This window comes from Vigna unguiculata, chromosome 10 (assembly GCF_004118075.2).
Source record: "Vigna unguiculata cultivar IT97K-499-35 chromosome 10, ASM411807v1, whole genome shotgun sequence".
Lineage (NCBI taxonomy): Eukaryota > Viridiplantae > Streptophyta > Magnoliopsida > Fabales > Fabaceae > Vigna > Vigna unguiculata.
In genome coordinates this window covers 3,257,410-3,324,125 of record NC_040288.1, presented here as the reverse complement: position 1 = coordinate 3,324,125, position 66,716 = coordinate 3,257,410, and the positions used below count along the sequence as shown (strand labels likewise).

The 66,716-nt window shown below is 29.4% G+C and overlaps 6 protein-coding genes across 6 annotated transcripts in view; 3 read left to right on the top strand and 3 right to left on the bottom strand.

Moving 5' to 3' along the window:
• Positions 1 to 11,939: 11,939 nt before the first annotated feature.
• On the bottom strand, positions 11,940 to 13,560 carry LOC114166968. Its single transcript, XM_028051848.1, has 4 exons — positions 13,531 to 13,560; positions 12,559 to 13,401; positions 12,315 to 12,458; positions 11,940 to 12,170 (listed from the first exon to the last, which is right to left on the bottom strand). The coding sequence occupies exons 1-4, from the start codon at positions 13,558 to 13,560 to the stop codon at positions 11,940 to 11,942; spliced, it is 1,248 nt and encodes a 415-aa protein (XP_027907649.1).
• Positions 13,561 to 19,900: 6,340 nt separating this feature from the next.
• On the bottom strand, positions 19,901 to 21,521 carry LOC114166967. Its single transcript, XM_028051847.1, has 4 exons — positions 21,492 to 21,521; positions 20,520 to 21,362; positions 20,276 to 20,419; positions 19,901 to 20,131 (listed from the first exon to the last, which is right to left on the bottom strand). Exons 1-4 carry the CDS (start codon positions 21,519 to 21,521, stop codon positions 19,901 to 19,903), a joined length of 1,248 nt encoding a protein of 415 aa, XP_027907648.1.
• A 6,352-nt stretch (positions 21,522 to 27,873) lies between these two features.
• Positions 27,874 to 34,187, top strand: LOC114167165 (MLO-like protein 1). The gene is made up of 13 exons (XM_028052155.1): positions 27,874 to 28,409; positions 29,015 to 29,274; positions 29,444 to 29,560; positions 29,650 to 29,707; positions 30,146 to 30,240; positions 30,533 to 30,607; positions 30,688 to 30,776; positions 30,947 to 30,996; positions 31,287 to 31,327; positions 32,188 to 32,397; positions 32,546 to 32,613; positions 33,393 to 33,453; positions 33,676 to 34,187. Exons 1-13 carry the CDS (start codon positions 28,220 to 28,222, stop codon positions 33,898 to 33,900), a joined length of 1,539 nt encoding a protein of 512 aa, XP_027907956.1. The 5' UTR covers positions 27,874 to 28,219; the 3' UTR covers positions 33,901 to 34,187.
• Positions 34,188 to 37,168: 2,981 nt separating this feature from the next.
• On the top strand, positions 37,169 to 41,041 carry LOC114166966. The gene is made up of 9 exons (XM_028051846.1): positions 37,169 to 37,181; positions 37,416 to 37,569; positions 37,955 to 38,481; positions 38,527 to 38,877; positions 38,962 to 39,854; positions 39,958 to 40,181; positions 40,257 to 40,472; positions 40,598 to 40,844; positions 41,003 to 41,041. The coding sequence occupies exons 1-9, from the start codon at positions 37,169 to 37,171 to the stop codon at positions 41,039 to 41,041; spliced, it is 2,664 nt and encodes an 887-aa protein (XP_027907647.1).
• A 2,277-nt stretch (positions 41,042 to 43,318) lies between these two features.
• LOC114167438 (MLO-like protein 1) lies at positions 43,319 to 50,511 on the top strand. The gene is made up of 13 exons (XM_028052526.1): positions 43,319 to 43,849; positions 44,464 to 44,735; positions 44,895 to 45,011; positions 45,100 to 45,157; positions 46,106 to 46,200; positions 46,544 to 46,618; positions 46,704 to 46,792; positions 46,970 to 47,019; positions 47,264 to 47,304; positions 48,895 to 49,104; positions 49,248 to 49,315; positions 49,976 to 50,036; positions 50,120 to 50,511. Exons 1-13 carry the CDS (start codon positions 43,660 to 43,662, stop codon positions 50,345 to 50,347), a joined length of 1,554 nt encoding a protein of 517 aa, XP_027908327.1. The 5' UTR covers positions 43,319 to 43,659; the 3' UTR covers positions 50,348 to 50,511.
• A 15,394-nt stretch (positions 50,512 to 65,905) lies between these two features.
• The window catches only part of LOC114166965 (chromo domain protein LHP1-like), an 11,655-nt gene continuing 10,844 nt past the window's right edge, over positions 65,906 to 66,716 (bottom strand). Inside the window, exons 7-8 of the mRNA XM_028051844.1 lie at positions 66,395 to 66,455; positions 65,906 to 66,294 (exon numbers count right to left, since the gene is read on the bottom strand). Coding sequence (XP_027907645.1) covers positions 66,247 to 66,294; positions 66,395 to 66,455 — 109 coding nt within the window. The 3' untranslated portion in view covers positions 65,906 to 66,246. The remainder of the gene's footprint in view (positions 66,295 to 66,394; positions 66,456 to 66,716) is intronic.

The window sequence follows — 66,716 nt, the reverse complement described above, 5'->3', positions numbered from 1 at the left end:
TCTATAAAGGGAGTTTGAACAGGCTTAATAAAACACTTATGGAAAATCATTTAACAAGACACTTGTCAAATGGTAATAGATGTGTATGTGTACGTGTAACCAACAAGATGTGTATGTGTAATATAAAGTTAAGTAATAACACATTTCTTTATACTAGTTCACCCAAATTGGTTACATTGGGTGCCTTAATGCCAACGACAAAAGGTTGTACTAAATAAAACAAATTACAAGTATTGTTATTGTCACATTTAGCTTACAAAGAGTACACAAAGTCTCGCCAGACTATCAGATAAAACATATAATTACAACCATACATATGTTGATTGAGGGATACAATATTGCTTAAGTGACCTATATATCTTCACTAAATGAGGAAAGACCTCTTGCTCAAGCAATGAATTCAATACAAATGTTGATTGAGGGATACAATATTGCTTAAGTGACCGATATATCTTCACTAAAGAAGGGAAGACCTCTCACTAAGATATGAATTCACTACTTGAGTGAAACCCCATATCTTTTGAGTGAACATACATTACTTTATAATAACAACTTTAGAAGAGAGAAGATTTGTTTGACATCTTCTTTCTTGAAGTGTTAAACCATGTTAATGCACCCAACACCGAATAGAGAGATAACACACATTGACCCTCCCTTACTTAAGCATTATACCCGCACTTGAGCGACCTGACTTCACACTATAAAAACATTATCTATTATTTTTGAGCGTAGAAAATAAATATCATAAAAAAATATAAAATTTATTTTAAAAAAAGTTACTCACGAAAATAACTTCGTATGTAAGAATTATAATTTTTTCTATTATATTTTTTTTCTTACATTTCATTCCATCCCAAACTATGATTTCTCAATCCCTCTCTTTTATTTTTTATTTTAGGTTTCTCTACACAATCTCATACCCATTTATTGTTGTTAGGGTTTTTCAAGCTGCTCAACTCCAATCCTCTCATTTGAAAACACTCAATCTCATATCCATTCACTCTCGTTGGGGTTTTTCACCCTGCTTAGCTCCAATTCTCTCATTTCAAAGCACTTAATCTTAAACCCACTCACTCTTGGTTCACTCTCTCATTCCCAAATGATTTATGTGTCATGATTGGACCTAATGGATTTTGCTAGTGTTCTTCACTACTTCAAGGTAAGATTTACTATCGTCATAGTCATTGTTTTTCGCTTTGTCTTTATATACTAACTTAAGTTAACATCTTATTTTGCAGTCATTCAAGAGTCCTGCACCAATTCCCGCGAAGTCCATAAAGTTTGGTAGGATATCATGTGCAAAATTTATAATTCAAATGTACAATAGTATTGATTAGGATATGTATTTGGATTGTGGATATTACAATTGTCTTTTAAATGTATTTGGTTTGTGGATGTTTCATAAAATATTCTGTTATGGTCTGTGCTGATTTCTGAAAAAAATATGCAGGTTTAAATGTGGGAATGACAATAAAACATAAAATTTATTTACAAAAAAAAAAACAGTATAATAGGCCTCGGTTCTTACCAAAATCGAAGCAAAAAGGAAGTCTATGACTTCGATTCTTACCATAACTGAGGCCAAATGCTCTATGAATTTTAAATTAATTAAAAATTTTGTCAACCTATGGCTTCAGTTCACGACAGACCCAAGGCAAAAAAGTACCTCTATGGCTCCGGTCTGCCTACAACTGAGGCAGAAAAACGTCTCTATGGCCTCAGTTATCACCTAAGGCCAAAAGACACCCCATTTTAGCCTCGTCCCAATATACCTCAGTTCTAAAACCGAAGCAGAATAACGAAAACAATCGAAGCCAAAAGCTCTTTCCTATTTCTTCAACCCTTTAAACTATTGATGTTTTCACCAAATTGTTTCCTCTTACTACTTTCAAAGGATTGTGTTCCAAGTTGGGAATACTCATTATATATTCTCACCTTGATGGAGACCCATAAAGTCAAGTATCATCTAAGTTAATTACTTTTGTATCATCTAGCATCCAATGTCTCTTCTAATGTCAAATATTTTGTATTGTATAGCGTCTAGTATCTTATGTGTTATCTATTTTTTTATCGTCTATCGTCTAATGGAGTTTCATTTTTAGTTTTGGTTTTCTGTTTTTTATTATTTCCGTTTCTTTTCTTTTATTATTTGTACCCTTTGTTGTTTTGAATACAATGATTTTTTTTTCTTGCTTTCTTTCGTTTTCGCTTATGAAAGGAATATCTTTTTAAAACATCATGTGAAACATGCAATTGAGATACCATTGTATCATCATTTCCTTTAATTTTATGATTTTTATTTATTTAAAATTAAAAAATAAAAGTGTCTTAAATAAAAGGTACACTAAATACATTTAAAGAAGTATACATTCGAATGGAATATAGTATTAATATATAACAGTGGGTACAGAAAATACTTGTAAATGATATAGAAATGTGAGAACTATTCGCAAAATTGAAGGAGGAAAGAGTGTGGGTATAAAGACAAACAAGTGCAACAAGAGAAAAAAAAAGCTTATATTGAATGGAGGATGTTACATTACAATAACATAAACTTGAAAAAGAAACATCTTAAATTAATGTTATAAATGAGATCAATCATTGTTTTTTTTAAGAGGCAAACTAAATTATTATTAACAATGATATATGTGCATATACTATCAAGCCATGCATACATTATTTCTCCTTACAATTGTTATAAAAATAGAATGCTAAAAAAAAATCAATTTTGCAAACGTGGCTGGTGTGCTAATATCTTCCTCCATCAATCGTTTGATTTTGTTAATTATTTTTTTTCTTTTTTTTCTCTTTGGACTTCACTAGTAGAACACTGCACTAAAGTAACGTGAGGGGTAGTCACAATTTCAAAGTCATTTAGATAATAATTACTTTATAGTCTAAATAATTTAAGGCCCAAAAAGAAATCATACATTTTTAACAATATTTTTTATTATTAATTTAAGCTGTTAAGTGATACATGTCATTATGTGATATATTATTAGTTTTTATGAGTAAGACTGTCAAACTTTTATGAAGATAATATTATATTAATTTTGAAAACTAGTTGTAGTAAGTATTATTATGTTATATTAATATAGTTTTAGTCAAACCATCAATTTCTCATATACTTTATTTATTCATTTTTTTTCAATTGAATCATAAATTTAATATTTTTCCGTAAAGTGTCATAAATATAGCATCTTCACTGAAAATATCATTAAGAAATAGCAAAATATAAAAAAAAAAAAGAAAAAAATCACAAACTCGAAAGTTGACCAAAATTTGTGAATTTCTAAAATTCATGTCAAAAAGTAGTAATAAAACATGTTAGAAATGGATTTAAAGGCTAACTCAACCCCATAAAACCGGTTTGTAAGCTCACTTATATATATATATTATGAATTGACCTTATTTCTAGTCGATGTAGCCCGATATCGTGTGGAACAGAATGTCCAAGAAAGTTCGCTAGGATAGGCTTTAACTTGGTTCTGATACTATGTTAGAAGTGAGTTTAAAGCCTAACTCAACCTCACAAAACCGTCTTTTAAGGTGAGGTTTGCACCTCACTTATATATTATGAATTGACCTCATCTCTAGTTGACGTGGGACTTCCAACAAAACGGATCAAATATAAGAGAATGCCAACATTAGACTTTATTATTTTTTAAATAATGAGTTACTTTTGCAAAAGAATATATTAGTAACTCTATAAATTTTGTTGTTCTAGGAAATATAGTAAAATTACTAAAATAAATTTATATTAGTTATCTTAACGAAAAAAATGAAAATTTCTTAACCTATATATATTAAACTTAAAACCTTATAAATATTTAGTTATTTTATATTTTATGAGATTTTTCATGTGAATATTTTATAGAACTTTGAAAAATCAAGTAAAAATGTGTAGAACATGATTTTTTTTTATGAATATTTGTAAAAGAATTCAAAAAAAATCCTTCAAAATATAAATAAAAATAGGAGTGTGTAGTGATAAAACTTTGAGAAATGAAAAGTTATTAAAATTTAAACATACATCCATAAATTCTTTTGCCAGCCATGTGTGCACTCTGGACTTTACAGGCATGAGACTGAGAGAATAAGAATTGTGAAAAGATTGAGATATGCAACTAACTGTGGGAAACTAATATATGCACATGCATGACAATATGGACTTATGCATCATTATGAGTGCCATGAAACAAAAACTCAAGAATTTTGAATGGGAAATTGAAGAAATAATTTAAGAAGTTTTCTGACATGATTTATCATCACATTATTGCCCTTCTTTCTTTCCTACTACAAGTCAAACAATTAATTTCATTTGCGATATTTTGATTGAATTTATTGAATACGTTTTTATATATATGATGAAAAATGTATAAATTGTTGTATACATATAATTATTATTACAAACTTTGACATACGAACTATTTTAACACCCTAAAATTTATCAATCATTTATCATTGAATGAAAATTATTAAAATAGAAAAAAAAATATGAATACAAAGTATAAGAGACAACATCGAACTCATAATAAAAAAAATACACTTCTTGAATTATTTACTAATTAAACCTATTAATATATATATATATATATATATATATATATATATATATTAAATCATTTATATGGTTCTTTATGAATAAATCAAATTAGCTAACTTATTTACAATGATTTTATTTATGAAAAACATGAAAAATGTTAAACTATATATGCTTAATGCAAAGTAATGACATCATTTCTCTATAAGATTTCAAAGAACTATTCGTGATATAAAAAATCATGACAAATTAAAGTAAATATTCTCTGACTAAAGTCTTTGAAATACCTCACTCTAAATGTGCTCCAAGATATAAATGACCCAATAAATTCAGAATAAATAAAAATATGCACAAGAATTTTATACATATTAATCTTCATTATATTCAATCTTATTAAAAAAAATCTATCTCAAATGTGAGATAAAATATTAATGAGCAGTTTGATAGCGAGTAAAATAATATGTCTAACAAATAACAAATCTCATAGAATTTGGATGTCTATGATACCATATTAAAAAAATAAATTTTAAATCTAATTCAACTTTACAAAATTGACTTGTAAAGTGAAGTTTATACCTACTTACTTTTATATATATATAATGTAAACTCGTCTTATTTCTAGTCGATGTAAAATTTACAGTACCTTTTGTTATTAATAGGATGCTGACTATTACTTCTATCTTTACATCTCCGACTATTCTCCGACCTATTCATTCTTCTCTCTAATTTTTTCACACTTGTCAGTCAACTTGTTATGTCCCTCTTCAAGAACAAATTAAAAACGAGTTGAAAAATATTGAAAAAAAATACTGGATGACTTAAAGATAACAAATTAGAAATACCAATATGATAAATGACAGAATACTTAAAAAAGAAAAATTGGACACTTAATGAAATATAAATATTTTTAAATGGATATATAACCAAATTTAGGAGCTATTTAAAACTTTAAAAATTTGTGAATTATTTTTGAGTGGTGTTTTATTTCTTGTTTCACGGATAAAATAATAGAGAAGTTTCCCTTTCACTCGATCTTTCTTCCTCACGAAGTTTCTTTTTCAGTGATGTTGTCAATTTCATGACGCATGGCGTGTCATGTATGATCAAGTCTAACATAAACATTATTTAAGTGAAGCATCATAATCTTTAAAAAATAAATTATAAATAGAAGAACATAAGGAATAGAAAAAATGAGTTTCACATTAGATAATTGAGTTACTTAATTACTTACAGTGACAGTTATTAAAGTCATTAATTTTGGTTGGTTGAAGAAGTAACAAAACGCGGAATAAACGCGGACAGACTCGTTCCATTTTATGGGTGTACATAGTTAACTACACCACATAAATATTCTCCTATATGTCAATATCTATACACTACTTTCACAACCATATATACTAGTTGCACAAATTGATATTTAGATAACAAAAATAAAATTATATATATATATATATATATATATATATATATATATATATATATATATATATATTAGGTTAAAATATCTTTTTGGTCCAAATTTTTGTCAAATTTTGTCACATAAGTCCTAATTTTGGTTTTGTGTTCAAATAGGTTCTAATTTTCGTCAATTTTGTTCAATTGGGTTTTTTTTTTTACTAACACCATTTAAATCATTAACGGCCATGAACAGTGATGGTCACGTATAACTTCGTGATTTATTTTTAATTTTTTAATTTTTATTTTTAATTATTTTTAATTTTTTTAATTTTTTTTTTTAAAATGTCCATGTGTCAACCCAGTAGCGTGTCACGTGTCAAAGTCAATGTTTTATATTTAATTTGGTTCCTATATTTATTATTTTTGCTCAATTTAGTCCCAATGTTATTTAAAATTGACCAATTTTGTCCCTATCGGAGATGTGACCAAATTTAATTTTTATACCAAAGATATAATGATGTGAATTTTAATATATTATATAAAAATATTTAATAAAAAATGTGAATTTTAATATAAAATTAAATTTGGTTTCAATTTGGAGAGGGACCAAATTGGTTCATGTTAACAAAAATTTAGACTAAATTGAACAAAAATAACAAATATAAGGACCAAATTGAATATAGAACACTGACTTTGACACGTGAACATTTTAAAAAAATTTAAAAATATAAAATTTTTTAAAAAACCACGAATTAACACGTGGCAGTAACTGTTCATGACCATTAGTGATTTAAACAGTGTTAGCAAAAAAGGACTCAATTGAACAAAATTGATGAAAATTAAGACCTATTTGAATACAAAACCAAAATTATGACTTATTTGACAAAACTTGACGACAATTGAGACCAAAAAGATATTTTAACTTATATATTATTAAAATTTATTTTGTAAGGTTGAGTTTCGAACAACGTTAAAAATTTAAAAATAAAATTAAACTAAACTTATTAAATTTTACAATGAGTTATACATAAAATATTAAATAAAATAATTTAATACATTAAAGTCTTTATAATTAAGTCATGTGTGAAACTCAATTTTGCTACTATTTTTACAGTTACGTATAGGAAATATTGTCTGATTTAATATTTGGTAGTGGTGGATTTTCTAAAATGAGAATACTTAGCTGAGTTAAGTAAAAAAATGTTCCTATGGGTATGATTTTTAAACAATGGATTGGTAGGTGAATGGAACAATCTTTTCATCGAGACTTAGGATCAATACTTTTAGTTTTCTAACATCGTCATATTATTATTTTATTGGAGATATTATCTGATTTGGATTTTATGACTATTTACGATTCTGTAATAAAAAATATATATTGTAATACGTTATAAAGGGACCATGTTTATAAATAACATTGATTTCAATTCTAAATAATATGAATCTTTTTTTTAAGTTTTAGGGAAATATATTAAATAATGTTTTTTTTTCCTTATATAATATTTATAAGGAAAAATATTCAATGAGATTGATTTAAAATTGAAAAAATATTATAGAACAAAAAAAAATGACCAATTAAAACAAAATAATAAGGAAATGAAACTTTTGCAAAGACTAATTTTGAATAGAGATATTTTAAACTTTATAGAGCTTAGTCCTTTAATTTTACCGTGGCCTTCATTGATAAATTTATTGTATGATTATGTACATTTTTATTTTATGAAGCTTTATATTAGATTTTTTTAGTAAAATTTATAGTTGGGTGATTTAAATGTACCAACAATTATTTGATCCAAATAAATGAAAAGGTTAAAGGAACTTATTATTTGCCACCGTTGCGGGAAACGTACGCAAGCCGTAAGATAGCGGGGTATTGAGGGAAAATGTTTGACAGCTAGAATTAAAGTTTGCTTCGTGGAAAATCATGGAGATTTAAATTAAAATTGATAAAAAATAAGTGTAGTCAATTTTTGGCCATTTAGAAAATAAAGAAGTTTATCACTTAGACGGTTAATTAAGTGTGTAATTATTTAACTCTAGCTAAATCATGATAATATTTGTGTTAGTGCATGGATCTTGTTAAAGATTTAGATGATTTTATTGGTGATGGTTAGTGAGTAGACTTTGATTTCTTGAATAATATATCTTTTTTGGATAAGGTCACTGATATATAGTAATTTTGAGACAATTTATAATTCTTTGATCTTTAAAGGAGTTCGTTTTGTAGAAGAATTGAAATTAACTTCTAAAGAGACTATCATACTTAATGTGAGAGATGATTTTAGTACCGTAGAAGATGATGAGTCAGTTCAAGATAAAAGAAACCTGGTAGGGGTAGGGATAGGCCAAAGAAAGTCAATACTATACATACCAAAGCAAATACTTCTAAGAAAAATAATGAGTTTTAAAGGTTTTTTGGGATGTGAGAAAGTTAACTAATGATAAATCTCGTGATATGTTCATGAATTTGATTACTGATCTAGTAAGGGTTACATTAGTTTATTATTTTTCATCAATGTATTTACTTAGTTTTTTTTTTCTAATATAGATTTTTTTTTTATGTGTGCAATGTAATTTTATTATGGGTTTGGTGTAGAGTTCTATGTTTTTCCTATTCTTTTTCTTTTTTTTAATAAAATTTTCATGTCATGACAATGATGCTTAGCATGAGCATATTTAAAGAATTATTGAGGATTTATAAAAAACATATTTAGATATAAATTATGTTTTTAATTAACATATCAAGCAATAATCAACATTATGAAGAATGAACCACGCTAATCAAACAAAAAGATTCACTAACTCTAACAATTTTGACATTATTTTATGTTGGAGCAAAGAAAGAAAATATAAATAAACAGAATACATAAATAATGTATTTGTTTTGGCAAGCATAAACTACCACTTATGAGATGTATAAAGAATATTTATAGGTAGAATTTATAAAGTAACCAACAACATTTTTATCTCTTTTGAATCATATTCTAACACCCCTCGTTGATTCAAAACCTTATGAGCAAAAACATACAACTTTTAAAGATTAGTTCAATTTCTTAAATATTTCACTTTTCAAAGCTTTAGTCATAATTTTGTCATTTGCTCTTCTATTTTGCAATGCTTCAATTTGATCACGCCTTTACTTACTTGATATTGAGAAAATGAAACTTTGTATCCATGCGTTTCTTTCTACCATGACATTAATGTCAACAATTAATTCAACATTATTGTTAAAAGATACATTTAACTCATTAAGTAAATAATATAACCGTAGTGCTTGATAAGTAGTTGAACAAGCTGCAATGTATTTTGCTTCATAGGTTGATACTGGCATCTCCTTTGAGCTTCATGATGTTGGAGATCTAAATAAGAGAAAAACTTGTCCCATAATGCTTATTCTACTCGTTAAATCTTCATTCCAATTGGAATATGAATAAGCATTCAAACTTAAGCTATCATATTCTTTCATTTTATAGGAAAACAAATTTTTGTATTCTAGGGTTGCATTTAGATACCTTATGATCCTCTTAGCAACTAGCCAATGTGATTACTTAGGATAACTCATAAGTATACTTACTAGTCCAACATTGAAAGCAATTTTTGGTATGCTTTGACAAATAAATCACAAACTACCAACAATATGTCTTAATAATGTTCCATCAATCGAAGCTTCATCTTAACTTGTTACAAGTTTCAGATTGACCTTAATTGGAGTTTCTGCAATGTTACACTCTAAATGTTGAACTTCTTCAATACTTCAAAGATATATTTTCTTTTGTGCATAGAGACACCTTTTTCAATGTAGATATACTCTAATCCCAAAAAATACTATAGAATACTCAAGTTTATCATTTTGAACTCCAACTTTTAAAATTTGGCTAAGGGATTCAATACCAATTGCACTGCTACCAGTAATCAACAAATCATCAACATGTATGCAAATAATGAGAACCTCATTTAAACTCACAATCTTCACATAAACACTATTTCATCTATATTTCTCCTTTACTTATGCACACGTTTCGACCATGACTCTGCACAATATATATCAAGCATATCTATATGTAAAGAGTCATATTTGTTAAAATGGTTAAATGTTTTTGGTCCCTTAACTTTCAGTGAATTTTGGAATTAGTCAATTTTGAAACTTTGGACCAATCTAATCCTTCATCTTTCGAAATACATGGATTTAGTCCTTTTAATCAAATTTTGTTAAGTTTATTTGATATTTCAAGCGCGTTTCATAATAGTATTTGACTTAACACTAAAGCAAAAATGTGTGAAACAGTATAAACAACTTAAATATAATCCTGAAATGCATACGAAACATCAAATAAACCTAACAAAATATGATTAAAAGGAGTAAATCCACGTATTTCGAAACTTTTAATCAAATTTTGTTAAGTTTATTTGATATTTCAAGCACGTTTCATAATAGTATTTGACTTAACATTAAAGCAAAAATGTGTGAAATAGTATAAACAACTTAAATGCAATCCTGAAATGCGTACGAAACATCAAATAAACCTAACAAAATCTGATTAAAAGGAGTAAATCCACGTATTTCGAAAGATGAAAGACTAAATTGGTCCAAAGTTTCGAAATAGACTAATTCCAAAATTTACTGAAAGTTAAGGGATTAAAAACATATTTAACCTTTGTTATATAGATCCAAGAAGTTAAAAGAGAAAAACATAAATTTCCTACATAATATTTTATTTGGGGAAGAGTATTAAATTGGTATTCTTCACTTTGTAAAGATACCCACACAACATGTTAGACTTTAGGCAACACAAGATTTGGTAACAATATAAAATTGTTGTCTAAACAGGGAAAATGTAATTAGTTTAGAAAATTTAATTATTATTTATACCATTTATTTTAAAAGTTGTTTCTTATTGATATATGGAAACATGTAATAAATTTTTGTCCACCGTAACTTATGAATTGTAGATACTTTAAATTGGATAACTTAAATTAACATATATAATCATCTTTGTTCTCCTATTATTATGTGATTGCAGTTATGAGTGACATCTAAGAATACTTAATCTTATAAAAAAATTGAGAAACATAATCGGAAAAGGTTATTTCTCGTGTTTGTAATAAGTTTTGATTATAGAACTTATATGTTTCTTCAAAGAAGCATTAAACCAGGTAATCCAATATAAATTGTTGTGTTTTTTGTTTATCTATTAGATCATCTAAGGCTTACCAAGAAAAAAATTATAACTTTATTCAATCCTCTTATAAAGTTTGCCTCCTACTTCATCAAGATTACTACATGAGGTAAACTTGCTATAAAATAGACCTTAAAACTAATAAAAGATTAATTGATAAATAAATAGTTAACAATTAGCTAAAATCAATTTAGTGAGGAGGAAATAAAATTTACCAACTATTTATTTTTTATTTTTTAGTTATTTTTTATTCAATTGTATATTTCTCTATTTTTAAAACGGATGGTTGTTCAAGTTTTTTAGTCCACGTTGTGAAGGAAGATAATAATTTAAAAATGTTTACAAAAATGATTTCTATTAATAGTAAAAATAAGTGACATTATTATATTCATTACTTAAATTTTATCAATTAAATTTATTATTTATTGTATATGATTCAAATGAATTTAAGTCATTATCATTATTATATTTTTATTAGCGGACTATAATGATGGGCAAACATAACAGAAAATTATAACCTACGAGTTTACGAGATCATTTTAAGCATGAAAACAAAGCAACTGAATTTGAAACAAAAAGAAAATAATAGGTTCTTGAAGTATCAAATTCTTTAAATTGGACGAAAAATGACTTATTTAATTTTTATAGTGTTTCCCCTCTTTTATAGATCACTTAATGTTATATACAATAATAAAGAAAACAAAGCATAAAGTAAGATAAGAGTGTAAGGAATTTTGAAACTTCTTTTATGATGAAACAAACTATCTCGAAAACAAATTAAGAAAAAGGTGAAGAAAAATTAAATATTTTTAATTAGACTTTTAATATCCTTGTGGTATATTGTCTGCAAGATACATGTAGAAATGACCCATAGCTCCCGTGCGAAATTCATTTTTATATCTAGATTCCACGGTTAAAACTTCACCATCTTCAATCTTGATAGATCCAGGTTGTGGATAACAAACCGACATTCCAGTCAAATATCCTTCTTCATTTCCTGGTTCGTTTCCTGTTCCATATTTTGGAGTTGAAGTACATAAAGTCCTTCCATCCTAAAATATATATATAAAAAAATTATAGTTATAGATGCATTACCATATGACACATCTTGCAATCACAAGGTAATAAAATAAAATAACAAAGCCAATAAATCAATCACAAAAAGAATTCATTATAATCACATAATTATTTAACACCTGTCCATATAAAGTTGCATTCACAACTCCTGAATGCATATGGGCAGTACCAAATATTAGATAGCCTCCTTTTTCCATTGGTATATCTGCCTTTTGGATGTGAGGAGTGTCACTAACATTATTTGGTTCAATTGTATACTCTGCCTGCAAGGAAATACAATTTTTTTTGTTTTTTACTCAATGTAATGAAAACTAAAAGGTTTATTTACTTTTGTTAAAGTGAAATATTGAAAAAATCATCTACCTGACAATCATGAATTATTTGGGAACCGTTTGATCTCACTTTATCTGTTGAGTCGAGTATATAAACCTTAACGGGTACCTGATATTCATTCCAATCAACCCAACTTATATTGTATCTTAAGGAAACTTTTCTTCTTGGACCTTGAAAATCTTCTCTTAGTTTGCATTGTACATTATCTTGACAACAAAATAGTCCACCTTTATAGTTTGTAGGAGTCAACTTTTGGTTATGTATATCTTTGGTGACATTATAAAAGTCTTTTGGAAGATTAATAAGGTCACATCTACATTCTGTGCAACCTTTCTTGTCTTCTGCACCACGTATGTCAATGACCATGATGTTGAGCAACCACTTCTCTTCATATCCATTCTGAATATTTGCAGGGTTACCTACTTCTATTGCAAAAGGATCATGAATTTTTGATGTTGTTCCTCGTGATTCAACTCCAAATCCCCAATAGTGTGGAAGAATATAGTCATTACATGTGCCTTCATTTCTTAGATAAATAAAATCTTCTGGACGAATAAGCTTAGGATTGTGTGACATAGTAACATTTTGATGGTACTTTATGGTAAACCAATGGTGTAGGTATGTTTCATATGAAGGTATAGAATTTCCTTCTTGATCAACTAGTTCAGCATCAAAACTTTTAACTCCAATGTGACCTTTAGGAAACTCTATATCCATGAATGTTTTTGATATAATTAATCCCGGTTCCATTTCAAAACTTTCAGATACAAAAGTACCTGTCTTGATAAGATTTATAGGATTTTGATATAGTGAATATGAGGTATTTGGTAGCAGAAGAAGTATTGAAAATGAAAATATAAACTTCACATTCACCTGCATAAATCAAGTATCGTTACATAACTTCCTATGATTTTGTTTATGTACTTTTAAGTACAAGTCAAATAAATGATAAAATAGTAGAGAGATAAAGTAAATTAAAAAAATAATATAAATGATGCATACCATGTGTGAACAATATGAAGGATTGGTCATTGTGAATATTCAATCTTATTTAAAATTATAAGTAATTGTCGATAAAAGTTTGTGTGCATATGAATGTTTCTTCTTTTGATGCTTTTATAGTAAAATTTTTGAAATGATACATCTGGCATATCCAAATATATATTCACCACGTGCATTTTTTTGTTTGCTTTTCTGTTGGTTGTTGTAACAGGTGTTTTGAGTTTACACCTAAATGTTTTAAATAAAAATAGTTAAAAGTTATGTAAGACATTAAACCAATCTTTTACTATTTTTATATATAACAAGTTGGTTTCAGTTGAGAATACAAGTCAATATTTTTTTTTTTTAAAAAATTTAGAACACTTTTTTTTATTAAGTTTGTTACTTAGTGTATTTTCAAGTTTATAGTAAAAATTTTACCTAAACACAAGAAAATGTGTATCTCATACATTGCATATTAACCAACATATACCACTAAAATGTCATAGAAAACACAAAAATTATGAATCACAAAATATTATGTGATTTCTGACCTTTTAATTTCAAAACAAATTTTAGATATTTTTACTCCATGGTAAGATTTACCAAACCAATATATATTTGTCAAGGAAAAAAAAAACAAAGGAAAACTGATTATTAAAAACATTTATCTTTCTTATTTTCTTTTATTGCTAATTTTTGTTTCATTTGAAATTTTTTTATTTTCCTAACATAATTTCAATGGTTCAACCCAACAACCTACTTTGGGTTGTCTCGCCTAAGTCATAAACTAGCATACTAAAAGCAAGGTAGGGTAGGCTAGTCCACTAGCCCATTTGTTTTAAAAATTAAAACCAAAATAAAAATAATTTGAAAGATTAAATTTTATATATTATATTATTTGAGGGTCATATGTAATAGTATTTTTTCTTAAAGAGTTAAATATGTTTTTGGTCTATTAACTATAAATAAAAATTGGAATTAGTTCATCATCTTTATATATGTGTGAATTTAGTCCTTTTAACCAAATTTTGTTACGTTAAAGGACCAAAAACATATTTAACCCTAACTTATAACCATCTTAAGTTTGTACCTATGTTTTAGTTAGTGAAACTCATGATAGTTTAAGATCACCAACCTTTTTTTTTTTTTATATCAAAGTGTTTTAGTCAGAAGTGACTAAGTCCAAAACATACTTATGATAAGTCAGAAGTGATTGTATCTAAATAATATTTATGGCTTTGACCATGGTTTTGTTTAAAAAAGTATTTGTCATTTAACTGTGCATCTATCTTGCATCTATCTTGTTTTAGTTGAGTCTGATTATATTTGTCAAATATTTAACTTAGGGTTAAATATGTTTTTTGTCCCTTAACTATTACAACAAAATGCAAATGGTCCATGCTCAATTTTTATTTTGTTTGGTCCCCTTACTTTAAAAAATAATGGTTTTAGTCCTTCATTTTTAACAACATTAATTTTTTTCCCATGTGGCAAATGTTGTTCCACTTAAGTGTTTGTCATACTTACACGTAAAGGGACGCGCGTGTCCCACGCATTTAATTTTTATGTTTTTAATGAGAATTAATTTTTTATAAAATGTAGCAACACCACTTTCAAATGTTTTAATTACAAATTGAATCAATTGTGAAATGTAAGTTTTCTTTGTCAACAAAGGTGGAAGGTTTCTTTGTGCCATGAATATAGGTGGATAGGTTTTTTGCGTCAAAACCATCCTTATCACATACTGAGCACATCACGAATAATCTTTAAACACACCACATATTACATGCATAGCATCATATTACATACTTTCATAATACAATTAGTCAGTTACAGAAACCATAAAGCAACTAAACAAATCTACCCAAATCTCGCTTAAGCTAAAAGGTCTCGCTCATGCGAAAGGGGATTCTTTTGCTCAAGTGAGCCATTCTTGCCTGGACGAGATTCACAATAGAGAGCACTATGATTTCCAGCACATGCTAGAGTTTCTCGCTTAGGCGAGACTACTCTCGCTCAAGCGACAAATCTTCGCTTGGGAAACAACTCACACAAAAGGCAAATGTGAGTTTTTGCTATTTTTGTTTGGGCGAGAACAACATATTCTCACCTGCTCTCAACATGCAAGCTCAGAAAATCACATCAACATACACTAGTATTCAATCCAACCTAGTGTACCCAACAAACCAACAAAAATACATGCATATCAGAATCCTAGAAAGCAACATATTTGAAAATTTTACATGATGGTCTAGTTTCCCTTACCTTGAAACTGAAAAACGAACTTACAAAGATGAAAGCCTTAGGTAGAGGTGAGCACCACACCCAAACAGTCCGAAGAATTGAAACGTAAGAGCATAGGGAGACGAAACGATGCTCTTACACAAGACTCCAAACTGGAAACAAAAGATACGAGACTAGGCTTTGGAGTTTTCGACTTACACAAAGAATAAGAAGTTCACTCAGGTATGTAGGGAACTCCGCACTGGACACTAACTCAACTTATGCTCCAGTGAGAGAAAAGAGGTGGGATCTTTGTAGTTTGAGAGAAAACTAAGAGGAAAGGTGGAGTGGGAAATTGAAAAAGTTTTTGAAGAAGAAAAAAAAGAAAATTAGGTGGGCCTTGCCCTTTTTCATTTAACTGAGTTCATATATCTTAAAATAAAAAAACGGGTATAGTTGAGGGATAAAAAATATATTTAATTCTTTATCTTATTAGTCAAATACATCTCTTATGAAAAATATATTGAGGTTGCAATATATTCTTTTAACTTAAGCTTAGTCAAACATTAGTTTATTTACTTTTTAAATCTTAAATACACAATTGAACTCTTATTTATTATGTATTTAACGTTTTCAGACCAACATAATAGTTGAAATATTGATTTATTTTACCTTCTGTGATTCAATCTACTTCTGATTTCTATTTCTATTAAGTTCTTAAGATCATATGATTTTATATTTCTATTTTTTCAAACTTTGCAAAATCTTCAATTTTGGTTTAGTTCGCGGTTCTGTATACGTTTTATTCCTTTATTATAATACAGTTAGGTATAAAGTATTCACTTAAGATGCCGTAAGAAATTATTTTAATTAAAATATAAAATTAAAATAAATGCATGCAAATTTAAATATTCTAAACAAAAATTATAAAATTTCTAAAATTTCATAACTATATTGTAAAAAAAATTCAAAAAATTGCCATTGTTAATTTAGGGGATAAAGATTACAAATCAGACAATATATATATATATATATATATATATATATATATATATATATATATATATATGTATGTATGAGATGTACAAAGAATATTTGTAGGTAGAATTTATAAAGTAACCAACAACATTTTTATCTCTTTTGAATCATATTCTAACACCCCTCGTTGATTCAAAACCTTATGAGCAAAAACATACAACTTTTGAAGATTAGTTCAATTTCTTAAATATTTCACTTTTCAAAGCTTTAGTCATAATTTTGTCATTTGCTCTTCTATTTTGCAATGCTTCAATTTGATCACACCTTTACTTACTTGATCTTGAGAAAATGAAACTTTGTATCCATGCGTTTCTTTCTACCATGACATTAATGTCAACAATTAATTCAACATTATTGTTAAAAGATACATTTAACTCATTAAGTAAATAATATAACCGTAGTGCTTGATAAGTAGTTGAACAAGCTGCAATGTATTTTGCTTCATAGGTTGATACTGGCATCTCCTTTGAGCTTCATGATGTTGGAGATCTAAATAAGAGAAAAACTTGTCCCATAATGCTTATTCTACTCGTTAAATCTTCATTCCAATTGGAATATGAATAAGCATTCAAACTTAAGCTATCATATTCTTTCATTTTATAGGAAAACAAATTTTTGTATTCTAGGGTTGCATTTAGATACCTTATGATCCTCTTAGCAACTAGCCAATGTGATTACTTAGGATAACTCATAAGTATACTTACTAGTCCAACATTGAAAGCAATTTTTGGTATGCTTTGACAAATAAATCACAAACTACCAACAATATGTCTTAATAATGTTCCATCAATCGAAGCTTCATCTTAACTTGTTACAAGTTTCAGATTGACCTTAATTGGAGTTTCTGCAATGTTACACTCTAAATGTTGAACTTCTTCAATACTTCAAAGATATATTTTCTTTTGTGCATAGAGACACCTTTTTCAATGTAGATATACTCTAATCCCAAAAAATACTATAGAATACTCAAGTTTATCATTTTGAACTCCAACTTTTAAAATTTGGCTAAGGGATTCAATACCAATTGCACTGCTACCAGTAATCAACAAATCATCAACATGTATGCAAATAATGAGAACCTCATTTAAACTCACAATCTTCACATAAACACTATTTCATCTATATTTCTCCTTTACTTATGCACACGTTTCGACCATGACTCTGCACAATATATATCAAGCATATCTATATGTAAAGAGTCATATTTGTTAAAATGGTTAAATGTTTTTGGTCCCTTAACTTTCAGTGAATTTTGGAATTAGTCAATTTTGAAACTTTGGACCAATCTAATCCTTCATCTTTCGAAATACATGGATTTAGTCCTTTTAATCAAATTTTGTTAAGTTTATTTGATATTTCAAGCGCGTTTCATAATAGTATTTGACTTAACACTAAAGCAAAAATGTGTGAAACAGTATAAACAACTTAAATATAATCCTGAAATGCATACGAAACATCAAATAAACCTAACAAAATATGATTAAAAGGAGTAAATCCACGTATTTCGAAACTTTTAATCAAATTTTGTTAAGTTTATTTGATATTTCAAGCACGTTTCATAATAGTATTTGACTTAACATTAAAGCAAAAATGTGTGAAATAGTATAAACAACTTAAATGCAATCCTGAAATGCGTACGAAACATCAAATAAACCTAACAAAATCTGATTAAAAGGAGTAAATCCACGTATTTCGAAAGATGAAAGACTAAATTGGTCCAAAGTTTCGAAATAGACTAATTCCAAAATTTACTGAAAGTTAAGGGATTAAAAACATATTTAACCTTTGTTATATAGATCCAAGAAGTTAAAAGAGAAAAACATAAATTTCCTACATAATATTTTATTTGGGGAAGAGTATTAAATTGGTATTCTTCACTTTGTAAAGATACCCACACAACATGTTAGACTTTAGGCAACACAAGATTTGGTAACAATATAAAATTGTTGTCTAAACAGGGAAAATGTAATTAGTTTAGAAAATTTAATTATTATTTATACCATTTATTTTAAAAGTTGTTTCTTATTGATATATGGAAACATGTAATAAATTTTTGTCCACCGTAACTTATGAATTGTAGATACTTTAAATTGGATAACTTAAATTAACATATATAATCATCTTTGTTCTCCTATTATTATGTGATTGCAGTTATGAGTGACATCTAAGAATACTTAATCTTATAAAAAAATTGAGAAACATAATCGGAAAAGGTTATTTCTCGTGTTTGTAATAAGTTTTGATTATAGAACTTATATGTTTCTTCAAAGAAGCATTAAACCAGGTAATCCAATATAAATTGTTGTGTTTTTTGTTTATCTATTAGATCATCTAAGGCTTACCAAGAAAAAAATTATAACTTTATTCAATCCTCTTATAAAGTTTGCCTCCTACTTCATCAAGATTACTACATGAGGTAAACTTGCTATAAAATAGACCTTAAAACTAATAAAAGATTAATTGATAAATAAATAGTTAACAATTAGCTAAAATCAATTTAGTGAGGAGGAAATAAAATTTACCAACTATTTATTTTTTATTTTTTAGTTATTTTTTATTCAATTGTATATTTCTCTATTTTTAAAATGGATGGTTGTTCAAGTTTTTTAGTCCACGTTGTGAAGGAAGATAATAATTTAAAAATGTTTACAAAAATGATTTCTATTAATAGTAAAAATAAGTGACATTATTATATTCATTACTTAAATTTTATCAATTAAATTTATTATTTATTGTATATGATTCAAATGAATTTAAGTCATTATCATTATTATATTTTTATTAGCGGACTATAATGATGGGCAAACATAACAGAAAATTATAACCTACGAGTTTACGAGATCATTTTAAGCATGAAAACAAAGCAACTGAATTTGAAACAAAAGAAAATAATAGGTTCTTGAAGTATCAAATTCTTTAAATTGGACGAAAAATGACTTATTTAATTTTTATAGTGTTTCCCCTCTTTTATAGATCACTTAATGTTATATACAATAATAAAGAAAACAAAGCATAAAGTAAGATAAGAGTGTAAGGAATTTTGAAACTTCTTTTATGATGAAACAAACTATCTCGAAAACAAATTAAGAAAAAGGTGAAGAAAAATTAAATATTTTTAATTAGACTTTTAATATCCTTGTGGTATATTGTCTGCAAGATACATGTAGAAATGACCCATAGCTCCCGTGCGAAATTCATTTTTATATCTAGATTCCACGGTTAAAACTTCACCATCTTCAATCTTGATAGATCCAGGTTGTGGATAACAAACCGACATTCCAGTCAAATATCCTTCTTCATTTCCTGGTTCGTTTCCTGTTCCATATTTTGGAGTTGAAGTACATAAAGTCCTTCCATCCTAAAATATATATATAAAAAAATTATAGTTATAGATGCATTACCATATGACACATCTTGCAATCACAAGGTAATAAAATAAAATAACAAAGCCAATAAATCAATCACAAAAAGAATTCATTATAATCACATAATTATTTAACACCTGTCCATATAAAGTTGCATTCACAACTCCTGAATGCATATGGGCAGTACCAAATATTAGATAGCCTCCTTTTTCCATTGGTATATCTGCCTTTTGGATGTGAGGAGTGTCACTAACATTATTTGGTTCAATTGTATACTCTGCCTGCAAGGAAATACAATTTTTTTTGTTTTTTACTCAATGTAATGAAAACTAAAAGGTTTATTTACTTTTGTTAAAGTGAAATATTGAAAAAATCATCTACCTGACAATCATGAATTATTTGGGAACCGTTTGATCTCACTTTATCTGTTGAGTCGAGTATATAAACCTTAACGGGTACCTGATATTCATTCCAATCAACCCAACTTATATTGTATCTTAAGGAAACTTTTCTTCTTGGACCTTGAAAATCTTCTCTTAGTTTGCATTGTACATTATCTTGACAACAAAATAGTCCACCTTTATAGTTTGTAGGAGTCAACTTTTGGTTATGTATATCTTTGGTGACATTATAAAAGTCTTTTGGAAGATTAATAAGGTCACATCTACATTCTGTGCAACCTTTCTTGTCTTCTGCACCACGTATGTCAATGACCATGATGTTGAGCAACCACTTCTCTTCATATCCATTCTGAATATTTGCAGGGTTACCTACTTCTATTGCAAAAGGATCATGAATTTTTGATGTTGTTCCTCGTGATTCAACTCCAAATCCCCAATAGTGTGGAAGAATATAGTCATTACATGTGCCTTCATTTCTTAGATAAATAAAATCTTCTGGACGAATAAGCTTAGGATTGTGTGACATAGTAACATTTTGATGGTACTTTATGGTAAACCAATGGTGTAGGTATGTTTCATATGAAGGTATAGAATTTCCTTCTTGATCAACTAGTTCAGCATCAAAACTTTTAACTCCAATGTGACCTTTAGGAAACTCTATATCCATGAATGTTTTTGATATAATTAATCCCGGTTCCATTTCAAAACTTTCAGATACAAAAGTACCTGTCTTGATAAGATTTATAGGATTTTGATATAGTGAATATGAGGTATTTGGTAGCAGAAGAAGTATTGAAAATGAAAATATAAACTTCACATTCACCTGCATAAATCAAGTATCGTTACATAACTTCCTATGATTTTGTTTATGTACTTTTAAGTACAAGTCAAATAAATGATAAAATAGTAGAGAGATAAAGTAAATTAAAAAAATAATATAAATGATGCATACCATGTGTGAACAATATGAAGGATTGGTCATTGTGAATATTCAATCTTATTTAAAATTATAAGTAATTGTCGATAAAAGTTTGTGTGCATATGAATGTTTCTTCTTTTGATGCTTTTATAGTAAAATTTTTGAAATGATACATCTGGCATATCTAAATATATATTCACCACGTGCATTTTTTTGTTTGCTTTTCTGTTGGTTGTTGTAACAGGTGTTTTGAGTTTACACCTAAATGTTTTAAATAAAAATAGTTAAAAGTTATGTAAGACATTAAACCAATCTTTTACTATTTTTATATATAACAAGTTGGTTTCAGTTGAGAATACAAGTCAATATTTTTTTTTTAAAAAATTTAGAACACTTTTTTTTATTAAGTTTGTTACTTAGTGTATTTTCAAGTTTATAGTAAAAATTTTACCTAAACACAAGAAAATGTGTATCTCATACATTGCATATTAACCAACATATACCACTAAAATGTCATAGAAAACACAAAAATTATGAATCACAAAATATTATGTGATTTCTGACCTTTTAATTTCAAAACAAATTTTAGATATTTTTACTCCATGGTAAGATTTACCAAACCAATATATATTTGTCAAGGAAAAAAAAAACAAAGGAAAACTGATTATTAAAAACATTTATCTTTCTTATTTTCTTTTATTGCTAATTTTTGTTTCATTTGAAATTTTTTTATTTTCCTAACATAATTTCAATGGTTCAACCCAACAACCTACTTTGGGTTGTCTCGCCTAAGTCATAAACTAGCATACTAAAAGCAAGGTAGGGTAGGCTAGTCCACTAGCCCATTTGTTTTAAAAATTAAAACCAAAATAAAAATAATTTGAAAGATTAAATTTTATATATTATATTATTTGAGGGTCATATGTAATAGTATTTTTTCTTAAAGAGTTAAATATGTTTTTGGTCTATTAACTATAAATAAAAATTGGAATTAGTTCATCATCTTTATATATGTGTGAATTTAGTCCTTTTAACCAAATTTTGTTACGTTAAAGGACCAAAAACATATTTAACCCTAACTTATAACCATCTTAAGTTTGTACCTATGTTTTAGTTAGTGAAACTCATGATAGTTTAAGATCACCAACCTTTTTTTTTTTATATCAAAGTGTTTTAGTCAGAAGTGACTAAGTCCAAAACATACTTATGATAAGTCAGAAGTGATTGTATCTAAATAATATTTATGGCTTTGACCATGGTTTTGTTTAAAAAAGTATTTGTCATTTAACTGTGCATCTATCTTGCATCTATCTTGTTTTAGTTGAGTCTGATTATATTTGTCAAATATTTAACTTAGGGTTAAATATGTTTTTTGTCCCTTAATTATTACAACAAAAAGCAAATGGTCCATGCTCAATTTTTATTTTGTTTTTAGGAATCCAAGTGTGAGTCTAAGTCCCACATTGACTAGAAATGAGAAAGTAGAGCACTATATAAGAATAAAGACCCATAAACCCATTGCCTTAAGGTTTTGGGTTAAGAGTGGTGTCAATGTCTTATGTGGTTGGGCTCAGGTCTCATTGGTGTTGTTCTCCCCGGTGAAACCCCCTCTGTAAAACCTGACATTTGATTGGTCCCTTTACTTTAAAAAATAATGGTTTTAGTCCTTCATTTTTAACAACATTAATTTTTTTCCCATGTGGCAAATGTTGTTCCACTTAAGTGTTTGTCATACTTACACGTAAAGGGACACGCGTGTGCCACACATTTAATTTTTATGTTTTTAATGAGAATTAATTTTTTATAAAATGTAGCAACACCACTTTCAAACGTTTTAATTACAAATTGAATCAATTGTGAAATGTAAGTTTTCTTTGTCAACAAAGGTGGAAGGTTTCTTTGTGCCATGAATATAGGTGGATAGGTTTTTTACGTCAAAACCATCCTTATCACATACTGAGCACATCACGAATAATCTTTAAACACACCACATATTACATGCATAGCATCATACTACATACTTTCATAATACAATTAGTCAGTTACCGAAACCATAAAGCAACTAAACAAATCTACCCAAATCTCGCTTAAGCTAAAAGGTCTCGCTAATGCGAAAGGGGATTCTTTTGCTCAAGTGAGCCATTCTCGCCTGGACAAGACTCAAAATAGAAAGCACTATGATTTCCAGAACATGCTAGAGTTTCTCGCTTAGGCGAGACTACTCTCGCTCAAGCGACAAATCTTCGCTTGGGAAACAACTCACACAAAAGGTAAATGTGAGTTTTTGCTACTTTTGTTTGGGCGAGAACAACGAATTCTCACCTGCTCTCAACATGCAAGCTCAGAAAATCACATCAACATACACTAGTATTCAATCCAACCTAGTGTACCCAACAAACCAACAAAAATACATGCATATCAGAATCCTAGAAAGCAACATATTTCAAAATTTTACAGGATGGTCTAGCTTCCCTTACCTCGAAACTGAAAAACGAACTTACAAAGACGAAAGCCTTAGGTAGAGGTGAGCACCACACCCAAACAGTCCGAAGAATTGAAACGTAAGAGCATAGGGAGACGAAACGATGCTCTTACACAAGACTCCAAACTGGAAACAAAAGATACGAGACTAGGCTTTGGAGTTTTCGACTTACACAAAGAATAAGAAGTTCACTCAGGTATGTCGGGAACTCCGCACTGGCCCCTAACTCAACTTATGCTCCAATGAGAGAAGAGAGGTGGGATCTTTGTAGTTTGAGAGAAAACTAAGAGGAAAGGTGGAGTGGGAAACTGAAAAAGTTTTTGAAGAAGAAAAAGGAAAATTAGGTGGGCCTTGCCCTTTTTCATTTAACTGAGTTCATATATCTTAAAATAAAAAAAAATATTTAACTGAGTTCATATATCTTAAAATAAAAAAATGGGTACAGTTGAGGGATAAAAAATATATTTAACTCTTTATCTTATTAGTCAAATACATCTCTTGTGAAAAATATATTGAGTTGGCAATATATACTTTTAACTTAAGCTTAGTCAAAACATTTTTTTTTAAATATTAAATACACAAATTAAACTCTTATTTATTATGTATTTAACGTTTTCACACCAACATAATATTTGAAATATTGATTTTGCTTTACCTTCTGTGATTCAATCTATTTCTGAATTCTGATTTCTGTTTTTATTAAGTTCTTAAGATCATTGTAGTTTATGATTTTATATTTCTATTTTTTCATACTTTGCAAAATCTTCAATTTTTCGCGGTTCTGTATACATTTTATTTTTTCATTATAATACAATTAGGTATAAAGTATTCATTTAAGACGCCCTAAGAAATGTTTTTAATTAAAATATAAAATTAAAATAAATGCATGCAAATTTAAATATTCTAGACCAAAATTATAAATTTTCTAAAATTTCAGAACTAAATTGTAAAAATAAAAAATGCAAAAAATTGCGATCGTTAATTTAGGAGATCAAGATTACAATTCAGACAATGTTTAATTAATATATTGCGATTGTTAATTAATAATATATATCTCTTATTGCCAGTACGCGATATTGGAACTTTTACCCATATTTTCTCAAATCATAATATATGAAAATGTTTAATTAATATTAAATGTATGTGAAAATGAAAATGCTATAAATAATATTCAATGAATATTAGAAACATTCTTCCAAAAAAAAAAATTATTAGAGAAACCCACTTGAAGAGTGATATTCACATTCTATGACCGTTGACTGTAAGGAAAAGACAAAATTAATGACCGTTTGTTGCGGATAAAGTCACGTTCATTTCGTATTATTATCATTATTTTATTTTTTATATTAATATTTTGAAGGTTTATTCTATTTGCGAAGACAACGAAAACATGTCGTTTTTTCAGTTGAGAGAGTCTTCTCGGAATTTCAGACGCAAACGACACCATCCAGATACAACCTCACAAAGAGTTGTTGTTAGGTACACATCACTTTTTTTCTTTCTCTTTTTACTTTTTATTAATTAATACATGCATTTATAGTATATATTTTATTAATATTTATTTAATTATCTTAAAATTTTATTAATTTTTTAATTAACTTTTCTCGTTGTCATGGCATCAATAATTTTAACTCCGAAAACACTACAAAATATATACAAAATATAAATATTTTCTTAAGAGAATTTGATGCTTGAAAAGGAGTTGTATCTCATTCATTTTTCAAGATTATGACATCATAAGAAAATCTCCGGTTTTTTTTTTTTAAATTTATTTTATGTAAAAACATTTGATAGAAAAACTTTTCATTTCTTAAGAATATAAGATTAGCAAACTAAAGTTTATTTTTAGTAAATTGTTTTTAAAAAAACATGATAATAAATGTCCATTTAGTTAAAATGAATATTTAATTAAAAATTATATAATATTCTTATTAATATGGATGATAATACGGGATCCCATTTTGATACGTCCTGCATTTGACTCACAAAAGATAAGTTAGGTTGACATATTCTACATAAAAATTGCACATTAATTTCTCACAAAAGATATTAATAACTTTTTCTTTCATTTAATTAAATTAGTAGAAATAATAATTTGTATAAGTAATGTTCATTATTATATAATTTATAATTTTTAAGTGTAAGTCTATTGAAAATATAAATGATTTTGAACTGAACTTAAACAAGAGAAAAAACGCAAATGATGAAGCTACTTTTGGATGGACAAATACAAATGAGAGAGTTACTTTTGGATAAATTGGAAAAGAAACACGAATGAGCAAGTTATTTAGAAGAAACATGTACAACGTGTTGTGCTGATGCTGCTGGATTTTAAAAATTTAAGTTAACGCAAACTATGGAGGTCAACTTGTCATTAACCCATAGGACTATAAGTTATGCAGAATAGATCCAAGAGGACCAACAAATCAAAAATATTCCATCCATCCTTACTTTTTCTTGTAGACTTGTGAACCGACCTACATGTTGTCCCTACTTATTAAGTATTCTTAATGATATTTCTTTGGTAACTAAGGTCCATCTCATTATACTTACATACTTTTTTTTATATTTAGTATTATTAAACTTGAAAAATGAAATAAATTCTACGTGTTTTTTTTTATTATAAAACATGCTTTACTAGTTTGTGTCCTAAAATAATTAATTAAGAAAATTAATTTATTTTTTACAAAAAGTAACATCTAAAAACTGATAAAAGACCCGCTTAACGTTTTTAATAATAAAAATAATATTTTTAACTTGTTCAACGATCCTTTAAGGACACGGATTAACATTTAATTTGTCCAACGGATTTAAAGTCCCCATTAACTTAAAACCAGTTTTAAATTAAATACGAACTTATTTATTGCATGACTTTAATGTATACTTAATTAATTAATGATTTAATTAATTAATTTCATTGATTCACAGTGAAAAGTCAACCATGCCCCCATAAAATTTAAGACACAAATTCATTCAAGCATCTTCCTATAATACAATTACGTCACATTATTTTGTAGACTAATTTCTCTTTCCCGCATAATGTATTGCTCCATGATTTTAATAATTTTTTATTTAATTAAATTAATAGGAATAATACTTTATTTTAACCAACTTTTTAAAATAAGTAATATTCAGTATTATATAATTTATAATTTTTAAATACAAGTCTATTGAAAATATAAATAGTTTTGAACTGAACTGAAATAAGATAAAAAATGAGAATGATATAACTATTTTTGGATGGGCTAGATACCAATGGAAGAATTACTTATGGATAAACTAGAAAAGAAACATGAATGAACAAGTAAGTTGTTTAAAAGAAACACATAATTTGTTGTGTTAGTGTTGCTGAATTTTAAGAATTTAAGTTAATACAAACTTTGTCAGTCAACTCGTCATTGACCCATGAAACTGCATGTTATGCAGAATAAATCTAAGAGGACATAGAGCCAAAAATACCCAATCCATCCCGTATTTCTTTTGTAGGCTTGTGGACCGACCTGCATGTCATCCCTACTTATTAAATATTTTTAATGATATTTTTCTAGTAACCATGTCCATCCCAACTATACATACATATTTTTCTTATGCTTAGTATTATAAAACATGCTTTGCTACTTAGTGTCCTAAAATATTAATTTATTTTTTATAAAAGTAACATCTAAAAACTGATAAAACTCGTTTTGAATTAAATTCGAACTTATTTATTGCATGACTTTAATCAACTTAATTAATTAATTAATGATTTAATTAATTAATTTCAGTGATTGACAATGAAAAGACAACCATGTCCCCATAAAATTTAAGACACAGAATCATTCAAACATCTTCCTACGATACAACTACGTCACATTATTTTTTATATTTCTTTATACAATGAAGTTTAGAAATTTGATGGATCAATCACTTGGTCTATTGTACTAATTGGGTAAGAACTAGAAGCGCGTGAACAAGGTTTCAGAAAAACTATAAAAATGGAAGAATCATGTGAGACACATAACATTGAATCGTGAGAGCATATAACACTTGCAAATTGTTCATACGTCAAAGGTTTCCAACAAGAGTTTTCAACTCATGGGATCATGTCCCAGAAACAATAAATTCGAGCTTTCAAAGTCCATAACTCAGCACAATTAATTTTGAATGTGACGAGTTACTGAGGCAAAAGGGTCTTCAGGAGAAGCTGTTTCACACAGAAAATTGAAGAGAGAGAGAAGAAGGGCTATATATAGGGATAGATAGAGGGAAAATCTGAGAAGGGTGTGAAGAGAAAAACAAAATGGGTGGTGGTGGTGGTGGTGAAGAAGGGAACAACTTGGAATTCACTCCCACTTGGGTTGTTGCTGTTGTTTGTTCTGTGATCGTTGCTGCTTCATTTGCTGCAGAACGGTTTCTGCACTATGGAGGGAAGTTTCTTAAGAAGAAGAACCAGAAGCCACTCTATGAAGCTCTGCTGAAGATCAAAGAAGGTTCTTCTCTTCTTTCCCTTTCCTGTTATTGTGTTGGTTTAACAGATAAAAGTTGTCAACAATGCATGTTTTGGTTGTTCTTTTGGTGTGGTTGTCTTTCAATTAGAGTTTTTCCACACCAACTGTTTGATGAAGTCTACAAGAAAAAGATAAAACATTTTGAACATGTTTAAGGAACTAAGTGTAAGTCTAAGTAATGTTTTTGGGTTGAAATTAATGTTACTGTCTTATATAAATTTGATTTCAAGTTTAATTGGTGTTGAATCTGAATCCTTTTTGAAAGACGACTAATTATTAGTGAGTTGATTTTCTAAATTTGATCTTAATGTCTAATGGGTATGCAGAGATTTCTGATAAGAAAAATGGGATGTGATCAATTTTGCAACAAAACTTAGGTTCTTAGCCAAACATATGCTTTTGGGGTTTTGGTGTGTTTCTCAAACTAGATGTCCACCACAACATATAAGCAGGGATGAGTTGTTGAGAAAAAAAAAACTGTTTTTGATTCAAGAATGTTCCTATTTTTGCTTAATGATTAATGTGTATGCAGGGACTTCTGATATGAAAAAATGGGATGTGACTAATTTTCTGTGTTTTTGTTTCAGAGTTGATGCTGTTGGGATTTATTTCTCTGCTGCTGACAGTAACACAAAATGGGATTATCAAAATCTGTGTTCCTGAGAGTTGGACTCTCCACATGCTTCCTTGTAGTCTTAAGGATAAAGAAGAGAAAAAATCAGCAAAACTCACAGAACATTTTCAGACTTTTTTCTCTTTCACTCATATTAGGCACCTTTTAGCTGATAATGAGGGTGAGGGTCACCAACCAACAGCTGCTGAAAAACTTGGACACTGTGCTAGGAAGGTATCAGAGCAGTAGAAAGAATGAATGATCATACTAAGTGTTTTTTGGCCATTTTTTCTCTGATGATTTCTCATTCTTTTTTGCCTATGATGTTCTGTTTGGAATCTAGATTCTCTATTAGCTACTGTAGCTGTCTTAACCAAAGTGTTATGCAAATTTTGTGTTTCAGGGCAAGGTTCCTCTCTTATCTGTGGAGGCACTGCATCATCTGCATATCTTTATTTTTGTCCTGGCCATTGTTCATGTCACATTCTGTGTTCTCACTGTTGTGTTTGGAGGGTTAAAAGTGAGAGCATAATTTGCTTTCTTTTTTCTTTTTTTTTAAGAGTGCTTTTTGAAAGCTCTTTTTTACTGATAAATTACTCTGCCTAATAGATACGTCAGTGGAAGCACTGGGAAAACTCTATTGGAGATGGGAATAATGGAACACCAGGTAAGTAGAAGAGATAAGCTATGTTTGGATTAAACAGGAGAAACTATTTTTACTTTCAATATATATATATTTCTGAATTCTATTGTATAAAATCTAAAAGGAATAATTTGCTACTTTTATTCAAAATGGTATTTTCAATTATTTTTCTAATCTATGATGTATTTTATAGCTATCAAACTCAATATGCCTTCCAACTCCAATTTCAGTTGGTGCGGGTGTGAATTATTAAACTTTCAGAAACCTCACTTGTGTTTAATTTTGTAAATAAGACCAAATTAAAAATATCACGGACTACAAATTTCACTTTATAAATTAATTTTATAAAATTGAATTAGATTTAAATTCCATTTTTTAACTTATTTTCTATCAAATAAATTGGTTTATTTGTTGAATTTTTTCCTGTGCTGACTTCTTCATGTGCATATTGGTTTCTTTCAGATTTGGAATCAACAGTAACTCATGTTCAAGATCACGCTTTCATCCAGAATCGTTTTACCGGTTTTGGCAAAGATTCAACTTTTTTGGGATGGCTGGTAAGTAATTTACAAGTATTTTAGTCTAAAATCGATAAAATTTTGTTAAAAATTCAACTATGAATCTAAAATTTATATTGGGTTTGATTCAACTATAAAAATTGAACGATATTATTTTAAAATTTTGAATAAAAAGTAATGTCAATACTTTGTGTTGGGTTTGATTCATATGAATCTCCCATTTTAGTAATTTCTTTGGTTCATTTTCTCTGTGTTTAGCTTCTTTTACTTAACAATTTTCCTAAGGGGTTAACATTATATAGCTGTTACTAATTTTTCATTTTTCTTTCAGAAATCATTTTTCAAGCAATTTTATGGATCTGTGACGAAGTTAGATTATGTGACATTAAGGCTTGGTTTCATTATGGTAAGGTTTCATTATGGATCTGGTATTCTCATGATTGATGCATAATAATAATAATATTTATTTTTATATCTCTGTTTTAGACTCATTGCAGAGGAAATCCAAAGTTTAATTTTCATAAATACATGATTCGTGCCCTTGAAGACGATTTCAAGAAAGTTGTTGGGATAAGGTATGTGCCTTCTGAAGAATATTTCTTTAATGATTGTTAACTTCATAACATTTTTAGCTCATGTGTTTAAGCTTTTATCACATAACTTCATATAATTAATTATTCAAAAATTTTCTTTGTTATTTGGTTGGTCAAGTTTTTTATTCTTTAAAGTTACAATTGTTGTGCAGTTGGTATCTTTGGATCTTCGTGGTCATCTTCATGTTGCTTAATGTCCATGGTAAGCTTTGGATTTTTGGTAATCTCATACCTCAACTTAACTTAAATGTATTGAAAAAATTAGAAAAAAGAAACACTTAATTTAGTACTCAATATAAAGAAATCCATTTAATGTGAAGAACAATTTTGTTGGTAATTTTACATCACTTGACATAAAAGAGAATCTGAAGGATTTTTTTTTTGTGTGCTTAATTTCTAGTATGAACAATGAACATGTTAACAACAATGTCATGTTTTGTTTTTTCTAGTTGTCTAAGAATATTAACTTGATTCCCAAATTTTTTTTTCCAGGTTGGCACACATATTTCTGGATTTCTTTCGTTCCTCTCATTGTAAGTATAATGTTCATATATATTAGGTTTCACAAAATTAACTCTAAACTTTTTTCTATTATATGTATTTTTAAGATCTAATTGCATATTTATAGTAACTTCCTTCATATTTTATAACCAGACCTAAATTTATCCTTAAATAAAATTAATTTTAAGCATAAGTTTGATATTTTATAAAATTCAACATGCCTCACAATTAAAATAATAATAATAATGATAATAATAATAATAATAATTCTTTTAAATAATTCCGTTTTGTTGAATTAATTTTTTTTAATGAGTTCCAAATAAGGTTATGGTAGGCATAATTATAAACTTTGACATCTCATTTATGTTGACATTTCAGTTGTTGACATCTCCGAAGCTCATCAATCATTTTCCATCACATAAAAATTTATTAAAAATAAATAAATTAAAATATTACAAAGTATGGAAGTATCACATCAAACTTATGATAAAAATTATACTTCACAACACAGACAAACTATACTTATTATGAAAAAAAATCTAAATAAAATACATTCAAGTAAAATATTAAACCATTTATATTGTTCTCTACTAATCAAACTTACATTAGCTGACTTATAATAACTTGAGTCTTAATTACTTTATGTCTTTCACTAAAGTTTGACTTAATTAGTTTAAACATGATGTAAATTATATGTATCTTTTCATTTCAACTTTTAATTAATATTTTACTTATAAAAGACTAATGTATGAAACCATCTATCACCTTTGGTTTGTAATAAACAATGTATGTCTACTCATATAACTTGTGTATTTATGTTGTAATTATTTGTCTCCAACTTGTTTATAACTTGTTTAACTAATCTTTGTGTTCTTGATTTAACATTGTTCAGCTTCTACTAGCTGTGGGTACGAAGTTGGAGCATGTAATAATTCAACTAGCTCATGAAGTAGCTGAGAAACATTCAGCCATTGAAGGTGAATTGGTTGTTCAACCAAGAGATGATCACTTTTGGTTTCATCGCCCCCACATTGTCCTCTTCTTGATTCACTTCATTCTTTTCCAAAATGCTTTTGAGATTGCATTTTTCTTCTGGATATTGGTAAACACACTTTTTTTTTTTGTTTCCTTTGCATCTCCATTTTTGGTTTTCTCTTTTAGGTTTTGTGAATTAATATAGAAGGAGTAGTTGGAGAGAAGTATCTGATAATCTAAATGATTATATAACCTTATTGATTTGTGTTTTTCAGTTTACATATGGCTTTGACTCATGTATCATGGGACGAGTGCGTTACATTATTCCAAGGCTTGTTATTGGGTAACTACAATATGTCTCTTTTCTTTTGAACAAATATTTAATGTATTAAATTAGGGTTTCTTTTGTTTCTTTTAAAGTTGAGTAGAGAAGATTAATAAGAATTTATATTGTCTACTTGATTTTTTTTGTTAGGTCTTTAAAATATACTTATGTATATTGATTTTAATGTCTTAGACTATATTAAAAACTTTTTTATTATCAAAATCAATATATTTTAAGGATATAACAAATGGACAACAAAAAACACAAAAAAAAAATCACATAAAAGTTTGAATTTTATGTTGGATTTTTGTTTTTATTTCTTTGTTATACATTTAAAATATAAAGATTTTATTATTTTAAAATATATTAAAAAAATTTAATATATATAAAAATCTGTGTATTTCGAAAGTAAAAAAGAAAAAAAAAACTTTTAGAATCTCATAAAACTTTCAATTATACAATTAAATTTTTCCATGTTAAGGTTTTGTTTGTGATCATGTCATATACAAATTTTATATATATATTTTTTTTAACTAAACCAAATTCTAATGAGATCTAACCTATTTAATTTGCATGAAGAAGGAGATAGAGCAAGATTTCATATGAGGAGATTCATTTCCCTTTCAAACACCCATTATATTTTGGTTCATGAGATTTCAACCAACCAAAATTATTGTGCTTAAATTGTTCATTAATTTCTTTACATTTTGACATCATGAACATTCTAATTAATTTCAATCATTTTCCTCTCTTTTACCTTTTCCTCACATTTTTTTTGTTGGATTTGTTCTTTGTAGGGTATTTATTCAAGTATTATGTAGTTATAGTACCCTACCACTTTACGCAATTGTAACCCAGGTGAGTTTTCAGTTTTCTTTCAGAGTCAAATTACAAGATCAATTTTCTTATTTTTTAAATTTAATTTCTTTTTGCATTCACATTGAAAACAAGCTCATGTTAGACATTGATATAAACTTTTACATTTCTAATAAACTGACATTTCAAAACTCATCAATCGTTTATCAATACATATAATTTTATTAAAAAAAAAAATTCTAACACATGTTACATGCAATGTAGATGGGAACTCACTTTAAGAAGGCCATATTTGATGAACAAGTGCAAGCACGTCTTGTTGGATGGGCACAAAAGGCAAAGAAGAAAGGTTTGAGAGGTGATAATAATGGTCAATCTGTTCAAGGAAATGCTCAGGTGGGTGCTGGAATTCAACTTGGACAAGTCTTTAAGAGGCCATCTGCACAAGAAGACAATGTTATTGTCCCTAGAGATGAAGGGCATGAATAAGTATGGGTGCCCCAAAATAATATTTTCAGCCATATTAATTATATGGTTTTAGGTGTTGTAATTTTGCTCAGTGTCATATCAGCAAAGAATAATCCCACAATCTTGTGGTGGAGTGCAAAGAGCCTATATGATAGGAACATAGTGGATTAGTGTGCATTAGGAAAATGTTATCTATTAGGCAGAATTTTGTGGTAGCAAAACAAAATTTTCAATTGGTAAAACTTGTTAAACTTGTTGTTTATATATCACAAATTTGTTGCTAGTATATTTAAGCAGAATTTGTTGTTTATATATCACAAATATTTTTTTTTGGTTCTAAAGTGGATATTATAAATTCTTATATTAATTAATATAAAAAAGGAGGGAAGTAGGAAACATTATAAAAATAAAGAGTTGATTTGGGAGTTGTCAGCCGAATCCAATAAATTAGTGTATGAAGTCCTAGGTAGTTTTGTGTCATTAGAAAGTTTGTAGTTTTATCCAAAAAGAATATATATATTATGCCACAAAAATCTCCAACTAATGTGTTGGTACTTTATATGTATTTTGTTAAGAGTTATTTGTGTTTTAATTTTATGAATAAAGAAGCTGTAGTTATTGGAGAAATTTAATTAAAAAGGTTAAATCTTATTCTTTAATTGTTAATTATGAGAAAAATAAACTATGTTTGAGTTTTTAAAATGAGTAAGTTGTTATGATAGAAAACTTTGATATTATAGTGGAAAGAGAGATCATGACAAATGTTTAGTTTTTGTGTCAAAATAAGATTATATAAGAGAATGAAGAGTAATGTTCAGAATTCAAATTCAAATTCACCAATATCATGGTTGGAGATGCTTTAATGGTGATTTACACCATAGTTAGATGAGTTGACAAAAGGAAAAGAAGAAGACAAATGAATAAACACATAGACTAAAAGAACAAGAAGCACTCATATTAGGGTTGTGACACTTTTCTCTTCAACTTTTGAAACCCATTGAAATGAAGAGGATAAGGTATCTATAAAGGGAGAATTTCTTCCTACACCCATAAAATAGTTTACCCCATCTTATCCCTGAATAAAAATATATTAAAAATCCTAAATTTCTTTCCTCTGTCTTCACGAGACGTCCATCTTGACCTTCACACTACTATCTCCATCATCTTCATCACCCATCACCAATTTCATCTTCACATAACTATTTTCGGATTGGTCAATATGGAATGTATTATCAGATTTGGGAGTGTATATCAGATTACCCAATCAGGTGTGTAAATTTACATACCGGATTACCCAATCTAGTATATAAATTTACATATAGGATTTTCCAATCTGGTTTGCATTTCTAGATCTAGTAATGCATATCGGATTGACCAATCCGATATGTAAATTTACATACCGGATTGGGTAATTCGGTATATACTCCAAGATCCAATATATACTCCCAGATCCAGTAATGCATACCGGATTGACCAATCCGGAAGTGCATGTTTTTTTTATTTATTCAAGTTTGTTATGTGTGGGTTGTTATGCAGGCCTCAAAGCTTGTACTTTTTCCATGTCGGGAAATATGAGCTCTATTGCTTCCAAGTGATGAAGGAACAACAATAGAGATATTGTATGTGCAACTAGTATCCGAACAAATTCCCCCGCATGTCCAACTAGAGTAACAAAATGAATAAATAATGATTCTGAAAGAGCCCATCATTATACTTCTTTTAGGCCTTAATTAGAAGATAAAAGAATGCTCCTCAACTATAGATTTCAAAAGCATAAGCGCATTCTAACTAAAGTATCAAACTTAAGACCTACACAACTTACTTATGTTATCCCTATGATGTCTGTTTGAAATGCCAAAGAATTTAATGAGATAAAATCTCAAAGCAAATTAATAGATTTATCATGACACTAGACTAATGTACATTTAAAACTTCAGCAACTAAATAGATGTAAGTGATGCACACAACCATTGAATGTAGCCAGAAAAATAGAAACTGATGTACATTATCATATACACGTTCGTAATTGTTGGTATCTACAAACAACCTTGATACAATATTGTTGATAATGTTCTCCAATAAAAGTTACCATTTTATCTCGACAATTATAGATAACTTTAGTCACCAATAAAAAAACATAAAACCATTCACTTTCGAATTGGTCAATCCAGTATACATTACTGAATCTAGGAGTGTATACCGGATTACCCAATCTGGTATGTAAATTTACATACCTGATTAGTTAATCTAGTATGTAAATATACATACCAAATTGGGTAATCTAGTATACACTAACAAAATCAGGAATGCATTTCGGATTGGCCAATCTAAAAATAGTTATGTAAAGATGAAATTGGTGACGCGTGAAGAAGATGATGGAGATAACATTGTGAATGTTAAGAGGGATATTATGTAAAGAAAGAAAAAGAAATTTAAATTTTTTAATATACTTTTATTGTAGGATAAAATAGAGATAAAATATTTTATGGGGATGCAGGAAAAAAAAGTGCATAGAGGAAACAAACTAGGCCGATCAATTAAAAATCCCAAGCAAAACAAGAATAAAGAAGGTCCAACTTTTTCTTGCATCCCTATGCTTCGGTCTAATGACTCACCCAATTATCGTCATACTTATAGATACTCTTTTAATAACCAAGGTTCCATTTCACCTATACTTATATATTTTTTTAGGGTTAAATATATTTTTGGTCCCTCACGTTTAAGTAAATTTTGGGATTAGTCCCTCTTCGAAACTTTATACCAATTTAATTCTTCATCTTTAGAAATGCATGGATTTAGTCCTTCTTACCAAGTTTTGTTAAGTTTATTTGACGTTTCAAGCGCATTTCATGATAATATTTGAATTGTTTACACCGTTTGATACATTTTTGCTTCAATGTTAACTCAAATATTATCATAAAATGTGTTTAAAATGTCAAATAAACTTAACAAAATTTAGTAAGAAGGACTAAATTCATGCATTTCTAAAGATGAAGGACTAAATTGCTATAAAGTTTTGAAGAGGGACTAATCCCAAAATTCACTAAAACTTGAGGGACCAAAAACATATTTAATCCATTGTTTTTATGCGTAATATTATTGAACTTGAAAAAGTGAAATAAAGTCTACGTGTTTTTTTTAGGTTAAATTATTCAATTGGTCCCAATTTTCGTATGAAAATTTGAATTTGGTCCCTCAATTTTAAAAAGTTAAATAGGTCCCTAATTTTGATAATTTGTTTCAATGAAGCCCCTTCCGTTAAAATGGCAGAAACGGCGTTAAGAGCACAATGACGTGGAAATGTAAGACATAACTGAACAGTGAAGTGGCATATTAAATGTGGTACACATGGAATTTTGAAATGCTTTAATAAATAATTATTTTGTGAAAACGGTGTGGAAAGTTATTAAATGCTGTAATAAATAATTATTTTCTAAAAACGTTGTTGGAAGTTAATAAATGTTGTAATTAAGATGTAATAAAACAGAAAGGGCGTTGGACTTGAGCTTCAAATTGGGGCTTCAGGGTTCTTCTAGGGTTTTCGTGCGTTGGCGAAATTGGACGAAGGAGTGGTTCGCAGAAGCATCGCCAAGGTGTGGGATCTTTGTGCTGGAAAGTTGGCGTTCGAACAGCTGGAATCATAGTGTTCGTAGTGGAATTGCGATCTCGGTGGAAGCAGAGGGTTGTCAGGTGAGTTATGCATTTCAGCTCGAAGTTCCCATTTCTGTCGGCATGCACCGTTTAATTGTTTGTTTATTGCGAAAGTGAAGTATGATTGTGTTATTTTGGGTTTAAATATTGGAACTTTATTAAAGTTCGGTGTATGACCCACCACCATGTTCGAATTTGTGTTCCCCTGTGGTCCCCCTTTGATTATTGTTTTCCCTTTTCTGTTTGGATGTTTTTTACTTTATTGTATAAGTGTGTGTGCTTATATAGGTGTATGTGATTATATAGGTGTCTGTGGTTATATATTTTTGTGCATCATAGGGGACGAAAAGTTTGACGTCGTTTTTCACCATGGAGGGAAATTCGTTAATGATGGTAAACTGAAATATGAGGGTGAGGTTTCTAGACTTTCGTGTGACCCTGACCGTTGGAGCTATTTTGAGGTTGTGAGTATTTTGAGGGAGATGGGGTATATGGGAGAGAATGAACTATGGTATTGTGTGGGAGGTGGTTCTGTATTGGAGGATAGGTTGGAGATTTTGTGTGATGATCGTGGGGCCATGAATATGGTTACCTTAGCTAGGCTAAATGGTGAGGTTCATCTGTTTGTCATGCATAAGATGTGTGAACCAGAAATTATAGAGATGTTGGAATACTTTTCCCATGATGGAGATGGTGTTGAAGGTGGTGGGAATGACATCAATATGGTGGACATTATGAGTGAGAAGGAGATTGCAGATGGTGTGCCTGAACCTGAGAGTGTGCATGAAGGTGAGGGAGATAGAGGAGGTGAGACTGTGCGTGAAGGTGACTTAGATAAAGGAGTTCAAAGTGTGCATGAAGTTGAGAGTGTGCATGAAGGTGAGAGAGATAAAGGAGTTGAGAGTTTGCATGAAGGTGACTTGAATAAGGGAGATAAGAGTGTGTACGAAGGTTAATTGAATAAGGGACATGATGGTGGTGTTGAGTTGCATGCAGAACATGATAATGGGGAAGATGAAGTAGTTGAAGTTAATGATGCCGAGGGACATGATGGTGGTCAGTCAGGTAAAGAAGTTGATGTTGAGAAGGAAGTTGAAGCAAACTTAGATGAGGGCGTTGAAAGTTGGAATGATTCTGGTCCTAATGATAGCAGTGACGACAGCCAGGTTGGTACTGCAGGTTTAGTTGATATCAATGTTGAAGGTGATGTGGAAGATGAACATGAAGAATTGGTGGGTAACATAGAAGTTGAAGTTGGAGGTATAGGAGAAGACTTTGGTGGCCCAAGTAGGAATTGGAGGACAATTGATACAGCAGACATGGATAGTAGTGAGGGAAATGAATACAGTGAGCAGGGACCGCAAACGTTCGACAGGGGGTTGTCAGACGATGAATAAGTATCAGAAGAATTGGGAAGTGATATTGGTGAAGCTGAGGAAGATGAAGGTGATAGTGAAGAAAGGGAGGGCTATGGAAGATTTCGAACCTTTGTAATGCCAAAACGCATGAGAGAATATCAATGGGAGGTAGGTACGTATTTTAGTGAGAAGGGGGATTTTGTTGAAGCCATAAGAAGCTACGCATTGGAAAATAGTAGAAGTCTTAAAATAGTTAAAAATGACAGGAGGAGGGTGCGAGTGAAGTGTCTGGGTGCTAAGGCAAAATGTCCATGGCTTGCTTACTGTGGTTATATGCAAGCAGTTAAGTCTTGGCAGTTGAGGAAAATAGTTGATACCCACACTTGCAGTAGAGAATTTAACCTTCGTTTGATCAATGCTAAATGGTTAAGTAAAAAAGTTGAGAAAACAGTTAGACAAAATCCCAGGACAAAGGAAGTTGAGATTCGAGATGAAGTGAGTAGAAAGTGGAACATTGGGATTTCCAGAGGTATGGCTTACAGGGCAAGGGCATTAGCAACAGAAAGTGTTGAGGGATCCTTTAAAGACCAATATAAGAGGTTGTATGATTACGCACATGAGCTGCTGAAAACAAATCCTGGATCAACTGTCAAACTGAAGGTTAAGGAGAATGAAGGTGAACCCATTTTTGAGAGGTTTTATACATGTTTCAAGGCATGTAAGGACAACTTCATGTCTTGCAGGCCTATTATAGGATTAGATGGTTGTTTTTTGAAGGGGAAATACGGAGGAGAGTTGTTAACAGCTATAGGTAGAGATGGGAATGACCAGATCCTGCCCATTGCTTATGCTGTCGTTGAGGTGGAGAATAAGGACTCCTGGACTTGGTTTTTAGACCTATTGATTGAAGATCTAGGTGGAAAACAACTATGTGGAGGGTGCACATTCATATCATACCAACAAAAGGTACACACATTCATATCAGACCAACTTTTGTCAATTCAGTTTCGTATTACAACATTAACTTTTGTGATTTCAGTTTCAATTTAACCAACTTTTGTGAATTCAGGGTCTGTTACCAGCTATTCAAGATCTACTTCCTGGTGTGGATCAAAGATTTTGCGTGAGGCATTTGTATGCCGATTTCAGGAAGAGATTTCCTGGTAAGAACCTGAAACGACTAATGTGGAGCGCTGCATCTGCAACACATCCAGAGGCTTGGGAGCAAGAAATGAGGAAAATTAAAGAAATCAATGTTGAGGCATTCAAATACTTGATTGCAATTCCGCCAAGGTTTGTACTCACTTTTTAACAAAATTTAATTGATTATTATGTATTCACACTAATGTTTTGTGTACTGTGTAATAGATATTGGTCACGTTCTCGATTCACTCCTAGTGCCCAATCTGATACAATAGTCAACAACATGTTAAAGGCTTTTAATAGTGTCCTGGTCACTACAAGGACTAAGCCAATAATCAAAATGCTGGAAGAAATCAGAATTTACCTGATGAATAGATGGGCAGCCAACAGAGAAAAGTGTCAAAGATATAAACGTGCAATCTGTCCTAAGATTTATAGCAGGTTTGAAAGTGAATCAAAGATGACAAAAAATTGGATCCCTAAGTAAGTTTGTGTTTGGTTGTCTGCTTGTAATACTTTACATGTACATGCATCTTTTCTAACTTATTTTTCTTCCACTTACACAGCTGGTCAGCAGACAAAATCTTTGAGGTCAGACATGTCTCACAAATTGGGGACAAGTTTGTGGTCAACATAGACGAGGCATCATGCACATGTCAAAAATGGAGCATAAGTGGGATTTCGTGCTGCCATGCTCTTTCTACAATGAAGTTCTTAGGGATTAATGGACAAGACTTCATCTCTACTTGGTTTAGGAAGAGCACCTACGAGGAAACTTATTCCTCAATCATATTCCCCATCAATGGTCAGAATGTATGGGATATAACACCATATCCTGATTTGTTGCCACCTGAGAAAAGAATTATGCCAGGAAGACCAAAGAAGAAGAGAAGATTACAAGATTGGGATCTTAGGAAAGATGAGACGCAGATGACAAATGCTAGATTAAGAAAAAAATGTGGATTTTGTAGGCAACTTGGTCACAACAAAAGCAAGTGCTCCCAATATAAGGCACATTTGAAGACAATATTTGAAGCATCCAATCAACCAAACCCACCAACAGTAGTGCCTTCTACTCAATCATCTGAACAACAAAACCCCCCACCAGTGCCTTCTGCTGAATCAACTCAACAACAGAACCCCCCCACCAGTGCCTTCTGCTCAATCATCCCAACAACAAAAACCACCAATAGTGGCTTCTGCTCAATCATCCCAACAACAAAACCCACCATCAGTGGCTTCTGCTCAATCATCCCAACAACAAAACCCACCATCAGTGGTTTATGCTCAATCATCTCAACAATAAAACCCACAACCATTGCCTTCTGCTCAATCATCTCAACAAAACCCACCACCATCTCACCAACCAAACACAGCACTACTGTCCTCTGCACAATCATCTGTCCAACCAAATAGACCATCACAAGCACCACGTCATACAACACCCATCAGGCCCAAGCTCAATGCAAGGAGGGGACGCATATGGAAACCATGACATGGATCAAGCTTTGAAATAGTTTTTTGTTTTAAACTCCTTCTTTGAACGATATTTGTAAACACTTAAAAGCAGCTGCTATTTTTGTTTTGTGGATCATCAAATCCATTTCTGGACCACTTTTTTTGTGCTGTAACAGGGTTACATGGTGGACCATATTTATTTTGTGATGTTGAATGTTTAAGTGCTGGAGCACTACATGTTTATCAATATAACCAGGTGTCATTATTTGTTTATCAAGATTAAGTGCTCAAGCTTATTTCTCTTCTCCTTATTTTGTTACTTATAAATTTATAAAAGAGGTGCGAATAATGAAACTACAACTATTTTGATAAATTAACAAGAGTGAAATAATTCAAAATGTTACCACAAGTTTGGAAACTTTTCATTCATAATAAAACATTACAATAACAACACAAACCAACTACCTGAAGTAAAAAAAGACTCATGGTTTTGTAACCAACACATACACTGCAATGATATTCAATACACACAAAACACCAACTACCACTGTCAACACACTTAGCCTATTTTCAATTGACTTCATACATTTCTCCATTTCTTCTGCCACCACAGACCTCACTGCAGCAGTGTTTTCTGCATTCTTATTCCCACCACAACCCATTTCTTCAACATTCTTTATACTCAGCTTCCCATCACAACCCATTTCTTCAATTTTCAGCTTCCCACCACCCATTTCTTCAATTTTCTGACTGCTCCAACCCTTTTCTTCGATCTCATTATCAGTAAACCATTTGAAATAATTGCACCCACCACATTGATCACTTCCACTCTGTTCCAAAATCACAAAATAATGTTAGCTTCAATAAACAAATGTCATACCATCAGCTTCTTCATACCAAAGTTTCCATGTAACTCACCTTATACTTAGGGCAGCCCCAAAATTTTTTGCCCTTGTTCTTCAATGTTCTTGCAGTTCTCAATGTTGCTTTCTCTCCACAATAGCACATCACTGACACGCCCACATCTATAGAGCCACTTCCACCACAGAAGGACGCACTTGGGTTTTGATTTCCCCCAACATTGCAGGATGAACATTGTCCACAAGACATTTCTCCTAAACGCAGAAAGATGAACAATGGGGTTTGTGGATGATTCATTACACTTATATATAGCAATTCTTAACTGTTTTTCAATGCATTTAAATATAAATGACACATTTCAGTCTAACATTTCCACGTCACTGTGCTCTTAACGCCGTTTCTGCCATTTTAACGGAAGGGGCTTCATTGAAACAAATTATCAAAATTAGGGACCTATTTAACACCTTTTAAAATTGAGGGACCAAATTCAAATTTTCATAAGAAAATTGGGACCAATTGAATAATTTAACCTTTTTTTTACTATAAAACATGCTTTGCTAGTTTGTGTCTCAAAATAATTAATTAATAAATTTATTTTTTAAAGAAAATAACATCTAAAAACTGATAAAAGAACACGCTTAACGTTTTTAATAAAAAAATATATTTTTAACTTATTCACCTATCCTTTAAGGACACGAATTAACATTTAATTTGTCCAACAAATTTAAATCCCCATTAACTTAAAACAAGTTTTAAATTAAATTCGAACTTATTTATTTCATGACTGTAATGCATACTTAATTAATTTAAGTGATCACAGTGAAAAGACAACCATGCCCCCATAAAATTTAAGATACAGAATCATTCAAACATCTTCCTACAACTACGTCACATTATTTTTTCTTTTTCTTTATATAATGAAGTTTAAATATTTGATAGATCAATCACTTAGTCTTTTGTACTAATTGAGTAAGAAGCGCGTAACAAGGTTTCACAAAAACTATAAAAATGGAAGAATCATGTGAGACACATAACATTGAATCGTGAGAGCATAAGACTTGCAAATTGTTCATACGTCAAAGGTTTCCAACAAGAGTTTTCAAGGAATGGGATCATATCCCAGAAACAAAAAATTCGAGCTTTCAAATTCCATAACTCAGCACAATTAATTTTCAATGTGGCGAGTTACAGAGGCAAAAGGGTCTTCAGAAGAAGCTGTTTCACACAGAAAATTGAAGAGAGAGAAGAAGGGCTATATATAGGGATAGATAGAGAGAAAATCTGAGAAGGGTGTGAAGAGAAAAACAAAATGGGTGGTGGTGGTGGTGGTGAAGAAGGGAACAACTTGGAATTCACTCCCACTTGGGTGGTTGCTGTTGTTTGTTCTGTGATCGTTGCTGCTTCATTTGCTGCAGAACGGTTTCTGCACTACGGAGGGAAGTTTCTTAAGAAGAAGAACCAGAAGCCACTCTATGAAGCTATGCTGAAGATCAAAGAAGGTTCTTCTCTTCTTTCCCTTTCCTTTTATTGTGTTGGTTTAACAGATAAAAGTTATCAACAATGCATGTTTTGGTTGTTCTTTTGGTGTGGTTGTCTTTCATTTCAATTAGAGCTTTGCAACACCAACTGTTTGATGAATTTTACAAGAAAAAGATATTGAACATGTTTAAGGAATCTAACTGAGTTACGGTCTTTGGGTTGAAAATGGTGTTATTGTCTTATGTAAATTTGATTTCAAGTTCCATTGGTGTTGAATATCTTCGCTGAATGAAGAATCCCTTTTGAAAGAAAACTAATTATTTATGAGTTGATTTTCTAAATTTGATCTCAATGTGTAATGGGTATGCAGAGATTTCTGATAAGAAAAATGGGATGTGATCAATTTTACAACAAAGTTTAGTTTCTTAGCCAAACATATGCTTTTGGGGTTTTGGTGTGCCTCTCACTCAAACTAGAGCTCCACCACAATATATAAGGAGGGATGAGTTGTTGAGATAAAACTCTGTTTTTGATTCAAGAATGTTCCTATTTTTACTTGATGATTAATGTGTATGCAGGGACTTCTGATATGAAAAAAATGTGAAGTGATTAATTTTCTCTGTTTTTGTTTCAGAGTTGATGCTGTTGGGATTTATTTCTCTGCTACTGACTGTAACACAAAATGGGATCATCAAAATCTGTGTTCCTGAGAGTTGGACTCACCACATGCTTCCTTGCAATCTTAAGGATAAAAAACAGAAAGAATCAGCAAAACTCACAGAACATTTTCAGACTTTTTTCTCTTTGACTGATATTCCTTCCTCTGTTAGGCACCTTTTAGCTGATAATGAGGGTGAGAATCACCACGCAGCAGCTGCTGTAAAACTTGGACACTGTGCTAGGAAGGTATTACTAAGTTTTTATTGACCATTTTTTTTTAATTATAAATCGATTTTGTAAGTTTGAGTTAGATTTAAAATTTATCGATTTTTCATTTTGTATGTTGTGGATGTTATGTTTCATTCCACATGCTTAATTAAAGTGTTATGCAAATTTTCTTTTCAGGGCAAGGTTCCTCTGTTATCTGTGCAGGGATTGCATCATCTGCATATCTTTATTTTTGTCCTGGCCATTGTTCATGTGACATGTTGTGCTGTCACTGTTGTTTTTGGAGGCTTAAAAGTGAGTGCATAATTTGCTTCTTCTTCTTTTTTAACAAGATGTGCTTTTTGAAAGCTCTTTTCTACTGATAAATTAGTCTACGTAACAGATACGTCAGTGGAAGCACTGGGAAAACTCTATTGGAGATGAGAATAGTGGAACACCAGGTAAGTAGAGATATAGCTATGTTTGGATTAAACAAGATAAAATATTTTTACATTCAATAACAGTGTTGAATTCTATTTTATAAAATCTAAAAGGGAGAATTTGTTACTTTCATTCAAAAGGTACTTTATAGTGCTCCCAGTTGAAATAACATGCACATAATTTGTTACTCTCACATGTTCAATTTATTTTTTCTAATCTATGATGTATTTTATAAGTATCAAACTCAATATGCCTTCCAACTCCAATTTCAATTGATGTGATCGTGAATTATTAAATTTTCATCACCATACATATACAAGAATTGAATTCTCAAATGAGAGTCAAACCTCACTTGTGCTTAAATGTTGTTGGAGATCCCATAAAGTTTAGATATAAGATTAAATTACACTATATTACACTATAAGAATATAAGAATAAGTGTAAACTTTATTTTAAAAATCGATTTTATATGATTGAGTTAGATTTAAAGTTCATTTCTTAACAAGATATCGTAATTATATAAAACCTATTTTAGTGAGGTTTGTTATTTAATGAATCTATTGTTCCACCTATTATAAGGCTGCTACCAAACCATTCACAAAATATCTAGTTTCAAGTTTGAGATGTATATATTTCGACATGAGAAAAGTATGTTAGAAATCTCATATTGTTTAGATATAAGATTAAATTATAATACGTAATTAGGTACAAATTTCATATTACAAAATAATTTTGTAAAATTGAATTAGATTTAAAATCTACTTGATTTGTGCTTTTATGTTAATCTTTAAGTTTACATCATTTTAATTTCTTTAGCTTTGAATCACAAACATGAAACTTCAAATGGAAATATGCAACACATTAGTTTAGATAAGCACAATATGCTAAGTATTGAACATCATGAAAGCTATCTAATCTTTTTTTTTTTCCTCTGCTGACTTCTTTATGTGCATATTGGTTCCCTTCAGATTTGGAAGCAACAGTGACTCATGTTCATGATCACGCTTTCATCCAGAATCGTTTTATTGGTTTTGGCAAAGATTCTGCTATTTTGGGATGGGTGGTAAGTTATTCACAAGTACTCTAGTCTAAAACTAATAAAATATGTTAAGAATTCAAGTTGCAGTGTAAGATTTATATAGAGTAAAAATGTAAAAATTAAACAAAATATAAGAAAAACTAAAATTTTGATGTAGAAGTGATGTTAATATTTAATATGAGTTTGTTGATGAATCTCCCTATTTAATAATTTCATTTGAAGACAAAGTAATGTCACATTTCGATTAGAAGTTATATAGTTCAACCACAAGCATTCCATATTTATTTGGTTCATTTTCTCTCATCCTATTCAGCTTCTTTTACTAAAATATTTTCAAGGTTAACACATTTTTTCATTTTTCTTTCAGAGATCATTTTTCAAGCAATTTTATGGATCTGTGACAAAGTTAGATTATGTGACATTAAGGCTTGGTTTCATTATGGTAAGGTTCTAAATGTTCTGTCAACTAAGCTGGTATATTGCCATGATTGATACATAATAGTATATATTTTATATCTCTGTTTTAGACTCATTGCAGAGGAAATCCAAAGTTTAATTTTCATAAATACATGATTCGTGCCCTTGAACACGATTTCAAGAAAGTTGTTGGAATAAGGTATGTGCCTTCTGAAGAATAATTCTTTAATGATTGTTAACTTCATAACATTTTTAGTTCATGTATTTAAGCTTTTATCACATAACTTCATCAATAAGTAATTAATTGTTCAAAAAATTTCTCTGTTATTTGGCTGGCCAAGTTTTTTTATTCTTTGTAGTTACAATTGTTGTGCAGTTGGTATCTTTGGATCTTTGTGGTCATCTTCATGTTGCTTAATATCAATGGTAAGCTTTGGATTTTTGGTAATCTCATACCTCAATTTAACTTAAATGTATTGAAAAAAATTAGAGAAAAGAAACACTTAATTTAGTACTCAATATAAAGAAATCCATTTAATGTCAAGAACAATTTTGTTGAGTATGTGCTTAATTTCTAGTATGAACAATGAACATCGTTAACAACAATGTCATGTTTTGTTTTTTCTAGTTGTCGAAGAATATTAACTTGACTCCCAAATTGCTTTTCCAGATTGGCACACATATTTCTGGATTTCTTTCGTTCCTCTCTTTGTAAGTATAATGTTCATAGGAAAAAACCAAACAAATTTAGGGTTTGTAGGAAATTGTCAATAAAAGAAAAATCCTTCAAATTTCAGTTACTTATCTATATTTTTCGTAGAGGCGGAGAATGGATGAAATTGGATGTTCTTGCAGGATGATCATTTCTCCACATTTAGCAACACGAATTAATTGTTAAATTTCTATGATCTTATGTATAAAAAAAATATATTTTCTCTTAATTATAGACTAAGTTTGGTTAGATTTGAGACCATCTTTACACTATAAGAAAATTTCAAAATAATAATCAATTTTAATAACTAAAAATAATTAGTTAGTACAGTGACTAATTTAAAAATTATCAATTATTTTGGTAATTAAATAATTTCTATTATAAATAAAAATAATAATTTGTTTATTGATCATTAACATTAGTTATCAAGATTTTTGCTACCAAAGAAATTAATCTCTAAATTGATCACTAATTAGGAAATTGGTCTTTAAACATACTTTAAACATACTTTAATGCGAAATTGAAATTCGTTCTTGTCCAAAATTTTGATACAATTTAGTCCTAAAACTTAAAAAATTAATGGATATACTCTTTCTAACTCAATTGTGTTAAAATTTTTTGACTTGTCAAGTGACATTTTGAGTTGACGTTTGAGTAGTTTACATTCTTTGACATGTTCTAACTCAAATGTCAATATCAAAGATCGCTTAACACGTACAAAAAAAAAAAGGCTAACACTTAAGAGTATTATATCCATTCATTTTTAATGTAGAGAGACCAAAATATATTAAAGTTTCGAACATCGATAAATTCCAATTTCACGTCAAAATAGGCACTAACAATATATTTAATCCTAATATAAAATTAAGAAAAAAAATATATATATATATATATATATATATATGATCTAATTAGATATTCATAGTAACTTGCTTCATAGTATTTAAAAATAATTACATTTATCCTTAAATAAAAATAATTTTAAGCATAAGTTTGACATTTTATAAAATTTAACACGCTTCACAACTAAAAAAAGAAATACATTTTTTTAGTATATTATAACAAATAGGACAATGATACTATGACTCCTAGTTTTTGACTTTCATCTTTTACTTTCTGACATGTTTTAGTGTGGGTTATATATATTAATGTACCATTATCTTTTCCTTTCCTTTGAAAGAATGAATAGCCTACACTAAGCCACGTCACAGAATAAAAGAAAGAAGTCAAAACATAATTTTCCTAACAAATATAACAATAATAAAAAATCTTTTAAATAAATTCGTGTGTTAAATCTAAAAAGTAATTCTTTTTCAATTACTTAATTCTTAGTTTAATTTATTTCTTTTAATAAAAGTTTGACTTGATTAGTTTAAACTTGATGTAAATTAGTTTATATATATCTTTTCATTACAAATTTTAATTAATATTTTAATTATAAAAGACTAATGTATGAAACCATCTATCACTTTTGGTTTCTAATCAACAATGTATGTCTACACACATTACTTGTTAATTTATGTTGTAATTATTTGTCTCCAACTTGTTTATAACTTGTTTAACTAATTTTTCTTGGTTTGCATTTTCAGCTTCTTCTGGCTGTGGGTACAAAGTTGGAGCATATAATAACTCAACTAGCTCATGAAGTAGCTGAGAAACATTCAGCCATTGAAGGTGAATTGGTTGTTCAACCAAGAGATGATCACTTTTGGTTTCATCGCCCCCACATTGTCATCTTCTTGATTCACTTCATTCTTTTCCAAAATGCTTTTGAGATAGCATTTTTCTTTTGGATATTGGTAAGCACACTTTTTTTCCTCTGCTTTTCCATTTTTGGTTTTCTCTTTTAGGTTTTGTGAATTAATATAGAAGGAGTAGTTGGAGAGAAGTATCTCATAATCTAAATGATTATATAATAACCTTATTGATTTGTGTTTTTCAGTTTACATATGGCTTTGACTCATGTATCATGGGAGAAGTCTGTTACATTATTCCAAGGCTTGTTATTGGGTAATTACCGGAATTTTTCTTTTTCAGTATACAATATATCTCTTATCTTTTGAACAAGATCATCAATGTATCAAATTAGGGTTTCTTTTTTGTCTTTTAAACTTGAGTAAAAAAGATTTACAAGAATTTAGATCCTATATTATATTTTTTTATTTTTTTTAAAATACAAAGATGTATATTGATTTTAATGTTTTAAAATATATTGAAAACTTTTTATATATCAAAATCAATATATTTTGAAGGTATAACATATGGACAATAAAAAAATAGCAAAGAATTTAAACTATTTGAATCTCATAAAACTTTCAATTACCCATTAGATATTTCTATGTTAAGGTTTTGTGTGTGATTATGTCACATACAAATTTTATATTTACCTTTATTTTTTCAACTAATTCAAATTCTAATGAGATCTAACCTATTTAATTTATATGAAGAAAGAGATAGAGCAAGATTTTCATATGGGGAGATCTATTCCCTTTCGATCACCCATTATATTTTGGTTCATGAAATTTAAACCAACCAAAATTATTGTTGCTTAAATTGTTCATTAATTTCTTTATATTTTGACTTCATCATGAGCATTCTAATTAATTTTACTTCAATCTTTTTTCTCTTCTACCTTCTCCTTACATTTTTTTTTGGGTTTGTTCTTTGTAGGGTGTTTATTCAAGTACTATGTAGCTATAGTACCCTACCACTTTATGCAATTGTAACACAAGTGAGTTTTGAGTTTTCTTTCAAAATGCAAAACCAATTTCTCTTTGCATTCACATTTTATAACACATGTTACATGCAATGTAGATGGGAACTAACTTTAAGAAGGCCATATTTGATGAACAAATGCAAGCACGTCTTGTTGGTTGGGTACAAAAGGCAAAGAAGAAAAGTTTAAAAGGTGATAATAATGGCCAATCTATTCAAGGAAGTGCTCAAGTGGGTGTTGAAATTCAAATGGAACCTGTCCCAGAAGAAAATGTTATTGTCCCAGAAGAAAATGTTATTGTCCCTAGAGATGAAGGGCATGAATGAGTGTGACTGCCCTAAAAAAAAAAATTCAACCTTATTAATTATTTAGTTTTAGGTGTTGTAATTTTGCTCAATGTCAAATCAACAAAGAATAACCCCACAATGTTGTGGTGGAGAGCAAAGCCACTATATTATAAGGACAAATGGATTACTGCGCATTAGGAAAATGTTATCCATTAAGCAAAATTTTGTAATAGAGAAAGAAAATTTCAATTGTCAAAACTTGTTTGTGTGTATATATATCACAATTTTGTTGTTAGAAAATTGTCTACGAATTATCCATAAAACAAAATCTGTAGGTAATCAATGCATAGGTAATTATTTATGCATTTTTAGTATGTGGGAAATATATTTCATTGAGTAATACATACGAATATCCATCTGTGAGTGAATTTTCCACAATTACTAATGCCACGACTATGTGTGTGAAAATACGTGTTTAAATATTTCGATTGATTGAAATATGATTTCAAATGTTAAAATCCTATAACATTAACTATAAATAAACTTGGCTTGGTTCAAATCAATTGACATTCAAATCAATGGATTGAAATCACTAAAGAAACAATTACAAGTGATTTCAATTCCTTAAAAGTTAAATAAATTGATTGAATTGGCTTTTGGAAATTATTTTCATTATGTTTTAACCAATTACATTTATTTTCAACCAATTGATTATACTAATTTAGCCTTTTATTCTTTAAGGTATTGTTTGGATTGGGGAGATGATTTGAGGGAGAGTGAGTAGATGGATTTGAGGGGATGAAGAGAGGATTGAATGGTGTTTAGATTAAGAGGTTTGAAGGGATGGATGAGAGAATTTGAATGGAAAGTTTGTGAGAGTTTATGAATCATGTGATAGGTGTGGTAGATTAAAAAAATGTTTTAATTGATAAATATATGTTTACCAATTTACCCCTATGATGAAATGTGATATAAATTGTAATGTAAGTAGTAAGAAAATGAAATTGAATTTGTTATTTATAATAAAAAAATTAAATTGGAAAGGTTTTTGAATATCGAAGATAAATTTTTAGAAAAAAAAAGTTTAGTTACACTAAGATTAAAACATTCTTCTTAGTTTGAAAGATATCGTTTGTCAAATAATCAAGATTCAAACATTGTTCTACTAATCTCTCTATTAAAGATCATTTGGCTTTCCTTAGTAAGTTCCATATAATTATAGTCTAAGTGATTTTGTTCTAGATTTTATTTTCATTTATTGTTCTGCAATTTTTCTTTATTAGGACAATCAAAATTGGCTTTTAAAAGGGGTTTACTAGCTTGTAAGAATCTTATAGAATTCAAGATCTAGTGTTTATTCATATAAAAAACTTGATATAGCTGATCAACTTGATATGGAGAATAGGACAATGTAACCTTTTTTGGGAGGTAAGTTAGTGTACTATTTTACGTTTTTCTTTTTACTTTATAATCTTCTTTACCGGTGGGGGATCTTAATTATCCTTCAAAAGTGAGTCATGGTTCCTCAAACTTTTAATTCTTTTTTCTAAAATATGTGTAGTATATATTATATTGATAGAAATTAAATTAGATAAACTTTTATTTCTTTCATAAAGTATAATATTTAATGTTAATAAATAATAAAACAAAATTAAATATAATAAAGTATAAGAAAATTATTAAGATATTTTTTATGTTATCTTGTCTTTTAAGTTTCTCAGATATTATATGTCTTCTATTCTTAAAAATCTTCTTTTGTTTGTGAAAAAACAAAAAACAAAAGTTAGATAGAATTCATTCTTTTTGCTTCCATTTTTCATTTGTTCTCTTCCATTTCTTAAGATAAAAAAGGTAATTATCTCTTATCTCTTGATTCTCTTGTCTCTTGATAGTAAATATTAGTATGATAGTTAATATTTTTTAATCTCATGAGATTTTAATATATTTATTTATTTTTAAATGTAGAAAGAAAAGTTACGTACTATATGTTCTTTGGTAACCATTTTTTAATTGTGACTTGATTATCATATATCTTTCTTTTAGTAATTACATCTCTTAATTTTTTACTAGATTTTGATAAATTATTTTTTATTTTTAAACTTTTAAAAAAGGTATGTTGATGAAAAATAAAATAGTATTTTTTTAATTGATAAAAGGGAAGATACCCATGAAACTAAAAATAAGACAAATTTACTTTTTCACATATTCTCAAGCATGATATAAAGGATCAAATTGCATGATAATAAGGATCTAATTGTTGGATTAAATGAACTCTTTCTTGAAATTCAAAGAATAACAAGGAGAGTTTTATGTTAATTCTTTAAAACTTATCTCATAAAAACATTCTCAAATATCACAATATTCAATTAATGAAAAAGATGAGCTTAGCAAAGCTTATTTATAATAGATCCATATCAAATATTAAATTATATATAAAGAAAAATATATAAAGATATTTCAATATTAAATTATATATACTTTTGTTATATTTTAATGACAATCACTTTATATATAAATATTTTGAGTGTATTATTTTGGTCCATTCGAAATCTTTGGTCAAGATTTGCAAGTATATCTACACTTATTCGTTGAATGTAAAGAAAATTGACTTATTATCTCAAAATCCTTGATAAAAAATATTATTTAAGAAACTTTAGCCTGTACAAATATTGAAAAATAAATTATGATACGGAAAAATAAATTCATTTTACAATACTACATTCAATTATAAATATTGATATAATATAAATTTATAGGTTATTATCATTATCATTTTAAATCATCGTTTGAATTAAAAACAAAGCAAAACGGAATCCAAAATCAACTCTATTGTCTATTTAGTTTAGTATTCAATTGGCGTTTAAAATTAAATTGGGTGGTTGATATAGTGGTTAGACACCCCCTCTTACTCATAAGTTGTTAAGCCGATTGATTCCTCAAGTAGTATAAAATTTTTGTTTGTTTTTCACCTTATTGATAAATTTATCAAACTAATGACTTAGTCTTACCATTAATTCTCACACACTATCGATTAATGTTACCATCGGCTATAATTATAACTATTATATATATATAAAGAGAGATAAATATATTTATATTTTCTTTTATCAAATTTAAAAAATACACAATAATTTCTAAAAATTTTAATATACCCTTACATATAAAAAATCATAAAACTAGTAGGGGAGAGAAAGATATGTTTAAAAAAATTCAACTTTATATATATATATATATATATATATATATATATATATATATATATATATATATATATATATATATATATATATATATATATTTGTTGGTTCTTAAGTGAATATTTATAAATACCTATATTGATTAATATGAAAAAAGAGAAAAGTAGAAAATATTGTAAAAATAAATATTTGATTTGAAAGTCTTCTCTACAACTTAATAAGTTGGTATATGGAGATCTAGATAATTTTATGTCATTGAAATATTTAAAATTTTATCTAAAAGAATTATTTGAGATGGTTTGCAACTTTTATCAAAAAAAAAAAATAGTATTAAAAGACTGTTTTTGCCTTAAATATTACACGGTTTGTAATTTTTGTCAAAAAATTATACATTGAGTAATAATACTTATTAGTATTTATGTATGTAAACCTTAGGGTATTAAATCACATTAAATATGTATGCTTTTATTTAAATTTTATAGTCTAATTTGTAGGTATGTTTTTGTTAGAAGTAATTACTCTTTCTTATATGTAATTATATATATATATATATATATATATATATATATATATATATATATATATATAATATGTTACAAATCTCTAACTAATGTGTTGTTACTTTAATGCATTTAGTCTTGATAGAAATTGTTTGTGTTTCAATTTTGTGAATAGAGAAACGAAAATTATTTTGGAGAAATTTAACTTAAGGGTTAAGGGGTTCAGTTATTTTCTTTAATTGTTATTAATAATGAGCAAAATAAACTATATTTGAGTTATCAAAATGAGTAAATTGTTACGATAGATGCAAAGAGAGATCATGACAATGATTTAGTTTTGAAATCAAAATAGATTATACAAGAGAATGAAGAGCAAGAAGAAGAGCACTGTTCCCAATCCAAATTCAAATCCACCGATATCATGGTTGGAGATGCTTCCATGACGATTTACACCATAGTTAGATGAGTTGACAAAAGGAAAAGAAGAAGGCAAATGAATAAACATATAAACTAAAAGAACAAGAAACACCAAAATTAGGGTTGTGACACTTTTCTCTTCAACTTCTGAAATCCATTGAAAGGAAGAAGATAAGGTATCTATAAAGGGAAACAAACTAGGCCAATAGATTAGGAATCCCAAGCAAAGCAAGAATATAGAAGGCATCAATGGTGATGGCCCTCTTTCCATCTTCTCACTAACTAATATCTTACAATGTTATTCAAAGAAGAATTGAAATGAAATTTATAAGAGAAACATTGTGTGTTGAAACATGTTTTTTCCACATAGGAATTAATTAATAATAATGGCATAAACTTTGTTCTCTTATATTTGGTGACATATGTCTAATAATTGGTTGAGCTATCCCAACTTCTCATGATGTAATAAAGACCACCTTTGAATATCTATTATTTTCTCAAGACACAATATAATATTGTCAACATGCAAGCCATGTATACGTAAGCATATGAAGTTGGATATCAACCACAGGTTTTTTAGTCTCTACTTTTCACCTGAATACCTAAAATGACCAAAAAACATGGTCTTTTAAGAATATTAATTGATAAATATAAAGCATGAAGATAGTCTTGTTCAAAAACAATGGTAGTTATGACTTTGTTTTTTCTCCAAACAAGTGTTTTCATTAAGTTGAAAAGAAAAAAATACATTATATTTTTTTATGGATTATGATTCCCCGAATATTATACTGTGAAACAAGAACAGTTTTTAGTTATCTTGATTATAGGAATTTTCCATTTCATTACTATAAAAAAATGTTACGTACTAATATGCGATAATGCGAAACACTTTTTTTTAATACTATTTTAATTTGAACATATTTACCATTAATTGAAGATTATAAGAGTGTATGACTCTTACAAATCAACTCTCACGACTACGTAGTTTTATTGAATTGTCTGCATTCTAATGTTGATCTCCTTAATTATCGATCAACAATTTTGTGTAATTTTTTTATTAGCGATTTTAGTTCTTAAAGTTTAGAAAACTTATAATTTTGGTTTCAAATATATAATTTTGCATGCGTTTATTTTAGTTTTTATATTTTAATTAACAATTTTTTTCTTACGGCGTCTTAAATGAATACGTTATCCCTAATTATATTAAAATGAAAGAAGAAGATTTGCAAAGTTTGGAAAACAGAAAAATAAAAATCATACAAGCAATGATCTTAAGAACCTAACAGAAATAGAAATCAGAAATAGATTGAATCACATCACGGACAGTAAAATAAAATCAATATTTCAAATATGTTAGTGTAGAAATATTAACTATACAATAAATAGAAGTTGAATTATGTCTTTAAAACAATATTCTTCTAAAAAAAGAGTAAAATGCACCATATTCGTCAATTACTCTTTTTTTAATAGCAAATTAATTGAAGAAATTTACCAAAACAAAACATTGTATATATCAAAAAGTTCCATATAACTATGGTTTCTACCAAACCATATAAGAGATAAAACATATATAACATATTTATACATCACTATACTGATATATAAACAAAACACATAAATAAAATAGATAAATGCATATAATGACAAGAAAGAATGCAAAATATTATAAAACAAATACATACATTTTTATATAACTAGCAAAGAATAAGAAAAACAACCTATAACTTGTAAATAAATAAATCAAGAAGAACAGAAATAACAGGCATACACAAACAACACTCAACTAACCCAAATACACACTAAGAACAAATAATGCCGATGATTTCTTCATCATAACTGATGGAATAACGATTTAGTTTTCTTAAAATATCTTCCCCAATTTCTTCAACTAGTGTGGATTCTGGCCTGGGAAATGACTTAGAAAATAAAGTATTAGTATATTCAAGCAAAAAACAAAACTAATTTAAAGAAAAATCTGAGTCAAGAAGAGTAAACATCATTCAATGATTCATATATCGATTCAAGCTTTGAGTTCTAGATAAAAATACATAAATTAAACATGTAATAAATTACAAAGTTGTTATCTTCTTATATTAACTTCGTTGGTTTCGACTTTTCAAATCAAGATCGTAGAAATTCTAACCTTAGTTTTTGGATAACACAAAAGGTTAATTCATTTTCTTGAAAAATAGAAGAATTAAATATGTTTTTAATCCTTGGATTTTAACGTGAAATTAGAATATCTCTATCTAAAATTTTTATATATTTTGGTCTCCAAATTTAAAAAATGAATGATATAGTCTTTTAACTCAATTACGTTAACGTGTCAAACATGTTTTCAAGTTAACATTGAAGCGAGAACATACCAAACGCCCGTAAACAAATCAAATGCTAGCATGAAACACGTTTGACATGTTAAAAAAATTAATGTAATTAAGTTAAAAGAACTACATTCATTCATTTTTTTTAATTTAGAGACTAAAATATACAAAGCTTCAAATAGGGATGAATTCCAAATTTCACATCAAAGTAAATTCAGAATCTAAAAACATATTTAACCCAACATTTAAAATGTTTTATGACAAAACATGTTGTTTGGATAAGGAATAATGAAACAAATTGAAATTCTGGAATTTGATTAAAGTAATTAGATTTCTTGAAATTAAAGAATTTTGAATTTCACCTAAAAAGTAAGAGTTTAAACTTTTTCTTATTCTCAAATTTCCCTAGTTTAGGTCAACCTAAGTCTAGTTGATTCAGTTCAACCTAACTCAGTTTAACATCAATCATCCTGACCCGATGTCTCGGTCCAACTTGACTTAGCCAAATGTGATGAGATTTCTCTCGATCCCATTTGAGCCCAACCCAACCTGGACTGCACCAAGCTAAACCCGACCAAATGTGACTTGACATGGTCCTAGCTCGATTCAGTCAAACATGACCCTACCTTAACTTTACTTGACTTGGACTTATGTCAACTCGGCTCAACGTTGATTGTGGTCAACTTGACTTGACCAAACCTTGGCCGACTCGACTCTACTAGACTAGACCCAAGTCGATTTGACTCAACCCGGCTCACACGGGTTGGCTCACCACGAGCCGGATTAAAAATAAGTGAGTCTAACCTGACTCACTTTATCACTTTATGGTGAGCCAAAAATTTTGCAACCTAGCTCAACCCACCACAGGTTGGTGGGTTAAGTGGGTTGGTGGTTGGCTCACCAACCCACATAAAAGAAAAGAAAAAATATTCAAATATTTGAATTAGTTTTTAAGCAACCCATGGGATGACAATTACAGTAAAATCAAGAATCAATGTCTTCATCATACTCACAACCAATATATGATGAATTGTGTCCAAGTGTCCATATAGTCCAAGAAAACATAATATTACACAGTTTTTGTCATGCTATTTAACAAAATATAAATGAAAAAATTACATATTTTTGTCATGCTAATTTAGAAAAATTTGTTTATAAGATGGTTGTTTGAGTAATTTATTAGAAAGATAATAATTAAAGATTAAAGTATTAACATATATAATTTGACAATCAAATTAATTAAACAATCAAACTATTCAGATATTATTGAGCAACATTCTATCATTTAAAAACATGAAATTGTGAACCTATATAATTAGAAGTAATAAATAATTAAAAAAATTAAAAAAAAGGTTAAATTACTCTTTTGGTCCCTCTATTTATCATGAAATTTCAGTTTGGTCCTTAAGTTTTTCGTTGTCTCAATTTGGTCCTCATTTTCTTAAAAATGACTTAGTTTGGTCCTCACCGTTAACTTTGACCTGACAATGTTAAAGTCAACGCCACGTGTCAATTTCTGTTTTTTTTTTTGTTTTTTTTTTTATTTTTTATTTTTTTTTATTTTTACACGTGTCACTTCATAATTGTGCCACGTGGCAATTTTTTACACGTGGCACAACTGTGAAGTAACACGTGTAAAAAATTCAAAAAAAAATCAAAAAATTCAAAAAATATATTAAAAAAATTCAAAAAAACCATAAATTGACACGTGGCGTTGACTTTAACACCGTCTGGTCAAAGTTAACGGTGAGGACCAAATTGAGTCATTTTTAAGAAAATGAGGATCAAATTGAGACAAAAAAAAAACTGGATGACCAAACTGAAATTTTATGACAAATAGAGGGACCAAAATGAGTCGTCTAACCTGTGGGTTAAGTGGGCAATCCACCTTTAACCCGGCTTGAACCCGTCTAACATGTGGGTTAAATGAGCCGGGTTGAGTTCAACCTATTTTTTAAAAAAAGAAAAAAAACTTAATTTTTCTAAACTTGATCCAGCTCGAACCCGTGATAAACTGAGTTGACTAACGAGTCATTTTTAGGTTAAAAGTTTTGAAATTATATGTAAGAAACTATTTGAGACTTCTGATAATGGGAAGCAAACTCCTCCTTACAAAAGTTAAACTATAATAAGTGATATATACGGTGAAATCCATGACCAACCAAGAGAAATGAAAAAAAAAAAAAAAAAGAACACTAGATACATGGTGAAATGAACACAATTTAAGTAAATGAAAAGAGATCGTAAACATCTGAAAAAGTGGTTGTAACAAAATATAATGACCTGGTTGCTTTTGAATCCCAACCGGAGAGTGCAGCAGCTTCGGTTAGAGCATCCCTCCATCCTTGTACTTTGTCTATGTCGTCGTTAAATCAGGAATCAGAAACTTATAAAGCCTCCTCAATAAGACAATAATTACTGAACACTTTGTCTTAATAAGAGTCTCTAAACCTATATTCAAATAACTATAAATTCAAATAAACTGTCTTTTACTGTCTAACTACAATCACACGCCAACAGCTTTCTAAGTCACCACTCAAATAAAACAAGGTGCCTCAAAGTGAACAAACCAAAATCGCAACAAATAACTTCTTATCATCTTCACTCTTAACAAGCAAACAATTTTCTGGTTTTACAGCTCCATCCTAGTCCGATCAAAATCGGGTTCAGTCTAGCCCGATCAAGCTCAAGTAAGTCAAGCAGAGACCCTGATTCTAATTGAGTCAGGGTGTGATTACATTTAGTATAGTTGAGTTGGGATAGATCCATGTTGAGTTAAGCTCGGTAGGATCCAACTAAGGTTGGGTCCAAGTCTGGTTGGGCCAAGATATGATTGAGAGAAATCGGGTCAACTTTGTCCAAATTGAGTTAGATCAAGACATCGGGTCAAGGCCATGTCAAACAAAGGTGGATTGACCTGATGTTGGTCAACCTAGCCTACCTAAGCTCGAGTTGAGCTAAATTGACCTGGACCCGTCGACCCAATTTACAAACACAAAAATATGAATTTGTGAACAAGCAGTTGAAATAAATAGTATTTGAATTATTTGCAATTGAATTCTCTTCTTTCTTATATAGCTTGTTTGGATAGAGTAATTAAAATATCTTCAATTTCAATTTTCTTGTTTGGATAAAAAATATTAATTTATATATTAAGGTAAACCCAATTCCACCCTTGAACCCTGGTAAAGTTAGCTTGACCTTTGATCCGGGACAAATCATCTCGACTTCGGTTTGGACTAACTTGGCTCGACCTTCGGCCTAGATTGATTGGGCTCAAAATTCGACCACCATTGACTCTACTCGACCTTCAGCCTAAACATTGTCTCAACCTTCAGTCACGGTCGACTTGGCTTGACCTTCGGGCCAGGCAAACTCGGCTTGACCTTCGGGCCAGGCAAACTCAGCTCGATCTTCGACAAGGCCAGCTCAACTCGACATTGGTCGGGGCTAACTTAGCTAGACCTACAGCAAAGGCCAATTGAGCTCAACCTGTAGTCCGAACCGGCTTGGGTCGATCTTCGGCCACGGTCAACATGACCCCACCTTCAACATGGTCCAGTTTGACCAAACCTTCGATCGAGGCAAACTCTGTTATACCTTCAGCCAAGGTCGGCTCGACTCAACCTTCACCCTGTATAAACTTAACTCAATATTCGACCTAGGCCGCCTCAACTCAGCATTCGACCTAGGTCAACGTAGCTCGACATTCGACATGTGTTAATGCTTCTCAACATTCAGCATGGGCCTACGTTTCTCGACCTTCTACCCGAGCCAACTCAACTGGACATTTGGTTAAGGCTGACTCAGCTTGACTTTCGACCAAGGTCGACCCGACTCGACATTTAGCTTAGTTCGAGTCGGCTCGACTTTTGGCCTAGGTCAACTCTGCTCGACCTTTGGCTCAAACCGACTTGACCTGACATTTGGCCCTAACCAACTTGTCTTGACCTTCGGTCTGGACCGACTTAGTTCAACCTTCGGTCCAAGTGGACACGATTCGAATGTTTGCCCGGTTGGTGCGACTCGACTTGAACTTCGACTCAAGCCGACTCGGCTTAAACTTCACCCCGAGCCACCTCAGGTCGACTCAGCTCGACATTTGACCTGGGTTGACTTGGCTCGACCTTTCCCCAAGCTAACTCAACTTTGGGTCGAAAGTTGAATTGAGTCGTCCCGAGCCGACTCGACTAGACCTACAACACAGGCTGATTTGGCTTAACCTTCAGCCTCAATTGACCCAGCTCAACCTTTGACCCCGACTAACTCGACTCTACTTCGCTCTGGTTGACTCGACTCTACTTCGCTCTGGTTGACTCGACTCAACCTTCAGTTTATGCCAAATCTGCTCAACCTTCGATTTATTCCAAATCATTTTAACCTTCATTTTATGTCAAGTTGGCTTAACCGTCAGTTTATGCCAAATCAGCATGAACCGACATGTCTTAATCTTTAGGTCAAGTGACTCGATTTGACTTTTGACTTTGATTAGAGGTGGAGTCAAGTCAGTCCAGGCTCATAGTCAGGCTAACTCAACTCTAGCAAGATGTCAAGATGATTTAGCTTGAATTGAAGGTCAATGAGTCGACTTTTTGGACTTGCAGACTTTTCTCATGTTGACTAATAAAGAATTTCACAACTTGTGGAATTTCAGTTTCCTTCTTTTTTTTAAGAAAATTTCAAATTCTATTATTTTAGTTATTTGAAATATACTCTTAAAATTTCTCAATTTCTATTTTATTTTAATTTTCTATTCAAACATGTCATTTTACTTCAAAAAATTTAAAATTTTCAAATAAATGAACTATTCTCTTTAATTACCTTATCAAAACACAAATTCAAGGTTTCTTATTCAAACAACATATATTGTCATAAAGCATTTCAAATTCTTTAAAAAAATGAAATATCCTCTTTGAATGTCTTATCCAAACACAAATTTAAAAGTTATAACTTATAGTTAAGTAACAATAATAGGTCAAATACTATGATTTTATTGTTGAGTTGTTTGACATGTCCTATGCTAGGAAACAATTTATCCTACCCTAAGAGGCAATTGATATCATTCCCATCAATATTTTCTAAACAATTATCTCATTAGAAATTAAACTTTTTAATTGTGACAGTGATCTACACTATTAAATAATTATGCAACATGCAATTGTTAACTCTTTGATAAGTGTACCAATTCATTACAAGTAGTAAAATGGAAATTCAAGTATCGTTTTCCCAAGAGATTTGTGTTCGTTTGTCTAATTGTAATTATTTACTAACTTCAGCAATGATGTCAACATAAAAGATTGGTTTAATTTAAGAATAACATGCAAAATTAATAAACATTAAAGTTATAGTAGAATTTAGGAAAGACTTCACCAAGATTGGATTTCATGAACCATACTAACGCAATATTTCCTACATAATTTCTCTATCTTGCTCAAACATCCTCATCATAAGCATACTAGCCCCTAATTCCTTATAAGCAAGTTCTAAGTCAAATATGCCAAAACATTAATTCCTTAACTATTTTAACACATGACTTGCATCAAGATTTGATGTATAGAATGACCTAGAGATTACGTCTATTCCTAGAACCCAATCTCATGGTTGTTCTATCCCAGATTAAGTTCCAATTCAATTTTCAATAATTAGATACAACCAAATAGTAAAGATTTCCATCATGCACATTAATAATTGAGATAGAATATATGAACAACGAAAGAGATTACATTGCATAGGAAAATTACAAAAAGTATAAGTTCATTACATCCAACCCCAATGAAAGAGGAGTTTAGTCATTCCTAGGCACATAGAGAACAAAAGATGGATGAATTTGATGGAATGAAGTGATTTAAGTTCTCCTTGCCCTAGAATGGCATTTTTCGTATTTTCCCTAGCTTTATCGTGTTCCCACACTCCAGCACATCAGTTTCGTGTAACTCTCGAAACTATAACCACTTCAAAAAATTGTCCTCTCTTTGGACGAGATGACTTACTCGCTGGGCAACCGAGGCTATCTCGCTACACGACTGGACACGCTCGTTGGGCGACAAGGTTCTGACAGAACAACCTCAATCTTCTCCAATCCTTCACTCTCCTATACAATAATCTCTAATAAAACACAAAATATACCTGACCTAAAAGAAACCTAAAAATAACCTAAAACTTCCCACAAAACACATGAATAAATACAATTAAAAGGTCTAATCAAATATGAATAATAAGTATTTTTCATACTTATCAGTAATAATCTTGTTTTAAACAATTGTCCTACTGAAAAATTGAACTCTTAACATTAACTCTAATATGAATTGTTAGATCCAGTTTTTATCACTATATCAAAAAATTATAATTTATAGTAAAAAACACATAAGAATAACAAAATGACTAAGACTTCGTATTCTTTAATGATTTTTTACTATCACTCTTCATATATTTAAATTGCTAAATTTTTATACATTTTATTATATTTTAAAATATCAAAATTAATGTAATTTTGAGGCATTATAAAAACAATAAAAAGAATCTAAATCAAAAAACAAAACAAAAAAGCTGTAAAACATCTAAAGAAAGTGAAATGGAAGTATTTATTTTTCTCTAAACTCGCCCACTCCGATCTTTAGCCAAACCTTTCATATTAATCAACAAGATTATTTCCTCGAAACCTATTAGAATGTAATCGAAAGAAATTCCCATGTTTAAGCTCTTCGAGAAACTGATTTCATAGATAGAGATGGTGATGTAGTGCTTAAGGAAAGGATTTTGTGAAGATAGTTGGATTTTTAGTCCAAAAGAGAAAAGGGGGGGTTCAAAGATAAAATAGACCTCCGTTACTATCATAACCAATTTTAAAATTACTAGAACTACAAATTTGATACTATTAATCGATTTAATAAAAATGTATCTCACAATTTTAGTTAAAGTTACAATTAAATAACAAATTCTTATTAAGGTTAAATTATACTTTTAATCCCCATTTTCGTAGTAAAATTTGAATTTGGTCCCTCAATTATTTTTTATCTCAATCTGGTCCCTATTTTGGGAAATTTGACCCAATCAAGTCCTTTCCGTTAGGGGTGAAGTAACGGTGTTAAATGGGCTTCTGAATTTTTTGAATTTTTTGAATTTTTTATTTTTTTTTTATTTTTTATTAATTTTTTTAAAATTTTTAAAAAAATTAAAATTTTGCCATGTGTCAAGCTGACATCGTGCCACGTGGCAGTGCCACGTGTCACTATTTGGGAGGTGTCATTTTCTCATTCTCAATTTGGTCCCTATATTTTATTTTTTGTCTCAATTTAGTCCCAACTTTTGTAAAAATGATGCAATTTCGTCCCCCTCCAAATTGAAACAAAAATTATAAAATGTTATACAAATATTTTTATTAAATTTGATTTTTTTATTCAAATTGATATTTTTATTATATATTTTCAATAAAACTAAGTTTCTTTAAATTTGTTTCACATTAAATTTTACTTAAAATTGTTTTCAACTTTTAAATTTATTTGTTTTTTATTGTTACATAAACTAATTAATTTTTCTTAAATTATATAATTGTTATTTTTATACTAACTAAAATATTTGTATAGAAATTATTGAATTTTACACATTTTAAAAATATGTAATTATTTAAAATATAAATTCAAATAAAAACAATATTAAAGTACAATGTAAGATATCAATATAATTTATGAATTTTTTGATTAACATTATTTTTATTAACAACTTTAAAACAATTTTAAATAAAGTTTAACATAAAATATAAATTAAAATAAACTTAATCTTGTTAAAAATATTTACTTGAAATATCAATTTTGATAGAAATATTTGTGCCTATTTATATAAAAATTAAATTTGGGTTTCAATTTAAAAGGGGACGAAATTGCATCATTTTTACAAAAATTGAGACTAAATTGAGACAAAAAATAAAATAGAGGGACCAAATTGAGAATGAGAAAATGACAACTCCTAAATAGTGACCCGTGGCACTGTCACTGCCACGTGGCACTATGTCCACTTGACACGTGGCAAAATTTTAATTTTTTTAAAAACTTTAAAAAAATTAATAAAAATTCAAAAAATTCAAAAAATTCAAAAAATCCAGAAGTTGACACGTGACACCCCATTTAACACCGTTACTTCACCCCTAACAGAAAAGACTTGATTGGGTCAAATTTCCGAAAATAGGGACCAGATTGAGATAAAAAAAAATTGAGGAATCAAATTCAAATTTTACTACGAAAATGGAGACTAAAAGTATAATTTAACCTATTATTAAAGTGCATAAATTGATTTCTCTTTATAAGAAAGGCTTCAATATATTTACTTTTATATCTTTCAAGTTTAACCAATCAAAAACATACAGAAAAAAAAAATCAAAAATACATATGCATGAGCAGAAGTGGAGTTCAAGCACAACAAGGTCAAACTTCATAAGGTATGTGACATTCCAATTTCCAACAAGTAAACCACCCTTTTTGAGCATGAAAATCAGATCTCCTGTTAAGAGTTTATGAACAAATCTTACAAGAAATTTTTTTACATCAGAAAAAAATATAACTCTAAATTCCTTTCAGAACTTCAAAAGGTAGAATAAAATAAAAGCAAAAATGATAAACTTCTCTCAAACCAAGATCAACCGATAAAATTAACTTTTACAAAACTCTTCTCACCAAACTTTTCTAAACCCAAAGTAGAGTAGTTGATTTTGGTTTTGTGAAAAATATGATGCATTTTACTCTTTTTAATGATAAGTTATCTGAAGAAATTTACAAAACAAAACATTCATATATCAAAAGCTCAAAGAAAACTATGTTCATGATCCAGTATTCAAGTTGAGTAGAATCCATGCATCAAAAAATCCAATTCAACTAGGTTTGTTAACACTGCAATGAACAAATCTCCTTTTTCACCACCAACAATCTTTGCTCATGAAAACAATTTCCCTTTTCAAATTCACATTCAAACATTGTAAAAGCAGAAAACTAGAAACACCACCCCCTACCCTAGCCTTAAGTTGGATTGATAAAAAATATCCAACAAAGATTGCATCTTAGGTAGAAAGAAAATTGAGTGCAACATAGCATTTGATTTAACAATTTCACATGCAGTTAATTGTGGATTTTCCTGCATTTGGTTAGAAAAAACTCAACCAATAACATAACAGGCAAACATAAACTGCTAATAAATAGCTATAAATTTCCATAAAATTTGACATTATCCAAAACAGTTTTTTCATTCTTGACTAACTAATTCTTAAGAAACTATTTGGTCCAATCCTCATGTCTTGAGACACTAAAATATGTAGTTCTTTATGGCACCAGGTTGCATCACAGTATGTAGCCAGACAACCACTGGTTAAAATGTCAATACCTATATGTAACTAACAAACAATGCATTTCTTACCCTTTACTATCTTTTGCATCTACAAAAGATACTCTTAAAAATAACTAAGTGCTGTCATGTGAAATCTGACTACATACTCAAAGCACCTTCAATACTTTAGTCGGTCAAGATGTAGGGCTGTAGCGAAGATGCTGCTCATAGAAATTGATGAGCTGCAACATATGAAAAAGAGAAGGGTTATGTGAGAAGAGGCCTTAGAAACATTGGCAATGAAATAATCAAATGTAGTAATGAGAAGGAATAGGGCACTACCAGAAGTGGATTAAATGCTTTTAGATACTTGTTGTTAACCATCACCTCTGTTCCATCAGACCTGCAAAGTTGATCACTAAATTATTCAGCTCATATAATATACTCAAATAGACCTGCAAAGCCTTGATATGAATAAAAGAGAGTAATGATATACATTTAGGAAAAAAATTGAATAATGCAAATGAAACCCCAGGCTCCACAGAATCAAATGATATAAGCCAAAAGCAGAGAGTAGAGACATGTTTGAAGAAACTTCTCCCTTAACACTTATAACAAGAGAACAAATGAGGAAAACAATGAACTAAACTTATTCAAAAGCTAA

Excerpts from the sequence above, each read along its gene's own strand:
- LOC114166967 (XM_028051847.1), bottom strand. The coding sequence starts at position 21,521 with ATGACCAATCCTTCATATTGTTCACACATG. Across the intron at positions 21,363-21,491 it reads CTTCATATTGTTCACACATG|GTGAATGTGAAGTTTATATT; the intron begins GTATGCATCATT and ends TGATTTATGCAG. Across the intron at positions 20,420-20,519 it reads AAATAATTCATGATTGTCAG|GCAGAGTATACAATTGAACC; the intron begins GTAGATGATTTT and ends ATTTCCTTGCAG.
- LOC114167165 (XM_028052155.1), top strand. The coding sequence starts at position 28,220 with ATGGGTGGTGGTGGTGGTGGTGAAGAAGGGAACAACTTGGAATTCACT. Across the intron at positions 30,997-31,286 it reads CATGTTGCTTAATGTCCATG|GTTGGCACACATATTTCTGG; the intron begins GTAAGCTTTGGA and ends TTTTTTTTCCAG. Across the intron at positions 33,454-33,675 it reads TTTACGCAATTGTAACCCAG|ATGGGAACTCACTTTAAGAA; the intron begins GTGAGTTTTCAG and ends CATGCAATGTAG.
- LOC114166968 (XM_028051848.1), bottom strand. The coding sequence starts at position 13,560 with ATGACCAATCCTTCATATTGTTCACACATG. Across the intron at positions 12,459-12,558 it reads AAATAATTCATGATTGTCAG|GCAGAGTATACAATTGAACC; the intron begins GTAGATGATTTT and ends ATTTCCTTGCAG. Across the intron at positions 12,171-12,314 it reads ATGCAACTTTATATGGACAG|GATGGAAGGACTTTATGTAC; the intron begins GTGTTAAATAAT and ends TATATATTTTAG.
- LOC114166966 (XM_028051846.1), top strand. Across the intron at positions 37,570-37,954 it reads TGGAAGCAGAGGGTTGTCAG|ACTTTCGTGTGACCCTGACC; the intron begins GTGAGTTATGCA and ends TGAGGTTTCTAG. Across the intron at positions 38,878-38,961 it reads TAGTGAGGGAAATGAATACA|CTGAGGAAGATGAAGGTGAT; the intron begins GTGAGCAGGGAC and ends ATATTGGTGAAG.
- LOC114167438 (XM_028052526.1), top strand. The coding sequence starts at position 43,660 with ATGGGTGGTGGTGGTGGTGGTGAAGAAGGGAACAACTTGGAATTCACT. Across the intron at positions 44,736-44,894 it reads TTGGACACTGTGCTAGGAAG|GGCAAGGTTCCTCTGTTATC; the intron begins GTATTACTAAGT and ends TTTTCTTTTCAG. Across the intron at positions 47,020-47,263 it reads CATGTTGCTTAATATCAATG|ATTGGCACACATATTTCTGG; the intron begins GTAAGCTTTGGA and ends TTGCTTTTCCAG.